The sequence below is a fragment of the Dermacentor silvarum genome, chromosome 8 (assembly GCF_013339745.2).
Source record: "Dermacentor silvarum isolate Dsil-2018 chromosome 8, BIME_Dsil_1.4, whole genome shotgun sequence".
Lineage (NCBI taxonomy): Eukaryota > Metazoa > Arthropoda > Arachnida > Ixodida > Ixodidae > Dermacentor > Dermacentor silvarum.
In genome coordinates, this window is record NC_051161.1 from 146,009,409 (window position 1) to 146,081,497 (window position 72,089).

The following is a 72,089-nucleotide window of genomic DNA, read 5'->3' on the forward strand; positions in this document are numbered from 1 at the left end:
GAAGCGTAAGCTGTGCATTTTGCTATTGCAAGGTAGATTGAAATGTATTTACCATCTTGTTATTTTTCGTGGAGAAATGAAGTATCAACGTAAAATGTTACCTTGCAGTTTACCAGTCGTTCATCATGCACAAATTATAAGTTGGTCTAATAAACTAATAACGTTGGTCTAACTGAAGCTTTTACATGCCTTCAAGAATGTAAAATGCTAGATTTCAAACTGCAGTAAGAGTGGAGTCCGTCAAAAATGAACCCCACTGCGTACCTCATAAATGGAAATACGTTCATGCTTTTAGAAAGCTTAGATGCAGGCCGCAGTGAACTGTTTCTTGTCATTCTTGAAATGTGGGTAAGCTTGCATTAACAGGCCTTGCTACCCCTTATAATCACACCCAGTAATATCCATTGAACTAGATTACCATATTGTCATGCCTACTGCAAATACGATCCTCAAGTTATGGCTTGAGCAGTGTCATAACCAGAGGGGGGTGGCACAGTGGGCCCGTGCCTAGGATGTGTCACAAGCGGTGTTTGTGACACATCTGAATTCGTCATACAGCTTTGCACTCTTTGCTTTTCGGTAGGTTACATAAAAACTACACGCTTCACTGTTCAGTTAAATGACTGCAGATTTGAGAACTTCGTATCGTAATCAACTTCAAGTGCAGCATAAGCAGAGCGTACAAAATTCGGTCTCATAAGTTTGACGGGTTTCTTTAAAGGTGGTTTACCTCCTTTTCATGTCATGTCGCGTCATTCTTCTAGCACCACATTTGCGTTATTGTTAGCCACTTGTGTGCCGAGTGTAGTCTTTATACTTTCACACAACTGGGAGGAGTACCAGCACTATCTGAAGGACTACAAACATTCTATGAGGAGGAGTACAAGCACTCTGTTTGGGGGAGTAGAGGCACTCTGTTTGGGGGAGTAGAAGCACTCTGTTCGAGGGAGTACTAATACTCTTGTGGGTGGAGTATTTGTACTCTGGAAGGAGTTCTAGCACTCTGTTGAGGAGGAGTACTAATACTCTGTCTGGGGGAGTTGCTGTACTCTCTCCGAGATGGAGGCGTTTTACTCTTGAAAAGGGAGTGAAATATGGGACAAGCAGATACTCCCTCAAAGAGAGTTCACGGAACTCTCTTTGTTCTTAGAGTATATATCGTGTCGTCACCGTGAGTCGCCAGGATGGCTAGTCTTCTTTCGTGGGGCCATTGTAATGACGAAGTTAACACAAGCGTCGCTGTGGTCGCATGGCTCCTGAAGTGAGGAAGAGAAAGACAAAAGGATCGGTGTCGCTGGTTTTGCCTGGCGCTGGCGTTTAGCTGGAACGGCTCGGGTGCTCTTTGCGCTGGACCTAACGGGATCAAACGCCAATAAACCCCATATCGCTTTGAATACTTCGGCAACTTAATTCTGAAAGAACAAGAAAACGAGGAGCATGAAGAGCGAGAAAGGCAGGAGTATGAACGAATTAACCAGGAACGAATTAAAATTGCAGAGGAACAAAGTAGGCAGGTAAAGAAAGAGATAGATGCTCTCAATCAAGAGATTGAAAGATTAGAACAGGGTTTTGAAGTGAAACAGCAGGTATGTCAGGCACCCGCAGAAATATCGCACAGAAAGTGTGAAGAAGTTGCGCGCACGGTTCCACCGATGGTAGGAAGAGAGGCTGATCCCAATGAGCCTAAATGTACGTTCATAGGTGATGCCAGATCTGTAGACCGTGGCGTAGCTGTTGAGGAGCCCTTTAATGGGGACCGTATTGAGCGCGACGAGACACTGTGCCAATGGAATACTAGAGAAGCAGCTAGGCCAGCTGTGGACGATTTGGCACAGATATCCAGGGAGTACGTCGCGAAGGTAGCTCTTGCAGAAGCTCGAAGTGGCCCCGAGTCGTCAGACAAGAGCACCAGTGCAGAGTCCAATCGGTCACAAAAGTGCGCTAAAGCACGATGTAGGCAGGGCAGTGCAGTTGTGGACATGTCCCAGGAATACGAGCTACGTTTCACAATGGAAAATAGCTGCATTGCCCTGAGTGTTTGAAGCTCTCCGCCAGTCGAGATAGCATTGAGAGGAATAATTCAAATCATTCAGACTGTGCGGTTGAGATAGAAACAGTGACCGATGAAATAAGTGCCGGTCAGCACGAGATTCAAGCGGAAGGCTTGAAAATGAGCACGACTAAAAGTGCTAGGATGAAACGGCGTCGCAAAGTCGGGAATGCGGCAGACGGGGCAACGCGGTCGAACAAAGGCGCTAAACCCAGTGAGGATCGCAGTCAAGGAGTTCGAACGGCGCGTTTGTCACTTGGAATGTCTTCAGACAGAGCGCGTCCGAACCACCGAAGGAGGAAGAAAAGAAAGGGCCGTTCGGCGCGAAAGTGGAGAAAAACGAAGGTGGCGCGGAGGGGGCAATTAATTATGTTCCCCTCTTCGGTTTCTTTTCGAGGCCTGCTAGGCGTGACACAGGGGAGCGAGTCGGTAAGCCGACGCGAATTGGCCATACGCTGCAGTAAAATCGCAGTCCGATGCCCAGAAGGCATGTTGCCTGCATGTAAAGTGTCGGGGGTGGGCAGTGAGGAGAAAAAATCACAGCATATCCACGGGGTGAATGATGATGAGTGGGCGAAGCTCCGGAGGGAATCATCGGATCTCCCGCTTAAGGGGACGCTAGCACAAACGCGTTAGAAACGTGCAGTACTCTCTAGTAAGGGGGAGCGGCCACAGCGTCTTACGCAGCCATTTACATATGCCGGAACGTGCACCGCGTTTGCCGACGCCATCACATGACTGCTGAGAGAGTATACCCCCCGTATTCATAAACGCTCCTCGACTTGAACTTGACTTGCCACCGCCTTGGGCAGCGCGTTCGAAACGCGTTGAAGGTAAGGCGGAGAGGCCACAGCGTCTTACACCAGCTTCTTACACGGGCCGTAACGCGCTAGCACAAACGCGTTAGAAACGCGCTAGAAACGCGGCCTTTCGTTAATGTTGGGTATTTATTGCCATCGTGGTGCGTGTGTCTATGTCCGCTTCGTGGCGTAGTGGTTAGCGCCGCGCGTTCGGAAGCGAGGGGTCCCTGGTTCGATTCCGCGCTACGGACACAACTTTCGGAATTTTTTTTTCATAAAACGCTGGAAGCGTTCTCCAGAAGCCGGAAGCGGAACCGGAAGTGGAAACGGAAGCGGAACCGGAAGTCGACTTCCGGTTATACTATACGTATATGTATATATGGGTATACATACATATACGGACACACAACGCCAGCTATTGAGCAATTCATAAAACTAGACGTGGCTACCTACTACGACGGGGACGAACGGGTGCCGCTATAAGGAGCTTCGCCCCTAATAACCTACGTGCCCTTTGTACAACCTCGTTGACAAGACAGGCCCTCAGACCGCGCACGCGTCGAGTACGGCTTAAAGATATGGCGCCACCATAGGCTACTCGGAATGGAAAACGACGCAGGTTTTGCGGAAACAATTTTGTTTGTTTGTTTCTATTTTTGTATTTGGTTAAATATTTTGAGATCTCCGAGACTAGATATCATTTCGATATGCAAGTTTCGAGCTTTGTTTACATTGTTTGTTTTAGAAGCTCACTGATGTATGTTTGAAACTTAGTTTTTTCGACATGTCTTCTTTTTTTAAGCAGATAGTCAGTCTTATTTTATTTATGTGAAATACGCTTGCAGTGTCAGGTCCAGGCTATTTGTTTGAAGCCTGTAGTGGCACGCCTGATTATCACTTCACTTTTTAGAAATGTTCGCGAGTCTTCTAGTGTTAGCGTGTAACTTACGGCAGATTTTTTGTTGTTTTTTAGCGTGTGTCCTTTGTGGACAGAGAAAGAAATTGTTAGTGCGTGAGTCGCACGATTTACATGTGTGTGTGTCCGCAAAGTTAAAGCGACTCTGACAGTTCATCCATAATGCAAATGTGGCTCTCAGTGGCACTATAGTACGTGCGATACTAGCGGATGTAAAACTGTTCATCGCGTTTGTGCTGCGTATGATATTTCAGTTATCATTTATTGAGAACACTTTCGAGTATTCTACCTGTGCTCTCTGCAGCAAGACGATCTCGTTTTGGTGAACTCAGAGGTTCATGAGAGCTCGCTTTGGCGGCACCAAATTTTGGGTCGAAATTATTGAGACAAGCGAGGCCTTGTGGATTTAAATGGATTTCGGGCGCTTGCACACCATGTGGCGCTTGGTCGCTGGGAATGACTCTTCCGTATTGGACATTGCGAGAAGGTTGCACAATCCTGATCTAATTTCAAAATTGTGGGCTTCAGCGAAGGTTTCGGGATTTGATGGCTGCTTTGGTGGTATTATTAGATACGGGCAGGTGCGTTGATTTGTTCGCTAGACCCGATGGCTCTCGGTGCGAGCATGGCGCTTTCCTGTGCCCTGTGGTTCGTGTGTGTGCTTGTGTATTCCCAGGGAGAAGGCCACAACGAGGTTAATGCTGGGACCTCATGCTCGAGTGTGTCATCGGTCATCATTTCAAGAAGGAACCCCGAGCTCACGACTGACCACCGACGCTTCGGGCAACCTGACAGCTAGTCCCCCTCAGGTCGGATCTTCCGGCGGGGGAGGAGTCTGTTGCGTCCCGAACCGGCCAGGCGCATTCTTTGATTGTTTCCCACCGAGGCAGGCCCTTTCATGAGCGTCGCTCAGACGGCGACAGTGCCAGACACCGACGAGACGGGCAAACACGCGCCCCAACTCAGCAGTGCGCATTCTTTGGGTGCTTCCCCCGATTCCACCCCCTTCATCAGCGGCCGCCTATCTGGCGACGCGGCCAGACACCGGCAGTGAGGTTTGGACAAAGAAGCTCACTTTGAAGCGACCGACCACAACCGCCACCCTTCGTTAGAAGCGGGGATTAGCGTGAAGGCCATTCTCCCGACCCTCGCAAGATGAACGTCGGAGGGCAAGAAACAAGTCACCGACTTTCGTGGAAGAAGTGTCAACCCCCTGTTTCCGGATTGCATCGTCCTTGCTTCGAAGGTGCAACATTAGAGGCGGAGTTCAGCGAACGAGTCTGATTAGCCGCATCAAGGTCATCTGATTATCTAGTCGGGTCAACTAGGGAAGACCGATGTTTTATAAGGAGACACCCTGAGTGCAGTGGCGTGTCCTGTCGTGCTCTGATATGTGCTCAGACATGTAGTGAGCTGAGACTTTAAAAGTGCTCCCCCATGGAGTGGGCTTCCATATTTGGAGCCACTGTAAATATGTAGAATAAACCTCTTTTCTCTCGCTCTTACTCCCGGACGTACTCATCCCTTTGGCTGAAGGATCACCGGCCTAAAGGCTACCGAGTGTGAACAACCCGTTCCCAACAGTGGGGACACTTGTCTTGCCTGCGAGACGCGATCGACCAGATAAAGTTGCAGCGTAGCGCTCCAATCGGCCCAATGACGGCAGCGGATACCTATCGGCGGTACGACGCAACTTCAAGAAAGAAAAGATTTTTACTTGTTTAATCACCCATTTGCATAGCAACTCGTGCTTGGCGGGAAATGCGAAATGATTGAGTGACGCGTGAAAGTAGGTCACCGTGGTGAGGGAACAGCGTGGGGGAGAGGGCATCACCTTGACGAAGCAGATACGGCGACGCAACACCGCTTGCAGATGCTGTTCTCTGGCTGCTTGTGGTATCCGAGCGTACCTTGCCCTTGCAAGCTCTCGCTTTCGTTTGAACGGAAGTTGTGTCTTCCCTCCGATAGGTATCCGCTGCCGTCACCAGGTCAACGGACGCGTGCCGTTGCGACATTATCTGGTCGATCACGTCTCGCCAGTGTCCTCACCTAAAGAGTATATCTTACACTGTGGTCTTGAGCTTTGCGCAGCGTAGTGCAAGCTTTCACCTGTTTTTTTTTCTCTCCTGGCTCAGCGCGCTGCGGACAGAAGAGAGGAGGGGGTCGGGAAGGGAGGGAGCTGGCAAGTAGGAGACCACGTGCGCATGCGCCGCGCCACCCTCCTGGGTGTCGCCGCCCTCCGCGTTGCCATGGCTACGGACGCGGCACTTTCATTGATATGAAACACGAACCACACATTACGGCTGGCTTAAACAGCTTCTTTGTTAAAAGTATTTAGTCTTTACACACGGCAGTTCTGCGTACCCTCGTCTACTGAGCGTAGCCTCTGCGATCACACCGGCGTGCTTCGTGGACCGCGACCGCCACTAGGTGCGGCTACAAGCCCTCTTGGCAGCGAGACGATCAGACAACCGCGTGCGCTGATTGGTTTGTATAAGTTACATACCTCGATGCACCGGAGCGCTCATCTTGCGTCAATATAGTGCCCCACAGGCCATAACCAGAAGTAGAGTCATAAAGAAAAAAAAGTTGCAGTTGCGCCCGGAAGACGAAGTATAGATTGCGATTGAAAATTAGTAGACAGCTAAACGAAGTAAGAATAGTAGTTTCATCGGCCGTATAAACTTGTAAACAGTCGCTTACTAACTAAATAAACAACCACGGTGTCACGTGCGTGCTAGCAAACATGAACACATCCCACTCGATGACCGAGCACACTCACTGTCAAAACGCTGGAGTGAGAAAGCGCGACGACAGCAGCCAGCGAATGGACCGTCGTGCTGCCTATCCCATCAACGCGAACTAAGCCGCGAACACACAGCGCATACGAAGCTATCAGCACTCGGAGTACTCTGTCCCCATCATAGATGGCTTGCCGATACTATGATATACTAAGCGCAGTCGAGGACGACAGAAATCTAGGTGAGGTGATGAAGTTACGCAATTTTCAGGCGCATTTTGGAATCAGCTAGTGCAAGACAGGGGTAATTGGAGATCGCAAGGAGAGGCCTTCATTCTGCAGTAGATATAAATATAGGCTAAGGATGATGATGATGCGCCAACTAAACCTCAAGGCGCCACTAGCTTCTGCAATGCTGTCCTTATGAGACCAGTACTTTTTGAGCCTCGCATTGACGTGGCGACGTGAAGGCCAACGAGAACTAGCGTATCTACATAGTGGGGAACAATGGGCGCTGACCTCTTGTTCGTGTTTCAGCTGCTCCAGTGAAGAACTTGAAACAGGAATTGCGGGGACCCCGTGTGCAATGTAGCCTTCGATCTCTCCTGCCAAGTCTCACACAGTCGAGTCTTTCAAATGTGGCCTTGCAAGAGTATCGGTTACGGTGAGGTCATTGCCTGGCACGCAAATGATGATGTAGCTATAGCGCATCAGTCGCATGCGTATTTGCTGGAGTCGTGGAGTCAAATCCCGGATTGGCTTGGCTTCAAAGAGACAGATGAGAGGTTTGTGCTGCGTCTCTAGTTGACTACATCTCCCGAGTAGGTAGTAGCGTTTTTGTATCTGGGCGTAGTGCCGCTCTATCTCACTGAGCACACTGAAAGCGCAGGAGACCGCTGAGAGGGTGCCGTTGCGCTGTTCTTCTGCAGCAGTGCACCTCATTCGTAGGAAGAGGCGTCTGCCGTCAGACAACATGTATCCTTGTCTGCCGAGCACAATGCTAAGATAGCACCCGATAGGATGATCTTTTTCCTGTCAGCAAAGGCTTGTTCTTGCGCTGCATCCCAAATGAAATTTTCGTTTGTCGACTACATACTTTTTAGAGCGTGAACAAATTTGGCTCTGTGCGGCACAAACCGACCCAACCAATTAGCATTACCCACAAGCCGCCATAGCTTTGTCTTCGAGGTCGGTCTAGGCATCCACTTGATTGCTTTTGGCTTGCTTTAGTCATGATAGATAATGTTGTTTGGAAGTAGGTAACCTAAGAACGCCATTTTGATCACTCCAAACTTGCACTTCTCTTTGTTGAGTGTGAACCCCGCTTTTCTGACGCGTTTGAATGTAGCTCGAAGCCGTTGGTCACGCTGTTGCCTGGTGGAGCCACAGGCGAGGGTGTCGTCCATAAGGTAGATGACTCCATCAAAGAGTTGTAAGATGTCGACCAAACGTCTTTAGAAGTGTTCTGGAAGAGTCCTGAGTTCGCGTCGATGTTCGAGAATCAGGAAGGATCTCGTAGCACACCTAGTGTGCTTTCTAATGGTGGGGTGCCACTTTCGAAGGATGAATTTGTTGATTTCAGTGAAGCGGACGTGCCCCCCAGAAGAAGAAGTGCCCCCGAGGGCTTTCATACGACAACGATCGGCTCACACAACTGCGTTAGCTTTGTGCCTAGTGTTATGGCACCGATGTACTCCATGTGCTATAGCTTCATCTTCGAGAGGCATTGGCACACAGTGACGCAACGTCAGAGCAAGGGGTGTGACGTCTGGCCGCAACTTTATATGGTACTCACTCTGAAGCTTTTCGAGGGAGGCCCTGGAACATGTAAGGGAAGTCGTGCTCAACTTTGAGTGTACAACTCAGTGAACCTAGAGAACATGCTAAGGTGAAGGATCATTCGTTTGTCGAGATTTGTGCGCAGCGTATGCTGGACGTAAACATTCTCGAGACTCTGACGACTGCCTCAAGAAATGCGTTCGGGGTACGCCAGATATTTTCAGTGGTCGTCCGTCTGGACAGTGAAAGCGGTGTTGTGTTGATGTTAAGGGAAAGCTCAGAAATATATCTCGGAACAGCGCGTACCGCTTCTGACACCATGTTGGACAGAGTGCCTCACGGACGGAAGGCCTTTGGCACGGAGCTTTATTAATTTCAACTTTTGAGTTGGCGACTGAGAGAGTTCTGGGAGTTAGCGCATAAGCTTTTGCGCAACCGAGTGGAGGGGAAGGTCTGGAAGAGAGGAGGGGGGTGCACTGTGCCCTCTTTAGTTCACGGGCTCGTTCGCCACGACAAGGCGAGCAAGCGGGTGGGTGCTCGGGGGCAAGCGAGTTTGGTGGAGGGGCCGGAAAAAGTAGGGGAGGCTGTCGCTCGCTCGTTCGTCGGACGCGGCGCTGGGTACACAATGGTGGCCAGCCCATCGTGGACGATGCTGCGCACGACAGTACCTGGCGGATTCTCGGACTCCGGAAAACGTTCTGTCGAATGAGAGCGTTGAAGCCGACACATCATGGAGAGAAAAACGTGCACGCGTCCGCTCTCTACTGCTTTCACAAGGTACTCCAGGAAGGCGAAGGAAAGGGTGCATGCTATCGGGCAACCGAGTTGCGGGGTGGATGGCAAGGAGGGGGACGGTCGCTTCACTCGTTCGGCTCATTCACTTACTATCATAGTTATCATTGGTGGTTTGTGCATAATTACTTTCCTGCCTTCTGGTCCACGCTCTCGCAATGTATTCTTCTTTCATGGGCGATACACATTTCAATGACAAATACATGCGAACCTCTTTGTGACTTGTTTAACTGGTCCTGTGACACTTATCGGCCCCAGCTTCTGCAGTCCCCGAGTTTAGTTCAGAAATCAAATAGTTCTAATTTTGTTTTATATCTGCTATTTGCTAGGGACCCGTCGCTGTCTGCATATGTACACTTTAATGTTGTTCATTTACAGATAAGAAAATTAATAGCCCTGAAGGAATGCCATGGTAGCCATGGTACTTTGGCTACAGATAGTGCTAACGTACGCAGTCGTATTAAACATAAATTTAGCTGTTGTTATGAAGTACTTCGACTGGTTAGTTCATAGTCATGTCACTGATGATGATGAAGGTGATATGCGTTTTTTTTATGGTGCAAAGGCCAATTGTGGCCAAAGAGCGCAAGAACAAAGTTATTAATGCGATGAGGTGGCGCTATGTAAGATGGTGTATGTAGCATGGCTGTAAATAGGCCTAAAATTACTGCAAAATGCGTAAGAACTATACAGTAAAAGTCTGAGCTTGCATATTATTATTATTATTATTATTATTATTATTATTATTATTATTATTATTATTAAACCGTAACGTTGGATATGGGGAAACATTCCTTTTGGTGGAAAACATTGGCGCCTATCGGGGACTGTATATTTTGTAGCGAGGAGACGCGCAAGCAAGTGCAATGCAGTTTTGTTGGCGAGGTCTGTTTGTATTGCTTAGGTTGCCACTAACTATAGATCCCGCACGCCTGCAGTGAAGATACTCTCCAATTCAGAAGATAATGTCGTACTCTCTGCAGTGAAACGCCGGCAGTGCCCGAATGTTGCGCTCCTCGTTGTCAAAGTGGCCGTCGACAGTAAATATCACTCATTTATGACCGGTATTAAAATTTGTTGCTGGGATCACTGGTTCAATCTTGCGTGGAATAAAAATGCGGGACCACCCAAGCGCTTCTGACGATGACGGGACAGTGAGAGTATAGTCAGACAGGACAATTACCGTCCGCCTCTCTTTTCTCTGTCTCACAGTCATATGTAAGATTTATACAACGCATTTATGTCCAATTTACTTGAACTTTTATTACAGGATGTAAGCCCAGCCATTGTAACTCATTGACCGATAACTTCTAGTAGACGACCAGTGGTAATCACTTTCCATATAACTGAGTTTTTTACAACAGTGTCTCACGTCGAAACTACAGTCGGCATTAAGACAACTTGACGCCCCCGCTAAGTGTACAGGCGTCAACACTTATTTAGCATTCTCGTATAGACGGTCCCAAAGAGAAATCTTTGTACATTGTCTCTAAGCCTCTTGAGTATTTAGTCCACGTTAGCAGCTTCTCTAGAGTATCGGGGATTGCGGCTGCCCGCACCTTTTATATCCGCAAGCTACAGCTTATATATAGCTCCACCGGATGGCTCAAGACAGAGCAACACAGAAGCGCGCTTGCCCAAAGGCAACTAGGCAGGCGAGCCCGTGAAAGGATGTACTTACGATTCTCGCTAGGAGGATCATGCCGGAGCTTAATCCGCTGGGTGACTTGGGCTGCCAGCCATCCCCATCGCTCACAAGTGCCACGGGCGATCCGAGGCCCGGATCCGGTTTGGCTGCTGCGGGGACTTCGCACAGAGCCACCGTTTCTGGGGACGCCGGCGAGATGGTGTCCCGCTTCTCCGCCACCAGGGAAGTGGGCGCCAGCTTGTCTTCATATGCCTGGTTCTGGTCGGTCGCTCCTTCGGAACCGGAGTTGATTGGAAGAGCCGCCTTTGGTTGGGAAGCCGATCCGCCAACGAGGACGGTGCAAGCTGACCTGGGCACCTGGCCATGGTCAGCCGGACCGTCTTTGGGATCCTGACAAATGGAGGCATGGGGCTGTCGTTTAAACTTTCGCTCGAGAAACGGTAGAATAGAATGCACTGAAAAGTGAGCTAGTTGGTTTAGACTTTGCAGATCTGGATAAATCTTTCAGCCGCCTGTATGAGAAAGATGCACACAGCATAACTAGGAAGATACAGAGGGCACAAATTGGGTTCCGTGCACTTCTTGCATTTCCCACTGCTGTCCTGTGTGAAATCTCTCATGAGGTGCCCAATATATCTAGCTATGAAAGATTTAAGCAATAAAGAAGTGGTGCTCTTTATTTTTCTTCGTTATCTTTTGGCGGCATTTAAGACGAGTTTTTCGGCAGAAATAAAAGTAAACGCATACATTCGTTTGAAATCACAAAATTATCATCATCAGCCGCAACAGCCTATATTTATGTCCACTGCAGGACGCAGGCCTCTCCCAGGGGTCTCCAGTCGCGCCTGTCATGCGCTAGCTGTTTAGAAGTTGCGCCTGCAAATTTTCTAATTTCATCACTCCATCCAGTTTTCTGCCATCTTCGACTGAGCTTCCCTTCTCTGGGTGCCCTGTATGTAACTTTACTGGCCCAGCGGTTATCTACCATACGCATTAGATGGTCTGCCCAGCTCCATTGTTTTCATCATATCATCGTTGCACAAATACGAATATCAAGCGTAGCAGGATATCACAGACTGACGAGGAGAGTGTGCTGAATGACAGAATTATCGTATTTTTGCAAATTCCTAACAGGCCTACATTAAAACAGCACCAGATAATACCAAGCACCAAAAGGCTGGTAAGAATTTTGTAATGTAATTCATGATTCATTAAAACTCTCTTCATTACCGTATGTATATGTTAACCAGATGCAATGCAAGAGATTTCTCCATATCTTAAAATGGTCTACTTAATAACGGCGTTGTTTCAGCTTGACACTTTTTATTCTCCAGCCTCTATGGATTCCTTTATGGTGGATCCACACGACGAACGGCTGCGCGAAAATCTGTTGCGCGGACGGTTATTCCGCCGCCCGTCCGGCAGCAAAACGCATCAACACGACGGAGGGGGTGAGCAGACGACCGCGCCAGAAAAACAAACATGGCGGCGGCGCCCGAAGCCTCTGCCGTCCGCCTCGAACCTATCAAGTCGTCGCCGTCCACTGTGTGGCCCGTAATTTTCAAACTGACGCTTGTATTTGTTTTAAATTTGTGTCCAGAAGCTTTGACCGCTATGTATTCGTGACGATTGGGCACCGTTTCCGAGAGCCAGGCTCAAGTTCTTGGCGTGTAGGCTTAGAGTGACCGTATTGGCTGAACATGGCGTCGAAGACGTTGCGGTGGCCCAGGCGGATCTCAGAGGCTGTAAGTTGCGCTCGTTGCCTCACTTATAGAGCAACGTAGGCTAAATCTGCAGCATTCGACTGCCAGAATCCGGATGATAAAAATAGCTCGGCATATCCGTCCGTGGGGTTCGCGGACGATGCGCGGACGGCATGAATCCGTGACGCGTAGCCACGTGATGCACCGTCCGTCGCGGAAAAGACGGATTTAGTCCGTCGTGTGGATCCACCATTAAGAGCGTGTCTTCAGGCATGTAAGTACCAGTTGGTCAATGTACGCGGGAAATGGTGCCTGAATTTCATAGGCTTGACTTTATGATAGGGTCACCTTTGCAGTGAACAACGTAATCTACACTCACTATAGGAAGAAAAATCCCGTACCATGCTAGCACCCGGAAATGCCTCTTGTGGAGCCGTCACTTTGATTGCGCGTCCCTTGTACTGGGTGCTGCTTTTGCGACGCCTTGCCAGTCGGGAGTTTGCTTCGGAATCACTAGCTGATGACCTTCTGGGTTTTTTGGCCGACGTATCAGCCGTCTTCTCCTCAGCTCCCGTGGCCACTGACTCCTTTGAGGAACTCGCTTTAGTGGAGACCTTGCCATCTTCGAGTGTTTCAAAGTGAGTCCGGGACTCCGACCCGTGCTCTGTGTTTAACGGAGAGGTCTTCGCTGGCAACGCAGAAGCAGAGAGCCGGTGCTGCCGGGGCTTTATTTTACTCGTGTGGTGGTCCTCCATACTTTGACCTTCAAACTGGATGGTTTACACCACGTCAAGATTCCGTAATGTCTCTTTTTTTTGCACGTTGTTCGGAACAGAAATCAGTGGAGGACAGAGTAGCCTGCTAAGAAAAAGGGTAAATAGTGTCCATTAGATTTTGTGCATATCCAGTTGGTATTCTTTAATATTTTCAGGTGCTGCGAACATCGAATCCAACGAACGAGATCAGTGCCCTTCTTGTTGGATCTATTCTCTGTTCTCGTTTCCGAGCTCCCTCATCATAAAAAATGTTTCATAGGACTGAAGTAATTTCATGAAGACATGATTGAAGGACGGCAAAGAGTGCCACGAAGTATTGCTGTTTAGAAGTGAGTACCGGGTGTCTAGTTTCAAGTGGAGCTAATTGGTTTGGCTTGATAATAAAGTTGTCTACCTTACATACCACAAAATAAGTGCGTGTGGGCCATGCTGCCTCCATGCACACTCAGGTATCTCGTGGCACCCCGTCGAAATTGCACGGCACTAGTATCAAATCTGGCCAATCTCAAACTCAAAATTGAAAGCAAGAACGCAGCTTTGCCTAACGAAGATGCACATCGCGCTTTATTGGTCACAAAAGCTCGCTATAGTTCAGTGCCGCCAACAATTCGGAAGTTGCATGGGCTTAACAGGAAAAGAGAGCACTTACCGACTCGTCCTTCTAAAGAACCTTCGTCTTCTTCTTCGTCTTTTGTCTTTATCAGCCGTTTAATTAACAAAGAATGACGGTGGATTGGTTATTTGGGGTTTAATAGGAAACGCAGAGTGAAGCTTAAACGACTATTTGCACACTACAAGGGTGGAGTGTTCCCTGGTCCATAGTACTTTGTTACTGCGCAATATCTTTCACTGGTATTTGAACTGAAGTTAACTCTATGAGATCGTTCACATAGGAACTGTCTAAAACGAACAAATAATTTTTTTTCAAATATTCTTTTCTTTGATGGCCTGATTATTCTGAAAAAGACTGCAGGATGACAAAAAAAGCTGTGAAATGCAGCGGTGTGCGCCAGTGGTATGTCGCCTAATAATTTGATGCGTGCTGAAGACAAAACTGATGCCTGACAAAAAAACGTAGTGGGTACAAGCCATCGAGGAGTTCTATTACCATCATCGTCATCATCATCATGACCTCTGAAGCTATCCCCAGCTCGGCTGGATGCAGCAGAAAACCTCGTCTGATGCTGTCTGAAGCGCAGAGCTGGCACGTCAGTGTTCGAGAGAGTGTGCTTGCAGGAGATCGCCTAGTCCTGATCCAGCATACTTCCGTGTTAGCTGTCAAGTAGCCGGCGGTTACTTTCTGTCGCGTCGTGCTTGACAAAGCCGGACAGGGCGTGCGGCCTGGCGCCAGACAAGCCAGCAAGGACGATCTGCACACGCACAATTTCCGAAGCTATCACTGAAGTGATCACTGTCCAATAATATTGAAATTGTTTGCCCGTTAATACCATCGTGCTCTCAGATCCGAGTATTCGTAAACTACAATAAATTTTAAAATGATTTAAAAGCACATTTGGCCCACCATTCTGAAGAGCGCGAAGAATCCAAACCTACGAAAATTTGTGCTGTAATCAAACGATCATACAAAGAAGCTGAATTTATTATTGAGTCTGCCAAGGGAGCCTCTCATAGTCCTTGGTGGAATCCAGACTGTACACGAGACTACAGACGAAGAAAAGCAGCTTGGTAGAAACTACTTGTAACCAGTCCCCCCAAAATTGGGCTGATTACAAATTTTACGCCGCTATATTTAAACGCACAGTCGCTCAATCAAAGAAGATTATGATAGGAAACACTTCGATTTCCTTTCAAATCCCAAAAACAAAAAAGCGCTGTTTAGATATATGCGAAATCGCAAAATTCTGCCACCACCAAATAATATTGACTATGTAACTCTATCATCTGATGAAATGACAAAATCCCTAGAACAGATTGCGAAAGGCCTTGAGCGTAGATTCATGTCATCTATGTCACATAACTTGCAAAAACCAGCCCTAACGTCAGACTTTAATGAAGTTACTTTGCCTGAATTAGCTCAAGTAATTCGAAACTTACCGTGTCAGCTCCAGGTCCTGATGGAATTACAGTGCATATGATAAAAATTTTATTCGAACTATCTCCTTCTGATCTCCTAAGTATTATGAACTATTCTCTAAACAACGCCTGGATACCATACGATTGGAAACTAGCTAAAGTAATCCCGATACCTAAAAAACAAGGATTAGGTTACACCATAGAAAATATCAGACCTAGCTCTCTTACTTCTAATATGGTCAAACTCATAGAGAGGGTTGTACATTACAGAATTACTGTCTGGATGTCGGATAACTTAATATTAAATCCAAATCAAATAGGCTTCAGAGCTGACTGCTCTATATGGTGTGCCCATGCTGATTTAGAGAGCCGCATACAACTTGCTAGAAAAAGAAGACAATATGCCGCTTTAGTGACATTAGACATAGCTAAAGCATATGACTCCGTAGAACATACAGTTTTACTGAATGTACTACGGAAGCATAGTGTCCCAAAATATATTATTGCGTGGTTGGCAGAATTTTTGAGATCACGAGAAATTTATTGCTTTAAGGATGGCTGCTCTTCGTCTAAATTCAAACAGACTCGTGGTGTCCCCCAAGGAGCAGTCCTATCTCCAATATTATTTAACGTATTAATGAGCTCTATTCCAGCCAGTCAGGACGTGCAAGTTTACGTTTATGCAGACGATATTGCATTCTTCGCCGCCGACAACGACATATATTCTTTATACCAAAAATTGTAGAGATACCTGAGTATGCTTGAGGTATGGCTTCAATCAATTTGCATGTCTAAACGTAAGTAAAAGCGCAATATTGGTGTTCCCACTTATGCATCCGGTTTCTGTATCTATATTTTACAATCAAGAAAACATTCCGCAGGTTGAGTCTCTTAAATATTTAGGTATCATTTATGACGGAAAACTCAACTGGAGTCCACATATAGAAAACGTGGCATCTAAGGCTCAGCGTGCTTTAGGTTTACTACGCAGACTGAGCAACCGAAAATATGGGCTACGTAGGCAAGCCCTCTTAATGATATACAAAATATACGTGCATCCAATATTGTAATTCGGCTGTGTATTGTTCTCGGGAAGCCCTGCTTATAAAACTAAGCCTCTGGTTCTATTGGAGCGTGAAGCCCTGCGCCTGTGCCTGGGACTCCCTAGGTTTGTAGCAAATAAGGTTCTTTATCAGGAAGCGCGCCTACCAACATTGCCCTGCAGATTCCGCACCTTAACGATACAAACATTTCTCAAATTTTACAGTTCTCCAATTAGACGACCTGAATATGTATTTATAAACGATCCAAACTCCTTCTTTCTTGCTCATTGGCCACGTTTTCACACCCCACAGATTATTATTGCGATAGCAATTATATGGACACTCAAAAGCAGATTTCTGCCGTCGGCGTCGCCGTCGCCGTCGCCGTGAGGTTCCGTATGACGTCAATGGAGATGAAATCATCGCCGCGCGCCGAACGCTGTATGTGCGAGTGAAAGGGTGCGAGGGACGCGCGCTTTCACGGGGAGTGAACGCACGGCGGAGAACAAACGCGCGTTCTGCGCTTTGCTCCCTTAAGGGCTGCAGAAGTAGGCGTCTCTTTCCTCCTTTACAATCACCATATATGTACAGCAAACGTGCCTTCTTCCGACGCGCGAAAGGCCGTGGGGAAGGGGGGGGGGAGAGGGAGGGAAGGGAGGTGACGTTTAGCTGCGGCACCAAGTGCCTATCTATATCAGAGGCTCCGGCAACAGTCACCAACGCCGCACGCATCTTGAGCGAACGCGGGCAAAACGCCGACGGCGTCGACAACAGTTCTGCGTGTTGCCGGTGCTGCTGCATGTCCAAGTTTATACAGCTGATAAAGCTGCTATCATTACTCCGTATAGCTCTCTACAAATTTGCTATCGCAATTGATGCTTCGCCTTTCAGGTGAAACTGCGACATCTTTTTTTTGTACAAAAGCAATTAGACAGTTCGAATGTAAAAAAATGACAGCAGATCCACGAGGTGAATGATGATGAGTGGGCGAAGCTCCGGAGGGAATCATCGGATCTCCCGCTTAAGGGGACGCTAGCACAAACGCGTTAGAAACGTGCAGTACTCTCTAGTAAGGGGGAGCGGCCACAGCGTCTTACGCAGCCATTTACACATGCCGGAACGTGCACCGCGTTTGCCGACGCCATCACATGACTGCTGAGAGAGTATACCCCCCCCCCCCCCCCCCGTATTCATAAACGCTCCTCGACTTGAACTTGACTTGCCACCGCTTTGGGCAGCGCGTTCGAAACGCGTTGAAGGTAAGGTGGAGAGGCCACAGCGTCTTACACCAGCTTCTTACACGGGCCGTAACGCGCTAGCACAAACGCGTTAGAAACGCGCTAGAAACGCGGCCTTTCGTTAATGTTGGGTATTTATAGCCATCGTGGTGCGTTTGTCCTTGTCCGCTTCGTGGCGTAGTGGGCTAACGCCGCGCGCTCGGAAGCGAGGGGTCCCTGGTTCGATTCCGCGCTACGGACACAACTTCGGAATTTTTTTGTCATTTTTCTCAGACTGGTTACACACAACTACTACTACTAGGACGGGGACGGAACGGGTGCCGCTATAAGGAGCTTCGCCCCTAAAATTCGAGACGTTATTCCATCATATGATTCAAATCAGAATTTGAAGATTGAATTAGATGAAATTTTCCCACAGAACCCTAAGTTTCATTCAGTCCGGTTATTAAATAATATGTTGCAAGATTACCTTGCACACGTACACACAATTAACGTAATAGCCACGGACGCTTCCGTGAATGACGAAAAGGCGGGCGTAGGCATTTTCTCGCTTTCGCTTGGCTGGTCATTCTCCTCCTGACTACCAGATTTCACTCCCGTATTTGAAGCTGAGCTCTTAGCAATGATTATAGCTTTCCGGAAACTCCATTTAAATGAATCCAGCGCGGTAATTATAACATATTCCCTTTCTGTCTGTACTGCGCTTACAGCTTAAACCAATTCACCGGCTCTAAAGACGTTTCAAACATTAGTTCCCCACCAGCTGAATCTTATAAAATTATTATGGGTACCAGGACACTGCGGATTACATTTAAATGAAATGGTCGATTCATTAGTGAGAGCATCCCTGAATGGACCGATACTATCGGTCCTTCCAGTGGTGGCACAAATAATAGCGATCAGATATCGGAAATATACAATTCGTAGAGATATCATGGAAACAAGAACATCATGGACTGAATTTCAGCACCTAAAATTTCCGTGGAAAATTCATTGGTTTCCATCAAGACAATCGGAAGTCATCCTTACAAAATTACGTTGTCGTGTCCCACCATTAAATTTATATTTACACAGGGCTGGTTTCGCGATATCGCCGCTGTGCCAATTCTGCCTAGAAATAGAAACCGTAGAACACTATTTTTTAATATGTCGTCGGTATAAATTACAAAGAAGAAGACTTCTTGAAATACCGCTTGCTAAATTAGGGTTAAATTTAACATCAGAATCAGTACTCACTTTCGGTGCCTCGGTATTTGGCTTTAGCCACAGGGACGTATTTGATGCCGTTTGTGGTTTCATTCAATCAACCAAACGAATAAAATTTTAAATTCCCAGTTTTACAATTCTATGAGAGATTTCAGTTTTAAATCATGGCATTATTATTATAAATTATGCTGTTCGGGAAAATAAATCTGTCTGTTGTTGTGATTACTAAATTGCACATTAACTGTAGTTTCAGAATGCATATCTAAAAGTTCAGGTGCTCAATTCTTGGCCAATCCCCCGAAGTGGGTACGAGCCATGGGCTGAGGACATCATCATCATCATCATCATCATCATCCATTTCCGAGCCGGAAAAGAGCGCAGGCGCCCGTTTCTCATCGGTTTTACTAGACAGGTGACAAAATCCTCCAATCACAAGCGGCCACGATGGCATACCCTATAGTGGCTTGACCACATTTACAGACTTCACGAAGTGACTCAATTAAAGGCCTTGTTTTTGTGCGTCGACTTGCACGGGCGCCACACAAGATGGCACTCCCTTGGAAATATTGTTCCCTCGACATGCTGCAAAAACAACCGTCCCTTAACGGGCACGTCGAAACAGCAAAAAGCGTTACACAATGACTATATAAGGCATCACTCACTATGCAATGACTATGGTTACGGAACTCAGCCGAACCGAGAGGAACACTTTAAGATTGTTCATTATCCATTGCAGCAGGTGGTGACTCGTGAGATTCAATGTCATACATGACCTGTCACAGGACAACATTGCACATTGAATGCAAAACTCGGCGGAACACATTCACAAAAACAAAAAAGAAACACATGAGTAAGAATCGCAACAATACAAAAAGTATTCCTCGCAGACGTCATTATGGACACTGAACCGTGTTGTAGTCCTGTACGACTGACCCGTCGGCCCAGTCAGGGAAACTACATTTGATAGATTTTGGTCCATGCGGAAGGCTTCCGCCGGTGCGCTAGGCTCCCAGTAGTTATCTTAACCTTAAGGTTGACAGTCAGGATGGCTACTGTCTTTGAAGCCCTGACAGCCCTGCTTAGGGGGAACTAAAAGAGCTCTTCACATGTGTAGACTCAACTTCAGTGCTAAAAGGGGTAGGCGGTTCACGTTGATTGGGTGCGGCCACTTTCGGCTGTCCATGTCGACCCGTTATCTTCCCCTCCTCTTTGCACGACGTAGTTTCCGTGGGCTCTGCAAGAGTTGAGGAGACATTTTCTGGCTGTGCTCTATTTCTATCAGTTTGACTATGATATTGGGATGCAAATTTTTCCCTCTTGGTGTCATAAGACTGTTTGGAAATAGCTGAAAATGATACGTCGTGCGAAGGGAGAGGCTGTTCGCCTGAGAGTGGGCAGCCAAACTAGCGGTGTAACCCTGCAGATGAACAATCTAAATCCGTAGGGGCTTTGATTATTCTCGGGACTAGGTGTCCGCTCTAACTTTGAGACATTCTATACACTCCCTTCACTAAATATGAAGGAGCTGTGACCTATTTTCTGTTTTACTTGAAAGGGTCCTATGCAGTTCGTCATACTTGTCCTGCGTGATCGGCATTTAAATTAATTATCTACTTGCAGTGAGGGGTACTTGGCGCCTCTAAGTTTATCGGCGTAGATTCGCATCTAGTGCTATTTGCTCTGTATTCTGCGGCGAGTTTTGGTTCTCAATGATGGGTTGCTCTCTGAAGATACTGCAACAGCTCGAGACTGAGACATGTCCTAAGTGTGGCTTGAGGAAGCCTTGCCTTTAGAGAAACTAGCAAGTTCTTGTTACTCAAGTCCAGCTTATTACGCGGTTGTCTACCATGCAAACGAATTGCATGCGAAACCCCCTTTGTTGCCTGCGGTGTGACCGATACAGCTCAAGATACTCCACAAGATCCTGCTTCACTTGATACCTTCCAGTTGTCTGACCTGCATGGCTTCCTTTAGTATTCTATTAAAGCACTCTATTATTCTATTAGAGTATAGATAGTAATTCGATTATCTACAGTGCTGAATGTCCCTTTCCTTCAAGAAATCTTCGAACTGTTTAGAAACGAATTCGGGGTCATTATTATTACGATTTCATTCAGAAATCCTTCGCTGCTGAAGGCAGATTTATGAAAATCCTTGACGTTCTGAGAGGCTATGGACGAAGTCAAACATATTTCTGACCAGCGCGAATAATCGTCCATAACAGTTACTGCATAACTTGGACTGGGAGTAATGTTAAAGGGCCAAACAATATCCATGGCTAACTTTGGCTATGGTCATCTGGTCAGGGCAATGGTTACACAGGCGCAAAGGCCTGTTTGGCTAACTTATCAGCTACCTGACATCTGAGACAATTTGCAAATTGGTACAAATGGTACAAGGCCCGCGATAGCGCCTTCTTTTGTAACCATCCATTACTGAGCTGGCTGATTACATTAGTTAAGGTAGGGTAAGAAGCTGTAGAAGCCTGTACGATTGCCTTGTCGACTACTGAAAATACTAGCGAGACAACGTCATCTCCTTGGAGGCCAATATTATGTTATTCTACAGTTCGTCTGGACAGCGTGCCTGGAACATAATTTTCCGTGCCTTTACAGTACTGCATTTGAAAATTGCAGTACAGTAGCCGAGCTGTACACCGAGAAATGCATAGTGATCGGCGACTTGCATCCCTGGTGGAGAGCAAAGTAAGTAATGCGTGTGTGATCCGTTCTGAGTGCAAAACGTCTACCCAATAGGTACCCGTAAACATGCCATTTTGCACAAGCAAACAAGCAGGCTAACGCTTCACGCTCCCGAAATGAGTATTTTCTTTCAGCGGGGGGCAGAGCACGTGACGCAAAAGCAATTGTGTGGAGCTGTGGCCCTTCCATTTGCTATAGGACAGCGCCTAATCTGATGTCAGAGACTTCGATGTTGTCTATTAAAGGTAGTTCAGGGTGGAGAATGTGCACAACTAAGTTGCTTGCCAAACGTGCTTTAAGCTGGCCAAAGCTGTTTTGAGTTTGAACTGTCCGTTGAAATGCTTGGCCTTTTCGGAGCATTTTTCGCAACGGTTCCACAAATTCTGAAATATGATGCAGGAACTTTGCTTAGTAGTCTGTTTACCATAGGAATGACAGTAGAGACCTTATCTCCCGAAGGAAGGGGGGGGGGAGGGCAATAATTATGGTCCTGGTTTTTGATTCCATAGGGGATAGACGTTCGGCTGATATGTTGTTCCCCAAAAATGTTAGTTGTGCTTAAAAATTTCACCGACGCTTACGATACTCCCTAATGCGAAACTTGAGTGCAGCTGTATAAGTGTTTCATTTTGCGATATGTTAGCTAGCGCGGACAATCTGTCTCGTAAGGCACGTTCCATACGGAGCGAAGTGTACCGCGACTGCCTCGCTAATCTGGAGATTGCGAGAGCCAGCGCGTGGGTGACGCGTGAGCACGATTCACAGAAGCCGCCAGCGACAATGCTACCAGACCACGCGCGCTACCCTGGCGCCATCTCGCAGCCATCATCGCCGCACTACGCTTTTCTTCTCACGCTTTCGCCATACCCTCCTCCACGTTCAGCTTCGCATCTTTCATCCCCCGCTGCAATCCTTCTTCACTTTCATCTTTGGGTGTGCTCGTTCGCTCGGTTACGCCGTCGCCGACGCTGATGCCGATCATCGCCACAGGAACGGGTGTATAAGAGCCGCCATCGAAAACATTTATCATTCACCTTCATCCATGTGTTGGAGATGCGACATAGCACTTCCTTCAAGCTGGGATTGTGCTCGGACTTTGTCCTACCCCGCACTAAAATCTCATCCAAATAGCGAGGACAACCCTTTAATACATTTGACATAGGCTTTTGAAATGTAGCTGGGGCAGAAGCTAATACAAAACAGACTCTTTTAGATCTAAACAATTCATCACGGGATATGAACGTGGTCAACTCACGACCCGTTTCTGCAAGTCCCACTTGATGATGATCATAATCATCATAAGCCTACATTTATGTCCACTGCAGGACGAAGGCGTCGCCCTGCGGTCTTCAATTACCCCTGTCTTGCGCTAGCTGATTCCAACATGCGCCTGCAAATTTCTTATTTGCATCACCCCACCTAGTTTTCTGCCATCCTCGAGTGCACTTCCCTTCTCTTGGTATCTAATCTGTAACTCTTATGGTCCACCGTTTATCTATCCTTGGAATTACATGGCCTGCCCAGCTACATTTATTTCTCTTAATGTCAGCTTAATGTTTGATCGGCTATCCCCGTTTGCTCTCTGATCCACAGCGCTCTCTTTGTCTCTTAACGTTAGGCCTAACATTTTTCGTTCCATCACTCTTTGTGCGGTCCTTAAGTTGTTCTCGGGCTTCTTCGTTAACCTCCAAGTTTCTGCCCCTAAGTTAGCACCGGTAGAATGTAATGATTGTACACTTTTCTTTTCAATGGCAGTGGTAAGCTCCCAGTCAGAATTTGGCAATGCCGGCTATATGCACTCCAACCCAATTTTATTCTTCTGTAAATCTTTCTCATGATCTGGGTCCTCTGTGGCTATTTCACCTAGATAAACGTACTCCTTTACAGACTCTGGATACTGACCTGTGATCCTCAATTTTTGTTCCCTTTCCAGGCTATTCAACATTATCTTTGTCTTCTGCATAATAATCTTCAACCCAATTCTCACACATTCTCGATTAAGGTCCTCATTCATTTGTTGTAATTCGTCTCAATTGTTGCTGAATAGGACAATGTCGTCTGCAAACCGAACGTTGCTGAGATATTCGCCGTTTATCCTCACTCCTAAGCCTTCCCAGTCTCATAGCTTGAATACATGCAGTTAATAGCATTGGAGGGATTGTGTCTCCTTGCCTGACCCATTTCTTGATAGGTAACTTTCTACTTTTCTTGTGGAGAACCAAGGTAGCTGTGGAATCCTTGTAGATATTTGCTAAGATATTCACGTATGGCTCCTGTACTCCTTGATTACGCAATGCGTCTAGGACTGCTGGTATCTCTATTCAATCAAATGCCTTTTCATAATCTGAAAGCCCTATATTCACGGCCCAACTATAATTGGCCGCGCCAACTTTATCTTCTTTGGAGAGAGAGATGCTTGCCCTCGAGTCCCTTCGTCGTCGTCTTTAGTCGTCACAATGCCTCCCTTTCAAGAAAGCACCGTCGCGATGGTTTATCGTGACGACGCCAGGATCTGTCCACGCGTATGCTGAACTGATTTCATTCGGACAAATAAGGCTTCATCCTGACGACGTGCACAATCTCCGGTGTATGCCGTCGACGCCTTGAGGAATGTGGGCTAACGGAAACGACTTCATAGTTGACATCGGAGAGACGTCGGAAGACATTATATGGACAGAAGTACCGCCTCAGTAGTTTCTCTGAAAGGTCACGACGGCAAACAGGAGTCCAGACCCAAACTTTCTCTCCAAGCACGTAGGAGACTTTTCGGTGGCGAAGGTTACTGCGCCCTGCATCGTACTCCTGCTGCCGACGAATACGTATACGTGCAAGTTGTCGGGATTCTTCAGCACGCAGACTGATGTAGTCAGCATCAGTTTCGACGCCATCGCATGCATCCATGTTCATGCGGCAACATTGCGTCGAGCATGGTTGTGACATCGCGACCGTTGAGAAGGCGGGATGGTGTCATCCTCGTTGTCTCTTGTTGAGCCGTATTGTATGCAAAGGTGACATACGGCAATATCTCGTCCCAGTTTTTATGCTCCACATCAACATACATGCAAAGCATATCCGCAAGTATCTTAGTGAGGCGTCCAATCGTTTGCGGATGGTACGCCGTTGCTTGCCGATATGTAAATTTCCTTCTCATGCTCAGGATCCACTGTGAGTAATTGACCTAGTAAACGTACTCCTTTACAGGCTCTATAGTGGCTGACTGGCGATCCTGAATTATTGTTCCCTTGCCACGTGATAATACGCTGAGGTGAAGTGCAGTTTACAGAATCATGCGGCTCTGGCAAGTAGCTGTAAGAGTTCCTCCGTATGCGGAAGTGGGTAGCCATTGATGATGGTGGCTTTGTTAGGCTCCGGTAAGTCCACACACACCCGGAGTGAGCCGTTCTTTTTCACCTTTACCAGCGGTGACACCCACTCCGATGCGTCGACAGGTTCGATGATTTCTTCGCGTTCTAGGCGGGCGAGCTCATCGGAAACCAGCGGAAGGCGTCTCATCTTGGCACTGACAAGAGGAACATCTGACCAGCGGTTGATCTGGTAGACGTAGTCCTTGACAAAGCTGAGTCCTCGTGAAACCTAAGGTTCAAATCTTGGAGAAGTATTTTCTGGGACCTCGAACGGATGACAAGTGGCGTTAAGACAAGTAACGTAGCCCCCCCCCCCCCCCCAATATTGATTTGAAGTTTCTGTATGGCGTCAATGCCGAGCAGTAAACATCCTTGTTGGGTTACCTAAAACGTCATCGTTGCTTGAGCATCATTGTACTCAATTTCCACTTCAAAAGTGCCAAGGGTGGGAAACGACTTGCCAGTGTAGTCCCGAAGACCCAGAGCCGACGAAGGCAAAATGCAGGCGCTTCCAAAATACTTGAAAAAATCTACATTATTGGCCAAAGATACGGCAGCGCCCGTGTCATGGAGGAGAGAGAATGTATTTCTTTTAAATGTTATGTCGACCGTTATTTCCCGTTTATGCGGTGGCAATTCTATGGCCTGAATATGCGGCGAGTTCCGGACGACGTGCACTTCTTCCACAGTGGGAACACGTGCCCGTGACGCGCTGTAAGGACGAAGCTATAGGCGGTAAACTACTGCGAAGTGGCCAACTTTTCCAGAAGTATTGCAGCAGAGATTGCGGGCGGGGGAATTTTTTGCGTTACCGTTGTGCTTTGGAGAGCCCAAACGGTAGCAGGACGGTCGGCGACTTCCTTCCTTGGCGGCACAGTCTTGAGGCTGAGAACAAGAAGCTGCGTAGTTACACGGGACGCCGTCTTTCTCCCGACCGGCCGAGCGGATGCCCGACGTTTGGCGGACACGCTGAATACCCTGAGTCCGAAATTCCGTTGTAGGCTCGTCCATGCCATGAACCGGTGTTCGCGTATGAGCTGCGTTCGGTTGTGGCACAGCATCGAGGACCTTTCCGCTGTCTTCTGTCTTGGCCAAGGTGTCCGTCAGGCCAGCGTTCAAGAACCGTTCAAGAAATTCGCAAGTCAACGCAAGTTGTTTGACCGCTACTCATACTGCGAGAACAGTTCGCCCGGCAGTGAAGTCTTCTGTAGCAATGGTGTCGCTCGACGATCAAGTTCGTTGTTTCATCGAATAGCTGATGAAAAGTCTTTACTTGTTGCGCGTACTCGTCCAGTGTCGTTTGTTCCGCGCGTTGTGCGGACGTTGAAACTGCTGGTTGATAACGGAGGCTGTAAAAATTCATTTGTCGCGTCGGTGACGACGTCCGCCACCGCTTGCTGTTAATTTTCTTTGATGCAGTAAAACCTTTGTCCCTCTGCTTCTGGTATCTAGAAACATGGCTCCAGTCCTGCTGTTCTGCCCCGGACCCACCGCGGTAGCCCTTGTCTATGGCATTCTGCTGCTGGGATCGGGATCGCGGATCCGATACGGATCGCGGCGGTCGCATTTCCATGTAGGCGAAATGCAAAAAAACGCTCGCGTGCCTAAATTTAGGCACACGCTTAATATTCTCAGGTGGTGAAAATTAATCTGGAGTGTTTCTGGCATGAAATACCCCATAATGTATAAACATTCGTGGGGCCGCAACATTTATATGGGGACGGTTTACCAGCGACGCTGTTTAGGCTGCATACTTGGGCTGCATGCATTATGAAATCTTACATTTTCATCATATCGCACCACACTACGCCGACACCAGCGCCGCCGCCGTTACCGCACCTCCCATGTATCTGCCGCACCCACTGCTGCAGCCGCGCCGGCAGAGAGAGAGAGAGAGAATTTGTGGCTGCGAAGAGAAATAGGCGCTATTTTCTGCAGCCCTTTAGGGAGCACGACCCAGCGCCTTGGGGAAGGGGAGGGGGATATAAAGAAGAAAGAAAAGAGAACTAAAGGTGAGAGAAGGTCGAGGCGATTACACAGCTCTTGACTGTCAGCGGTAGCCAGGCGGCGCATTCACAATTTTCACGACAGCCCAGTGTCCTCCAGGAACATGGGAAGATGCAGGAAGGTGGAGCCGTGGTGCGGGCCAGGAAAAAGAACCTGCAATGCTGAGACCGTAGGGAGTCCCAGACGTCGGAATGATGCGTAGAGAGAAGCCCTTTTTTGGAGAAAGCGCGGCAAAAACAAAGTTGACGGTCGATTGTTTCCCCCTCTCCTCACGCTAAGCAGGCCAGGGATGGAGCCAGGCCTTTGCTGTACCTCCGGGAAGCCATCCAGTAGTACACAATCCGGGGGCTCAGCGGGAGAGACCACTCCTGTCTTGTTAGGCCGCGATCAGGAAGTGGACGGGGAGGGCGACCACTGGCGACGCGCTGATCCGGGTAGAGCGACGTTGGGTGCCGCTGCAACGTGTGGCTTGCATGTTGAAGGCAGCTACAGTGGGGCTGACTGTCACAGTGGCATGGTGTGTTGCCTTTGCAAATACGTCCTCAAGGCGACCTCTCTGCCTTGCTTCAAATAAACCTCTATCTCTCTCTTGCCAAAGCCTCAGCCTCCTTGTTGCCCTGGACGCCGACGTGAGAGGGGAGCAACTGCATCAACAGCTTCAAGCCACTTGAAACAACGGTACGAAGCTTTTCCGCTAGCAGGGCAAGGCCAAGGCCGGCGGTCTCCGGTCGACGAAGAGCCATGAGCGCCGTTCGCGAGTCGCAGAGGATCACTGCCCGAGAATTCGGGGGGTCCTCCGCTAGCAGGTCCGCCAGCCGCCTCAACAGCTTACTGCGAAAGGCTGCCGGCACCCTCCCGAGCGCTCGAGGGCAGGGATCACGCAGGAGGCTGTGGCAGATCTGGAGTCTGCGCAGACGGAGCCATCCGGGTAAATATGGAGATGTCCGTCCAGCCGGTCCTTCAGCAGGAAAGCCGAAGCCTGGTACATGGCGCAGGGTGGGGACTGCCTATTCGCGAGTCCCTCCAGTGTGCCATACACCTCCAAAGGAGATGGGATGCGCGGGACGCTATAACCACAGAAGCGCAGGCCGCCTGCACAGGCGCCGTCGCCACACTCATTCCCCTCTCTACCCTCTCGCCACGAACGCTATATCCTCGAGAACCCCTCGACAAATAGTGTATTGGTACGCCACTTGAGGGTGACTTCGAATGGTGTGCCGTCTCGATTATGTTGTTTCTGAATGCTTGGTAAATTCAAGGCATCAATGTAAGAAAACATCCTTAGAGACCAGGGATTCAGTTTATACATAATTATTTGCTTTCCAAAAACGTTGCTTCTTCAACATGAAAGACGACGCAAATTGCTCGCATTGTTGGTCCCACCTGCTTTCTTGTTCTATCGCCCGCTTCTTAGCTTATGCCCTGTTGGAGTATGTGGCATTATCGGGTATCGTCATCATTATCATCCGCATAACCACCACCATTATTACTTCATAGTGGGTATGTGCCATCAGTAGAAAAGATTCGAACCCCACCGAACGAACTCCGAACCTGTAAGCACTCAACCAACATTGCAAAAATGGATCGTAACTCGCAACGCCTGTAGTTTCTCGAGTTGCTTCGTACATATGAAAGACGAAGCAAACTCCGTCGAATTGATGGTCCCGCCAGCTTTCTCGTTGTTCTGTCGCGCGCTTCTTAGCTAATGCGCTCTTGGGATTATGTGGCATTATCGGGTATAAAAATCATTATCATCCTCATGACCACCACCAACATTATTTCATGGTGGGCATGTGCCATCAGTAGAGAAAATTCGAACCTTATCGAACGAACTTCGAACCGGTAAGCGCTCAACCAACATTGCAAAAATGGATCGTAACTCTCCGCGCCTGTGATGTCTCGTGTAGCTTCGGACATATGAAAGACGAAGCAAACTCTGTCGCATTCTTGGCCCCACTTGCTTTCTCGTTGTTCTGTGGCCCGCTTCTTAGCCAATGCTCTGTTGTGGGTATGTGGCATTATCGGGTATCATCATCATTATCATCCTCATAACCCCCACCATTATTACTTCATAGTGGGTACGTGCCATCAGTAGAGGAAAATCGAACCCAACTGAACCAACTCCGAACCGGTAAGCGCTCAAACGAACATCGCAGAAATGGGTCGTAACCCTAAACGCCTGTGGTTTCTCGCAGTAGTCATGAGAAGCAGCGATGTCGGTACCTGTAAAACATACAATTCTACACCAAATACCTATACTTGCTTCTCTTGTTGAAGGTGCAGTGTACCAGTGCGTGCGAATGTTCCAGCTAACATGCTGTATTCAGCTTGCATACTGTCGTTCATACGTCACGAGGTGCACTGGAGTCATCAGAACATAATCTTCCTTTTATGGCAACGGTTTGAACATTTAAGAAATACTTGCTTGGCATTCAGGAGGGAGACTTACGTCTATCCTTCCTGTTCTTCATATTTGATGTGTTTTAAAATAGCTGTGCCCATGCAGATGCTCTCTAGCGATGGTGTAAATATATAGTTAAAGAATGTGTCCATTATTTTGTACCTACCAGCATAAAAACAAAATAGAGATATCCTTCGAAATATTGCTCTACGCGGCTGATATGAAGGGAACCTTTGAAAACAATGAAGTAAGGAAAAACGCTAGCTAAGGGACAGCTCATTGAAATACGAAGTATCTACTATATTTAACTTGAACGCCGAATTGCGCACAATGAACAATATTATGTTGTATTACTGCCCCAATTTACTTCCAAATCTCCTGTCAGACTCTTGTGGGTAAGCGCTCCTATATGGCCTGGCTATGAGATATTTTGCATCGATTGTAGTACAATCCATGACAGTTCAAAAATAGCGAGTGCATTTTGATCACTTCCAATTCGTTTACGCTAGCCATAATGCAGCACCATGTTTTGATTCCCCCTTACAAATGATACCGGATCTTATTAGCAAAAAAAAAGACATGCATACCAAGAGGCCTGTGGATCCGACATCTCTTATGATGTTTTGAAAAGATAGAATAGCAAAATACTTCCGCAATCTGTTTTTTTTTCATCTTTGCGTCAGTATCATGTCTCAAAGAGTGGAGTGTGGTTAAGGTAAATTTTACAAGTAGAAGCATACGTGGCGTCTAAAATTACTGTTTAAATTTAGCGCAGGGCGAACACGGTTCGGTGTGGTGTGAGCGATGGGGTCTGATTTTTGCCGACATGTCTACGACGCTGTAGCGGACTGACATGACCCAAACATTTTCAAATAGCAGCTTCATTTATAACTCACACTTTTGGCATTCCTTGCTTGTTCACCGTCACTACTACTTATCTCTGTATTTATTTTTTGTTGGGAAAGACCTCACAAGCCTACCAAGAGGCATAGGGTGAGGGGGTATATGGTACAATATATAACAAAGTGCAATAGGTAAAATATATCGATGCATGCATGGACCTATTGGACCTATTGACACATGATAAATTGACACGAAACTTAGAAATTTCCATATTGCAGAAACCAGACAGAAGTTAAAAAAAATAAAAGGAAATGAACTAGTAAGCATTGCATCAAAACCGCAAGAAGAGAGAAAAATTAGCCGTGGTTGAACGCAGTTAAACCAAGTTTGTCGAGGGGTAGCACGGTTTTGCTTGCTTTGAGAAAGGAAACAGACGCTTCTCGGCGCGGCAGCAGCAGCGAGCGAATTGACCTTCATGCTGTGTCTCGCTTCAACCCGAAGTAAGCATCAAAAGCACAGCGCATACGAAGCTAAAGCTACCAACACTCGGCGCACTTTGTCCACATCGCAGATCGCTTTCAAGATATGGGCGCTCACGCGCGGCGTATGCAGCAGCCGCCGGTAATGACAGGCTAAGTCCCAGTTTGACCTTGGCTGAGCTTCAAGGTCAGATTTAGGGAACCAGGTGTTTGTTGGGTTTGTACTTGGAGTAGTAGAGCTATCTCTCTAAAATTTACATTGCGCTGCGACTCAACAATAGGTCCAATGAATGGCGTCGAAGCACCAACTTTTGCGACAACGGTTGGTGTGCTGCGTTTCTGCTACACAAAAACGGGTCTGATTACGTGCTCGTATCGCAGGTCGCGTCGTTTCAGCCATGACTACATACAGCCTGGTGGTGCCCAGGGAGTACGGCTACGTGGTGCTCGTCGGGGTGGGCTCCACCCTGGTGAATGCGTGGCTCTCCTTCCGCGTCGGAAGAGCGCGAAGGAAGTACGACGTCAAGGTGGGCCATTCCCCCTCTCTCTGTTTCTTGAGACGTGCTTTTGTCTAAAGACGGTGACTGCCACTCCTGCAGAGTGAATCTCGTTTCAGTGACGTTTTAGGCAGGTTTTTGAAGCGAAGGCTTCTTTGCCTACCCTCCCGAGGTTTGGCATGTCGGCGTCTTTGTCGTCTATCTCGCTAAGTAGAATCTCTCGTTCAATAAAACAAGAAAACTACATGCCGATGTTCTCTTTCGAGTTTTGGTCCAATAGCTCGGCACCCTGGTGCTCTACTTAATTTGTTCGGTGTGTACCGTTATATTCTGTATTCTGTCCTACAGTCAACAAAAAAAATATTACGAACCATGAAATCTCAGAAAAAGCTGAATATCTTCGCAGCCTCAAAACGCAGCCTGGTATTTGCATTTCTGGCCTCGACTAGAATATGCTAATAACATTGTCGCATACAGTTTTACTGGCTACTGCTACAGGCTGCTCGGCAATTGAACATTTTTTTAGATTCCGTGGTCCGTAAACTTTCTTGGCGGACTGTGCGTGTTTTCGGTGTTTGAGTGCCACAACGTGAAGATGAGCGAAGCGTTTCTCGGTAAATACATATCGAACTTCGTTGTCCCGCTCGCACTTGCAAATGCTCGTTAAACGTAAACATTATTGCTTAAAACGCAAATTAACCTTGTCTAAGCATATGGCGACAACGCGTGGGATCCGAATAATTTTATAGCGCAGCTCTTAGGTGCCCATTCCTGAGTTGAGCATCGGCGTTGGCGTAGCCGTGGGAAAGCGTGCGTGCCACTGCTCGCGCGTTTGTCGTCATCGTCTTGCACAGCTGGCTCCGATGCCGCTCATCAAGCCCGTGTTCCCATACTACCCCTCCCTTAGCGAAGGCGCTGACGGCACTGGCCCACGGCCAGTCGGTGCGGTGATATCGCCCAAAACATTCATTTGCCTACATCGCTAAATGAAAACAGGTATCGAACTGCGCTAAAATTTCGCATTAGGGAACATTGTAATCGTCGGACATTTTTTCCCAGCCACGCGCAAAAAAATCTTAATAATACTGATCCCACTTTCGAGAAACTTCGTACAGTACATATGTATGAACTTCTTGTTTTCTTGTTTTGAGCGGGAAAAGAAATACTGTCGACCGGCAGAGTAAACGCTCGTTGATAGGTACGGAGCCCGTTGGGCGCCTCAGTTCGTTTTCCCGCCATGTTAAGCTTTAATACTTAACAACCAGCCAACCTATTAAAGCACTGCTGTAATGCTGCTGCGTGTGTGCAGTGGCCAAGGTGGCTCGCACTAAATTGGCTGAATTAGAGCGCATGAATTTAAAACCGCAGGAAAACATGTAGTCGCACGCGCGATCACGCGCAGAGTGGTACTTAAGTTTCTCGGCATTCTTTCCGAGTTTTTCACTGTTCTCATTAATCACGTGGGCCAGATTTGCTTTTTCTTCATTCGTTGTGGTCACGTATTTTTGCAAAGGTGGATACAGCATGCGAGACGAAGAAAAGAAACACAGGCTGTAAATTGAGTGCGAAACTCTTTAAAACTGAAGTAATTGGTGTAGCGTGTAACGACAGCTATGTGTTTGGATATTTTATTGCGATAGCAATTATATGGACCTTCAAGCGGATTTATGCCGTCGTCGTCACCGTGAGGTTCCGTATGAAGTACAAGGGCGATAAAATCGTCGCCGCACACCGTATTTGCGAGTGAAAGTGCGCGGGGGACGCGCGCTATCACGGAGAGCGAACTCATGGCGGAGAGCAAATGCGATTTCTGTCGCGCGATAGAAGTCGCGTGGAGGTATGGGAGGGAGGGAGGGAGGGGGGAGGGAGGGGGGGGTGATGCTGTGCTGCCGCACCAAATGCGTATCTTGCAACCTGGCGCAAGGGGAACTGGCCACTCAATCTCCCACGTGAAAGGAGGAAAGCGGGAAGGCAGCGTGGGAGGGAGGGGGGGCAGCTTTTACTCTGCTGCTTGTACTTTGCGCCGATGCGGGCTGTCACGCGCACTGTATCCTGGAAGCGATCTTCACACGGATCTGACCTTTGTAAGCGCTGTGCATTCGCCGCTCAGTTTCCGTTGAAGCGATAGACCGCACAAACCTTCGCTCGCTGCGGCGGCTGCGCTTGCTGCCAGCGTTTTGACAGTGGTTGTCTGCGGTCATCGAGTGTGATCTCTTCATGTCTGCTTGTGCGCGCTGACACTACGCTTGTTAATGCAGTTAGTAAGCGAATGTGTCGAAGTTTATGCAGCCCATAAAACTACTATCCCTACTCCAAATAGCTCTGTACTAATTTGCTATCGCAATTGATGCTTCGCCTTTCGGAAGAGACTGCGACATTTTTTATGGATTCCTCCAAACCCTCTCACTGCATAAATCACACTACCCTACTATAAACATGTGAGGCTTGTCTTGACGCTTTTTCTTTTTAAATTATTCGAAGGGTATCTTCAATACTGCACGCATCAAGTAGTTTACGCTCCTTATTTAAAACCGCTTCGCACAGGGGTGTCACAAGGAATTATATTGGGGCCTTTAGCTTTATCGCATATATAACAATGATTTAGTAACTATTGACAAAGACGGCATACTTATTTTAATGAGTAGATGAGACGACTATACTGTTGCTGCGAAGAATCCTACAGATGTCATGATCATAGCAAATGAGGCACTAACAAAACTATCGTCCGGGAGTGTCGCGAATTCATTAACTGTAAATAATAACAAAACAAAGGCGGTTGTTTTAGCCCATAAAATCGAAATGTTCAAACATGTACACCGCTAGAGCTTAATCACTACATCGTCTCAATTTATCCGTGATGGGTCTCGGCGTTGCGTTTCAGCAACTTTGTCGCGGAATGCTCATGCAGAAATGGTCATCGGTCCCGGGTGACTGCAGTATTTTGCAGGTTGCGTTTTTTAACGGCGGAGTTTTTTAAGCCCGGCGTAATGTGTCTGACTGGGAGATTACCACTGTCGTTGAAAAGTGTACAATCATTGCATTCTACCGGTGCTAACATTTGGGGCAGAAACTTGGAGGTTAACAAAGAAGCTCGAGAACGAGTTAAGGACCGCACAAAGGGCGATGGAACGAAAAATTGTAGGACTAACGTCAAGAGACAGGAAGCGAGCGGTGTGGATCATATAACGGGGATAGCCGATATTCTAGTTAACATTAAGCGGAAGAAATGGAGCTGGGCAGGCCATGTAATGCGTAGGGTGGATAACCGGTGAACCATTAGAGTTACAGAATGGATACCAAGAGAAGGGAAGTGCTGCCCAGGACGCCAGAAACTAGTTGGGGTGATGAAGTTAGGAAATTTGCAGGCTCAAGTTGGAATCAGCTAGCGCAAGACAGGGGTAATGGAAGATCGCAGGGAGAGGCCTTCGTCCTGCAGTGTACATCAGTATAAGCTGATGATGATTAATGTGTCTGCTCAATTCAAAGAACCCACTCGCCGAACGATGATTGGATCGCCAAGGCAACCGGACACAGCTGGTGAGACGTCACGCATCGCCGCCGCCGAGCCACCGCCGAGCCACGCCTAGCGATGACGTCGCTACGCAACAATTGTGCCCGCTCCCGCCCAGCCACGTGTAGCTCTACATAGCTGCGCCGAGCTCTTCTCTGCCGCGCCAAGCGGAAGCTGGGCTTGGCCTTTGCCTGACTTCGTGAAAACTGGGCATAACCCTCGCAAAGGTGGCGAAGGGACTTTGCAGTTGCGTTGCAGAGTTGAAGCCTAGCTTAGCTTGTGGGTATACCTTGATAAAACATGGGCAAATACCGGAATGAAGCTTGTTTAAGGAGGGTTAGAGAGGGATAAACATTGTCTAGCTTTATGTAGCACGCCATTGTAGTATGAACGTTAAAGCTTGATACGACTTGCCGAACCTAGCAAAAATTTCATATATAGGAAAACTATAGCAAAACCTTAGCAATACCATAGAATAACAGAAAATACAGCTCCGGTGTGCCTTAAGCTTTGCAAAAGCAAACCCATGCAAAGCTTGCCTTCGTTTTTTTTTTCGAGAGCACTTCAAGCTTCTGTTGTGCAAAACTTTCTTCTTCATTTCTTTAAGCTATTGGTATTTGGTGTTCGGTTCTACAGCGCTATGTAATATTAATACATGCACACAACACAGAAAAATTGTACGTTGTATCCTAGATGTTCGTTGTTAAACTTACAAAATATCCTCTATTTGAACCGCTCAATTCCTTATCAGTGCCGAATATCCGCGAACTAATTTTAACAAAGCTTTATGCGAACGACGTTAAAAGAAGTTACACCTTTAAACGTACCTCTAACTTGACGCGAAAACATAAGACGGTTAATAAATGCAAGGTCGAATTATGGGTATTGCCAAGGGTCAGAGCAATTTATACAAATGAAATTTTCGTTTCGACTACCATACCACGCAAACGAAGCGAACATGTCATAACTTATTCTGTCAACACCAGAAGTATATTGTTTCTTGTAGGCTTATTTTTCCAAGAACAAAATATATTGCAAAGCATGTGTTCAATATTTACACTTTGTATCACGTTCGTCAAAGGTTTTTTCATATATTACTGAAATTATTATTGATTGTAATGAATCATCCACTAAGCATGTATATTTTGAGCTGCCTTTCATGGCTGTGTTTTATGTTTACAGATATTATGTGAGACGGATTCTGTACGCATCTAATGTTTGGATGACTGCAGCCATAAAAATTACTAATACAAACGCCATCTGTTTTTTTTTTCGTTTTGTATTGTTTCCGGTATTATTCTCAACACCATTATTTTAACTTGTATAAGCTAGACACTGTTTATCTTCTGTTTTGTCGCTACATGTAGAAGTGGGCCGTCGACTTCGTCAAGCGTTATTGTGTTCTTTCACGTTCCTCAACAACATCAGAGGCGTTGAAATAAAACTGAATTGAATTGTGAGTGGAAGGTTAAAGCCCCCTACTACCCCCCCCCCCCCGCCGCCATCTCCCCCCCCCCCCTTTGCGCCCCTTCTCAAGGAAAAAAAGGGCAAATAATTCCAGGTTCTCTTTTGAACGCTCACAAGAGGTTCTTTTTATTGTGAGAGCAATTATATGGATACTACAGACGGGCATTTTTGCCGTCGTAGTCGCCGTGGCCGTCGCCGTGATGTTCCGTATGAAGTCCATTGGCGATAAAACCATCGCCGCGCCCCGTATGCTGCATGTGCGAGTGAAAGCGTGCGAGGGGAGCCAACGATCGCGCCGTCATCCTTCGCGCGCGAGGCACTGGAGGGACGGGAGGGAGAGGCGGCATTGTACTTCGGGTGCAACTGCGTATTGCGCGGCCGGGCGCGGTGGTGCCGGCTGTATTTTAAAAGCGATCTGCGTTGGGGGCAGAGTCTAGGTGCGCCGACGGCTCATTACTTTGTGTGGGCTGTGTTCTCGCCACTCAGTTTGCGTTGAAGCGCTAGACAGCACGAACGTGACTTCGCTCGCTGCTGCTGTCGTGCTTCCTCACGCCAGCGTTTTGACAGCGAATGTCTGTGGTCATCGAGTATGGTGGGTTCAGGTTTCGCGCTGACACCATGCTTGCTAATTTAGTTAATAAGCGAATGTTTACTTATTTATGCAGTGCATAAGACAACTATCCTTACTCTGTGCAGTTATCTACTAATTTATATCGCAATTATGTCGATGATTCGATGATGCGCCCTTCCGACGAAACTGCGAATTTTTTTATACGGTACTGACAGGCTTCCATTCAAAGCATGCATTTTGAACTCAAATTCCATCTGAGGTCTCTGTAGTTTCGTAGTACTGCAGTACGTGGAAGGCCTGCGGAGGTTGTCCAGGTGTTGTCGAAGTCGCATAATTATGAAGCGTCGTAAGTAACAACGGTAGTCTAAATGGCAATATACTCACATCCAATTGGTGCACGATCACTGGCAGATGCTGGAAGAGAGAGTGGAAATGGAACATGATAGCACTTCACTGCGTTAGATTAGACTTTGCTCGCGCTCATGGTGGCTGAGCTAACGCATATTTAAGAGGGTCGTTCATAAAGTTCGTATTATTGGCATAAAAAAGAGAGACCATTGGAAGTTTATTCCTTCTCCACATAATCTCCTCCCAAAGTCACTATACTTCTGCCACCGATGCATGAGCTGCTGCAGTCCAGTGTTTTAGAGCTCTTCATTTTGAGAGTTCAGGAAAAGCTGTCCCGAAAATGTTTCCCCCGCAGTGTGCTCTTCATGCGCGGGAAGAGGAAGAAGTAAATTGGTGCGAGGTCAGGTGAGTAGGGCGGGTGAGGCAAAATTTCGTAGCCTAAGGAGGCTCAATGCGTCGCCGTCACATGTGCTGAGTGAGCCGGTGCATTGTCATGGAGCAGACGGACGCCTTTCGTGAGCTTTCCTCGACGCCTCTCCTTGATAGCACCTCGCAATTTGGTGAGAATCTCGCAATAGAACTTTCCTGTAATAGTTTGGCCTTTGCTGGCATAATCTGTGAGAAGAGTACCACGGCAGTCCCCGAAGAAGCTCAGCATGACCTTTCCTGATGACGGCACAACCTTGGCCTTTTTTGACGCGGGTGAGTTTCCGTGCTTCCATTGTTTGCTTTCAAGTTTAGTTTCAGGGTCATAATTGTGCCCCCAACACTCACCCATGGTTATCATGCGTTCAAAAAAGTCGTCAAGGTCTCTCTCGCAAAGCTTCAACATTTTTGCAGCTGCTTCCTTCCGCAAGTATTTTTGAACTGGCGCCAGTAAACGCCGAACCCAGCGCGCGGCAACTTTCGTCATATGCAGGTTGTAGTGAAGTATGTTGCGCACAGAGCCTGCACCTTACGTTAACCTGTCCTACTAATTTTTCAATAGTTATCTGCCGGTCAGCGAGTACGAGAGCCTCCACTTGCGCAGAAATTTGTGGTTCACCATCGAGCGAAGGGCGGCCACTTCTTTCTTCGTCGTCCAGGCTTGTTTACCTCACTGAAATCGTCTGCGCCATTTGACAACAGTGTCATAGGCTGGAGCATTGTAACCGTACACTGCCACCAGGTCACCGTGAATCGTCTTGGCATCTTGTCCCTTCAAATACAGAAAGCGGATCACTGCACGTGCTTCGACTTTCCCGATGGGTGCTGCTGCTGCTGATGATGATGATGACTTATTGGCATCCCCTTTGAAACGGGGCGGCGACAAATAGCCACCTAGCCTGCTTGATTTAATCAGGTATACTATACATGCTCTTCATCTAGCATTTTTGTATACCTCTCATTATTCTTCTTTCTTTTTCAAAAATTTAGCTTGTACCGCTACCTATGATTTTAAGAGATGAGGTCATATACATCTTTTTCCTGCTTTTTTCCACCAGTACTCTAATCGTCTCTTCCTTATCTCTACGGCTTATCTGTTGATGTTTCCTTCCACTTTAAAAAACCCATGCGCTTCTGGGAGTTGCACGTTACCTACGGTTCTCGCTGGGTGGATCCCGTCGCATTCCATTAGGATGTGCTGAGTGGTCTCTGGATCTTTACTGCAGCATACACATGCCTCATCTATTTCCGAATATTTGCTCCGGTATGTTTCGGTCCTTAGGCAACCGGCTCGAGCCTCAAATAGCGAGGCACTGCCATTTGTGTTATCGTACAGATTTTCCCTTCTAATTTCTTTCTTCTCATTCTTTTAAATCTCCATTGTCCTTTCTGTTTCCATTCTTTGCATCCAATTCACGGTCTCTATTTCTCTCACTTTCTTTCTGATGACTCCTGGTTGTCTATGTACAGTTTCGATTATCCTGTACTTGGTTGCCAACTTCATTGACCTCTTCCTCCATTCTGTGTCCACGCTTTTCATGTAGAGATACTTGTGCACTTTAGCCGCCCATTTATTTTCATCCATGTTCCTGAGCCTTTCTTCAAAACTAATTGCTCTGTGCGTCTCTGAATTCAAAAGAATCCCAACAATTGTCACCCTGCACTGCCTCATTTCTGGTATTCCCGTGGGCTCCCAAAGCCAACCGGCCTACTGATGTTTGGTTAACTTCCAAACCCGAAAAGATATCCGATTTTAAGCATAGATTGGCATTTGCGAATGTTAGCGCTGGCACCATTACTCCTTTCCAGATTCCACGCACCACCTCATACTTATTGTGGCCCCACAGTGCTCTGTGTTTCATTATTCCTGCCATTTTTGTTTTGGCCCCCTAGCGGTGTTGCGCGCCATTATATAGAACAATAGTCTTATATTACGCTAAAACTAGACAGACGCACACTTGTTTTATGCATATTGTGCACGCCTTTTCTAAATATGTTACACTGATTATACGAACTTTATGAACGCCCCTCGTAGAGCGTCGAAAGTTGTCACGCAATGTCTAAATGGCCTCGAAAAACCCCTCAGGCTCGGCCAGAAAAAAACAATTCTGCAGATAGCTTATGCTGCTGTGAGTATCGCAGCCAAACTTCGCACTCTTGCGTCGGATGAGGGGTTGACAAGCATAATGGAAAGCTACCTTTTCTTTGACACGCTCAGTTCAAAAGAGGCATTCTCCTCACCCGTTTCGGAGCGGTCTGTGGCTGCCCTTTGACGTAAGTGAACAGATTCCCATAGAGCACTTGTATTGCTGTTAGCTGACATCCGTCAAAAATGGTGTTTGGATCAGTGCGCTTCTTCCTGCTGTTACTGTGCATATTTATCGAGACCGTTTGGTTGGAATAATCGAAAATATGCGTTCCGAATTTCGATAAGAATTACGCATTTTCGGAAGCAGCCGACTCTCCTCGGCTCATGCTTGGCTGCGGCTGCCCACATAGGATTTAAACTTATACCACACTGCTTATCGGTGTCGTAACCGTTTGATCTCGCTATTTTCGGTTAGTTTTGAACACTCAACTAGCATCGAACAACGCGAAAATTAAGGTAGGACCACACGCACGCACACGACCACACGGACTGGAGCATTTGAGCTCGAGCACACACTCAAGCCGTGTCGTGCACAAAGCGAACCCTGTGCATACGCACTACAGTTGCATGTATCTGCGGTCTGCAACCTAGCGTAGATTTTACGGCAGCCGTAAAACCTTTCACCACGCACGCTTGTAACTCCGTTCCCCAGCCTATATAGGCACATGGGTGAGGGCAGTCGTACGACGTGCGCATTCGGGTGGTGGATGGCTTAAACTTGTACCAGGTGGTTATGAGCTGGCGAGTCATTTTAATGGACCATGTTGAAGACGGGCGAAAGCAGTACGGAGAAAGACGGGACGAAGCGTTACACATTGCGGCCGCGTTCAACATGCAGGATTGTCTGTGGTACTCATTGATTGGGAATAACTCGCTTAGTCATGCGCTTCCTTAAGCATTAATGTTAAGCGTGCCGTAGACAGGGTGTAGCGAAGATTGTGAGGCACGTGAAACTAAAATTTCACTACTATAGCGGAAGCGCGTTTCTCTGGCAGAATTCTGTTTACGTTCGTGGCGCATTCATTGCGATGCTTTCGTAAACGTCCAATGTTTTCCACTATAATTTACCATGAATCCCTCATTCCTTATACTGCACGTCATTCATACTGGCTGCTGCAAAGAGTATTCCAAGAAAGCGTTCGCGTAATTTCCCCATGAGTGGCGTTACGAATCTCAACAGCTTTTCTGGGAGGCTGTCGCACTTATTACGAGACCTACAGCGCAATAAAACACAAGGACGACCTGGTCAGCGCTCGTCCTGGTCGTTTCTTTGTGTGGTTATTGTGTTTTATTGCGCTGGCGTTCTCGTAAAAATGTACCAGCACGCCCAACTCGCCGTGGTCGCACTTATTCCAGTCTCGTCTTTTTCTTTTATTTTACAGTACCCAGCCATGTACTCGGATACGAACATCGTCTTCAACTGCATCCAGAGATCCCACCAGAACTTGTAAGTGCACGTTAATTTATTTCGTTATCGGTACATTATGTGATTAGTAATCTAGCTGCAGAGCGTCCGTCGCAATAGTGAGACCCATTTGTGCAAACACTATGTAGATACATATGCAGCGCAATCTTGTGCAGATAATATCTCTTCGACAAACTCAATTGCCCTGAACATTCACAGAGAACAAGTATAATAGACATGACCAATATTCAAGATGGGGCAATGGCTGAGCTCCTTGTGTTCAAAGTGGAGAACAGCGAATAACCGAAGTGGGAAAATAACCGTCTGCTATTTTTCCCACCCTATGCCCATCTTGTTCAAAACATGCGGCTTGTGTATACATTTATTTCACGGCATCAGACTTCATCACCACATTGCATACACCACGGTTCAGCTTGGTTCTCGGTGGTAACTGCCGTAAGCTTTAATTATGCAGGGTGCCGCAAACTACAGTGCGGACATTCCTTGGTGTCCCATCAAGGGCGCTCCGAACGTACTTGAAACAGGTTGCGTTCCGTGTCCTTTCCACTTAAATCGGTACTGACGTGACTTATTTTGAAGAAGCAGCCTGAACATGGGACACAGAGGGCAAGAGGCAAACACAACCAAATGCTGAACTAACAAATGTTGCTTTGTTGCTTTCCCAATCCTTTTTGGAAAATGAAGCGCACGTGCAAATAGCCATAAATAACCACGTTGCTTAATCAAACACTTGCATATTAACATCACTGTGAACGATATACAGTCTCTTTCTCAAGCAACCTTAGTGACAGTACGTTTACAGACTGGTCGACTGTTTGCAATGTACCAGCAAGCTCAAGTGAACACAACTCAGTACTCACATGACATTTTTCTCCTGTAATGTTTTGCGTGACCAGTAAGTCGAAACCTTCTAAACCGCAAGAAATTTTTATGGCGAGCATCATAGCGCCATGAATAATGTACTAGAGTATTTCTTTCAGCGAACCAAATTTCATTTCGGCACCCAGAATATAAGATTAACATGATGATGTCCTTATACAATCACACAATGGATTATGCGTACCTGCGATTGCTGCGTTCGGCATACGCGAGTTCAGTAAAAAGAATTCACGTAGCACTCGCGTTTATCTTTATTATGAATTGCGTCATTCAAATACAGCCTCATTTACACACGGCAGCAGCAAATTTCAAACTCTGGCATAACGCCACAATAATGATGGTGATGCCAGGTCTGGAATTTCGAGAAAACGCCTAAACAAAATTCTTAGGTTTCGGAACACTGATGCTTACTAAGCGTGATTATTCTTCTAGAGTGCCGATGTGGGCTTCTTGGTTGTTCATCTCGAACCGAGCGAGTTCTCGCGCGGTCAGGGAACAAGGAAGAAGTCGCGGGTTCGATTACTGGCCGCGGTCGCTACATTGTGAGAAAACGAACACAAAAATAAAAACAAAGAAATAGATATATCGATCGCATTTTTTGGATGCATAAGAAAGACCTTCGGTGGTCTTCAAGTAATCCGGGACTCCCTTCCACAGTGTCACCGATATCGATTCTGTTGCTGTGAGCCGTTATATCGCACAAATAATTTTCATACTCCTCTTATTCTCATCATAAAACTTGGGCAATAAAACGGTATAAACTTGGGCGAGGTGTCTTTTTTGTTTGTTTGTTTTGTGTGGCGTATTCGTACCCAGTTAGAGGTCTTCCTTTTTGTTGTTGGTGCTGTCTTACAATGTCATTGCATTGCAACTAGCATACCTTTATTGGTGTACTTACAAGTTGCATTTACTATATTTATAGAAATCACGTGCCTTATCTGAATCTGGCATCGATTGCTCATCTCATGCAGCCTCGAGGGCTACCCTCAGTTCTTGATGACGCTGTTCCTTGCTGGATTCGAGTTCCCGGTGAGTGCTACAAACTGTCATTCGCGCAGTGCGATGACAAGTCTTCCGTACTACGGGACACGAGGTAGTGGGATTGATAAGCGGTTGCAATGGGAACGCTTAGACGCGACCGGAATAAGGAAATTTTTTTCACACGAAGGCATACTGAAATCAAAAGTTTGATGAGAGCTTGTGCTGTCGGGAGCGAACGTGGAACAATAAAAAATTAGGACATTGAGCGGAATAAACTTTTAAGAGAGCTGTGGAGACGGTCAGGTTGGTTGGACCACCTCGGTGCCTTCGATACTTTTGGGGCATTGCATGGACTCCGAAGAGAGACAGGAGATAATGGCTAGTTCTCCAGGCGGTGCTCGCATTCTCCCCGCAGCTGATCGCAATTGGTTTGCGACAAAATATAAGAAAAGCATGAATATTTGCCTAGGGGACGAGAAAAATCAATATATGTTTTGCTTCTTTAAAATTTCATTTCTGCCGCCTTCCTTCTCATTTTTCGTGCTGATAAGGTCCCACTGTGAGAAACTAAAACACCGAAAAGCCGTGACTATGCGAAGTTCAAGGCTCTGTTGCTGAAGAGACATCATAACTTGTTTCGTCACAGATTACGTGTGGTCTTAAGCCTCACAGCTGTGTACAAGCTGTGAAAGTCAGCGGTCAGGTGTGTTGCTGGTGCTGTAGTTTGTAGCTGGTATGCCTTCCTGCTACCCTTGTACCAACAATATACTGGCCATGATTCCTGAAAATTTTGCAGATTGGCCACTCTTGGGCGCCAAGTCAGCGCTGATAATGCCTCCGCCTAGGCTGTTCGCGTAGCTAACCGTAGGAATCGTGCACTAATGTATGCATTTGCACGTGGCGGTATAATAGATTCGGCACCATGTCGCACATGCGCCACAAGCTACCATGTTGCAAGCCTCGATACCATGGCTTGCGCACTCGTATGGCCACCTGTATCTGGCAGCTGGGCGACATGAACTCGACGCCCCTGGCAGAGCTATGGGCAGTGTTTTCTGCGTCTGCTGCAGTAGTGCCGTAGCGTAATGGCTGAGCTGCCAGCGACCTCCGGCTATGGACCTTTTTATGGATGGCAACATTTTTGCGCCCACACACGACGACATTATGTTTCCACCACCATCGTAAAGAGTATACGTGTGTGCGGGCTCAAGAAAAGCGTCGAAAAGTGTTGTTCTCGGGCTACACGCGCTGGTACAAATTAGTTGGCTGCAGTGCACTCACATACACATAGTGTGCTCACCGCACATCCTCGAAAACAAGCTTCGTTTCCCGCACTGAAGTGGGTAGAATATATAGACATGTTCCTGAGCGTGCACCACGAACGCGTTGTTAACTACAACAAAGCAAAAGCTGCGATGCAGGGAGATTTTGACTACGGGAACTACAACTTCTTTGTTATGTTTCACGTCATTCCGGATTCCATCAAGCCAAGCTATTAGGAAACTAGCCATACAAACCGATGAGCGCAGCTTGCTGCGACATCTTATGTGCTGCTGCAGGAATTCCTGCGAAATTATAGCACCGCGAAAGTGTGGTCTCGCAAACGCAAGCGTATTCGGCCACACAGTCGGGCCAGCTTTTCACAGCCGCCGTTGCCCGGCATCTTATTCTTGCCCCAAGGAAGGTGACTGTTGTCGCGCACATGGCTTGGGCAAATGCAGCAGGTGATTACCAGAGTGTAGTAGCTTATCAGGACCAAAAACGAATAACGGGGCGTGTGTGCTGTCCACATTCGTTTAAATATATCTGAGTTATTGAGGACTCAAAACCGCTGCGTTTATCTGATACCATTATTGTGTTTATTCTATTGCGTTCACCTGCTACCATTACGGAAACACACTGCTTGCGATGTGGAACAAAGCAGCACGTTGGCATGTCGAATTTAGGTGGTAAAAGCATCGTGAAAGAAGTTCACCAGAACCTATCTCACTATGACTGTCGGCTGTAATACGCCTATCATTAAATTAATACAGCCAAACAACGCATTGCCACCGTCGAAACGAGTTTTACGTGAGGCTTGTGCTGCAGCGGTATTCCTCTTTCGCGCTTGCCTAATAACACTCGGCGCCATATAACGCTACCACTGCGAAACATGTGCGTTGCCTCCTAAATGCATGGTTCACCGATGCGTGCGACCGCTGAGAACAATGTCATGCGGCAAACGGCTTCCTCTCTCGCGAATCTTTCTAGAGAAGCTGCATCATCAAATGGCAGAGCTGAGAAGTTCGCGTGGGGCCTCCAAGACGAGAAGCGTGGCGCGCTGGTACCTGCGCATGCTGAGACTTGTTCCCTCACGTGCCTTGAACTCGGTGGTACATACTCAGTGACCCAAGTTGGCGGGAGTTCTTTAAAGAACGGCACAGACCCAGTGCATTTATAGAGCAGCTCGCTAAAGCGTTGGTGTGAAAGGCGTTCATTGAAAAGCGACCTGCTAGCATCGCGTTGCCGTCCGTCAGGAACCCTTGTGACGTGGGTTCGATTCCGCTCTGCATCGGATAAACGTAATGGTTATTTTTCGTCATTGTTGAGTGGCACATTCCCACTGACACATACCTGGGTACCCATGCTGGGGTCAACGACTTTCATTAAATAGCCGCACACACCCACTGCAACACATCCAGTGACTCAAGTTGGTATCAGAGAGATTCACTGTAGGCTAGCACAGACCGAGTGGCGCATACCCACTGATCCAAGTCGGCGTCCCAGAATTTCTTCGAACAGCGGTAGCTGCCAAGTCCCTCGTCTAGAATGACGCATGTCAGCATAAAGAAGTTCATTGAGGAAAGGCCTGTATGTATACGTTTCCATATCTACCCAGTCCCACATCTCCAGGGACCCATGTCGGAGTGGAGCAGGATTGTTGAAGAGCGGCACGCATGTACACATTGGCACATACTTATTGACCGAAGTTGCTTCAACGGTTGGGTTCGAACCCTGTTCCCTCAGCGCAGCAGCCCACTGCACTATCCATATGACCACGGGCTACCAGTGACCCATGTAGGCGAGAAAACGGTTACACACAAACATACACAGATACAAATAGTGGGCCCCCGTAAAGGGCGAAAAATACCCTAAGAATGCTAACGCACTACAATGAGTCTGGTGGCCCCATGCCGCGAACTACCCAATAGGGTGGGTACCCTTGCAAGCGTCTGAAACTCCCGTAGTTGTGGGGCACCTGGCCGGGTGTGCGCTTGTGCGTATTATGCCATATTATACCTTGTACCTGGCGGCACCACTCATCTGGATCCCATCGCCACGGCGGATGCTCGACTGTTTCACCGAAGCTGTGGTGGTACAAGGGGCGCCCAGAGACCCTCTCAAAGGTCTATTCGGCCCCCTTCGAGATGAACCCTTACAAGCAACCGAGTGCCCTGTCGTGGTACATGTCTGTCCTGTAGAAAAAAGCGATATGATTCCGGTGGTACTAGGAGTCGTACACAGCCCCTCGCGCATACGAGGCAGACGCTCCACCATTTAAATACCACTGCGACCCGCCGCTTATGGCTTAGTAGACAGCGAAGCAAAGACAGGTATACCGACACGCACATGCCAGAGCCTGGATGCGGTATGTTATCTTTTGTCGTGAACGGGACCTGTCAATGCCCGTGCTGTGCAGCTTATACTATATGCACTATGGAAAGGAGTAGTAAATCGTGTTTCTTCAGTCAGCCACATCACACCCTGCCCCGGCGAAATCACTGTGTACTCAGCTGTCTCACGTACTGCATTTGTTGCGCCCGTTTCTGCGGCGCTCGACTGGCATGGCTAAGTAGGCGTTTGTACGGCAAAGCAAATGAACATCTGCTTCTACGCGTGAATGTTGTGGCCTGTGCGTCATTCGGCAATTGTCCGAAGCACACACAGGCTGCTGCTCCTGCTCTAAGATCCCAATAGCGCTAGTAATTCAAAGTCGCACCCCAAATGCTCACAAGATAATCAGAGAGGCGAGTTCTTGGTTGCTATAACGTAAGCGTATTCCCAACTGTTTCTATTCCATTGCTACCATTAGCCCTCCACGTGTCTGTCACGCGAAGACACGATGACTGCGAAAACTACTCATCTGATAAGACGTGTACACACTATTTATGCAGGATTATCTCGAATGAAAGTTAAAAAAAACTTGTTTCTGATTATATGCTTTTTCGCCATCAGTCCTCCACTCGTAAGCTTTTTCGGCCTGCACCCACTTCGTCTGTGTCTTCCACGACATCACAAAACCACAGAAAGTTACTATACTGAGGTATACGCACTAAATAGGTATTAGTGTGCCGAACACGCCTGACTACATTACATGCAAAAACTCATTTCGTTCTTCAAAAAGCCGAAAAGTGGGGGTGCTATGCAGTCAGGCCCAAGTTTTGCATAATTGGGGGTCTCCACGAGCTCTCGCCACGCCCATAAATGAATGTGTCAATGGAATCAAGACATAAAATTCAACCCTCGGCACACCTCCAGATACACTGGCTTAGCTAGATTCACTCTTCATCGTCAGCCTATATTTATGTCCACTGTAGGATGAAGGCATCGCCTCTTGCCAGCCAATTCGATAAGAAAATGCTATTTATGTAGGCAATGCTATTCGCTTCGAATTGAAAGAAAAGTTATCTGCTATAAATGAGGGGATCTCTGTGATCTCCATTTACCCCTGTCTTGCGCTAGCTGATTCCAACTTACGCCTGCAAATTTTCTAACTTCATCACCTCCCCTAGTTTTCTGCCGTCCCCGACTGCGCTTCCCTTCTCTTGGTATCCATTCTGTAATTCTAATGGTCCATCGGTAATCCATCCTACGCATTACATGGCCTGCCCAGCTTGATTTCTTTCTCTTAATGTCAATTAGAATATCGGCTATACCCGTTTGCTCTCTGATCCACACCGCTCGCTTTCTGTCTCTTAAAGTTATGCCTAACATTTTTAGTTTCATCGCTCTTGGTTATTTTGGGTTATATTGTGTTATCATTGTAGTTAGCTCATGGGCGGCCGAAAAAGTAATCACGTGATCAAATGCTCGGTGCCTCCTTTCAGTTGTCTATCGTTCCACCTAGTGCACCTATAGGCACCTGTGCAAGTATGTTATACAAAAAATGTTTTCTGATGTATTTTTATTAATCATTTTGTGGTAGTTCATCAGCATTTCAAAATGCGGAAGATGTCGTCTGTAGGGAAAGAAAGCCCCGCATGAGCGGAGGTTGTCTGCGGCGGCTGTTGCAATTCGCGCCTTCGCGTCAACGACGCGCTTCCTCTCGCGATCTGCCGATTATCGAGGCAGTCGCGCCACACTTCACTCCGTTTGCAACGTGCCTCACGAGACAGATTGTCCGCGCCAGCCGATATGTTGCGAAATGAAAACACACGAACAGCGGCGCTCAAATTTCGCATTAGGGAGTGGCGTAATCCTCGGTGAATATTTTAACTCCTCGTTGCATGCCGCCGCGATTTTCGACCAGCGATCGTATGCTAAATGAGCGGAAAAAGACCAATCACAGACGCCCACACTACTCTCCTCACACGGCTGTCTGCTTTCACTGCTTTTCATCGGCCCCACCCCAACACTGACCACTTGTGCGCACTCATCGCCTCTTGCCAGCCAATCATGTAGGCAATGCTATTCGCTTCGAATTCAAAGAAAAGTTATCTTCTATAAGTGAGGGGAGCGTTTGATTGGGTTATTCAGACAACACTGCGGATCACTACCCGATGCTTGCGTCGGCGGCAACGTAAATTCGAAGTCAGAAGATTGGAATAAAATCAGAATTGAATATTTTTACGCTACACGGCCCCGTGCTAAAAATGATTCTTATTACATTGAAGTTCCAATTACGAGTTGTCCTCTCGGGATGACTCGCTTCTCTGTGTCTGTTTTCGTTCGTGTCACTATTTGTTGGCGGCAAGCAAAACACTAAATGAAGAACGAAAGGAGCGATGCTAAAAACGTTTTATGGTTCTTTTTGCTTACCAGAGTCGCACAATCTTCGTTACCATAGAATTCTCTTTATAGCCAATAAAAGCGACCAAGAGCAGGTCTGATACAGATGAAAATCTATCCGTATAGCCTCTGACCCGGGGAAGGGGTAGCAGGTAAAGCTGGCTTTGCCGCACCGCCGTTTGATGCCAGTTATTACTTACACAGAAATTTTAGGGGGGAAATAGGACGATCCCGGCCTCCTCCGCTTCTTGGCTACGCCTCTGCTCATGATGAAAACGCGATAAGCCATCACCGCCCTTGATCACGTGCATACCATCGATGACTCACATCTTTCTAATCCGAACAGTGCGAACCCTCTGGGCTTTGGCTGCCTCCTTGGCCCGGGCGACAAGACTGCTTTGGTCGTCCAGGTCGTCAGAGGAAAGCTTCACCTCCCACGTTTGAGTGGTGGTATTGAATTGCGCTGAGTGCGGGTGCTCTTCTACAGCCTCTATAGGGCGTCCTTGTTTGGAGTCGTCTTGTTGAGCTTGTGAGCTAGGGTCTGTGGATGTGTCACGCATTGGGCAATCCTGGACCATGTGTTGCAGGGTGTCTGGGACGCCACAGTGAGTTCATGTGTACGAGTACTGCGTAGGATAGGGTCTCTGCATGATTATTCCGTGTGCATAGGTGCTTGTGTGTAGGCGGCGCAGGAAGACTCCTTCCTCTTTGCTCCGCTTCTTGTGGGGTGATGGGTCCGTTCTTCTGCTGAGTCGGTGGTGTTGCAGAAGCTCCAAGTACTTTAGGGCGATGTCATCAACGTTGATGACCGGCCTGGTGTGGGACGGCAGGAAAGCCCGGCTGGTATGCTCGAGGGAAGCGGCGTGTGCCGCCTCATTTCCTGTCATGCCCTGATGGCTGGAATCCAGTGGATGTGGGTGTCGGGGAGCGGGGCGCGTGCGATGTGATTTTGAAGTACCTTGAGTGCGGTTCCTTTTTGATAGTTGCGAGCTGCTGCTAGGGAATCAGCGAGGGTTACGGCTACTTCAGGGAAAGTTGTTATTGCCAGAGCGATTGCCGTTTCCTTAGCAATCTCGGCGGCTCTTGCCCGGATGGTGACAACGGCGAGTTCTTTGCCTTGGTGATCCGTGACACTTTGGGCAAAGGCGTTTCCTTTAAAATACCGGGCAGCTTCGGTGTACCTCGTATCAGGGTTTATCGCGTATTTCTTGCTGAGTGCGCGGATTCTGCTTTGCCGACGCTCCTTATGGTAAGTCGAAAGCATGTTGCGCGGTATACGCGCACCGCTGATACACTCATGGAGTGCGAGTGTGATTCTTGCTTTCTGGTCTGATTCGGCAATGTAACTTTCACTGTAGTGGAAGTAGCGCAAAACTTCATGTCCGGTGGGTGTGAGCTTGAGCTGCTCTAGTTGGCTGATCTTAAGAGCCTCGTAGAGCTCTTCCCACGTGTTGCGGACGTCGACCTTGAGGAGTTTCTCCGTTGATGCCGTAGGTAGGAAGGTCAAGGCTACTTTGATTGCCTTTCGAATGATTACATTGAGTACCGTTATTTTCAGCCCGCTTGAGTGTCAGGTAGGGAGTGCCCTAGGTGATACGGCTAGTTAGGAGGGCTTCAATTATCCTTATTGTGTCTTCCTCCTTGACTCTCCTTCTTTGTTTTGTTATTGTCTTGACGAGGTGCGTAACTTGTGAAAGTGTACGTTGGAGTGGCGGGAGAGTGGCCGCTCCTGATCCGTCCTTGTGAATGTGAAGACCCACGCGAAGGGAGTCGACTGTAGGGATTTTGGTTCCGTTGAGGGAGACGCTAGGATCGGGTTCGATATAGTTGGGCGGTCGTCCTCGCGTTCATGCTCTGAGCACGAGAAGCTCTGACTTTCCGGCTGCGCACTGGAGACCGCAGTCTCGGAGGTATCTTTCAATGGTATCGAGGGAACTATGCGAAAGAATGGGGCGCTTGAACTATTTTTTTTCTCGACTCCCTTAAATATGACCTTGTATTTTCGCAACTATTGCTGCGAGATATTTCGATTTCTAGTAGATATCAGCATTGTACATATATTAAAGAGTATGTATGCCAAATTTTGCTGGTATGGCACAAGGATAATTGTGCAAGGTTATTTTCATCGGATTGTGAAAAAAATTAGTTGAAGTGACCTATTGTTTTCTTTTTTCATAGTTCCAGTAATTGTAAACGCTGTTTGGATAGATATCGGCAGTTTGCGGTCTATAAAGAGCTAAATAAACTACAGCACAATATTTTTCGTGAAAATTTATTATGTTGCCTATATTGCCTATATTTTCTCATTGTGTAGGACAAAACTCAAGCACTATTGCCGACGCACAAAAACTATTTACGTTTTTCCGCATCTGCATGGAAAACGCCAATAAGTAGTACATATCTGTCATATCTGCAGTACAAATATCAAAATAACTTTTTTTGGAGGAGCGTCTCTCCGTAAACCATTTTGTACGCCCATTCGATCTGACACGCCGCCGCATATTCCTTGCTAGAGGTCAACTGCGTAAGCGCATAGGAGTGCGTGACGCGAGAACAGGAAGCGGATGACGTCAGCAGAATTTCCGATATATTTCGGTCAATGAATGAGCGAGTGTGGAACTGCATATTGAGAGGGACCTTTAGTTGCGTTTAGGTAGTGCTACTTTCTGGGAACAGCGTGTGACGTGAAGCTTCTTTTATTTTTTTCCCCTTACAGAAACTCGCTGCTGGTGCGGGACTTGTGTACCTTGCCGGCAGGATTGTCTACGCCATCGGGTACTCCACGGGAAGTGCGTTAGTTTTCTGAGCATTGTCCTGGGGCTTCTGCTTGTATCATTTGTCCACTGATTGAATCCATGTGTGTTATTAACGGCACCAATTCTAGCATATTCTTGAATTGGTCTTATTGTCTTTTTGGTTGGCGGACAGGACGGCTATGGCTTCATAGGGTGGCACAAAACGCGAACATGACGAAATTCACTTGGAAAACAAGGCAAAATTGAACAATGTCCGGAATGTCACTGCGGAAAAAGAATACATCAGCCGATTTAATAGGCACTTTTAAGTTGTCTCTTTGTGCCTTTCAAAGAATCGAGGATAGCATTTTGCGCACACAGAAAATTTGGTAGGTGGTAGCCGATTCTTCGCAGGCATTTGGCGGTCCAAGCCCACGTTGCGTTACGTTGGCCTCCCCACAGCCTTCAGTCAGAAGACGAGCTACAGACGAGTGTATACGTGATTAAATAGCTTTAACCAGAAACATGTTTGAAGGGCCAAAAAAAATGAAAAGGGCTGCTGCATGTTTATTGCTTATCTTCTTGATCAATGCCCCCAAAGGCGAAATTTTTTTTGTTTTACCTGGTGCTCGGGCCCGGCCAGCTTTCCGAACCCCATATATAAATCTATATATATATATATTACCTTGAATGACAGTTGCACTTGAAAAAACATTGTGTGACCTAGAAGAATTGTTCCCTGAATTGACTGCCTTATAAGCGTGCAGTATGACCGTAAAGTCGTAGTGCACTTTGGACCGGTCATAGGAAAGCTACAAAACAAGATAGAAATGTGACATCGTCACCAAATATAAAGAAAGCTCTCCAAGTTTCTATAGCATGATGTGCAAGGGTGTGCGCACAAAGGTAATGACGCAACACCACGAACTGCGCAGCAGCGGATCAGCCCACGCCACTCGAGATGTAGACGGTACAGATGTAAGTTCAGTGTGTTCTGTGGCTTTCTCAATTCGAATCCATGACCAAAGTGCAACCTAAATATCGTCGCATGTACAACGAACCGCCAATAACATATGAATAACATTAATCGGTGGCATAAGCAGTTGAAGGATACCGGCAGTTTGTTGGACAAACCCCGTTCTGGTAGGCTATCGGTTAGTGACGAGCTTGTAGAGGCTATACGGGAAAGGTACCTAAGGAGCCGTAAAAAATCTGTGCGTGCATGTGCTCGACAATTACACCTAAGCGAGAGTACAGTTCATAAGATGCTAAAGAGACGTCTACGTTTTACGGGTTACTATTTGCAGCCACGCTATCAAACCGGCGGATAGTCCCAAACGATTCACGTTTGTTACAGATATGCTTCATGAGATCGACAATGATGAACGATTTGTGCAGAAGATTGTGTTTAGCGATGAAGCGACATTCCATGTCTGTGGACATGCTCATCGCCATAACGTCCGAATATGGGCTGCTGAAAATACTCGGGCCTACGTTGGAGTACGAACGTAACACCCCTAAGGGGAACATGTGGTGTGGCTTGACGCATGATAAGTGATAGGCCCATTTTTCTTTGCGAAGCACACTGTGACGTCAAACAACTACCTTGACATGTTGGGATTGTATGCAGTGCCACAATTTCCAGAAGGTGTCATCTTTCCACATAACGGCGCGCCTCCACACTACACCAGCATTGTTCATGAGTTTCTGGATAAAACATTCGCCCAGCGGTGGATAGGCAGGGGTTCTGTCAAGCCATGGCCACCACGATCCCCGGATGTGACGCCATAAGACTTTTACTTGTGGGGTGTTGTGAAGCAACATGTGTACAGTGAACGTATCAATGACATTAACCATTTAAAACAGAGAATCACAAATATGAATCATTTAAAACAGATAATCACATACGTTATTCACTCTGTTACATTAGACGTCCTTAACCGTGTGTGGAAAGAACTTGAATATCGTTTAGATGTGTGTAGGGCCCAAATTGAGGCCACATCCAACTGCACTGAACAGGTATGAAACGTGGAGAGTTTTCATTTTATTTGGTGCAGATTTCACATTTCTATCTTGTTTCGCTGATTTCCTGTGACTGGTCAAAAGCGCACCACAGTAGGAGACAGTTTTCACTTTTACAGCCCGAGTTCCTTTGCACCACCAAGAGACTGGCGTCTCTCGGGTGAGCCATGTTACAAGCGGATTTATTTAAGCACATTAGGGAGATATATGTGTTTTGTGCGTGTTAACTCGTACAAATGCCCATTAATGAAAAGAAAATTTGCGTAGCTTGCACTGGAGGCGCAATGATAGATAGACAGTGCAGCTGATGGGCACCTAGCCAGTCCTGGCTTTTCGGCTAGGCTAAGCACGACCCATTTTCCGGAATGTATTGGTTAGTGATCGATTATTGATTAGCTATTCATTGGCTATCGACTGGCTATCGCTAGGTATTGGCCACTTATTTGGGCTAGGCTAAGCACTTCCAAGTCATCCCCAGTGTTTTCGCCAATTTATTTATTATTGATCAATTGTCAATTAGCTATTGATAGGCTATCGAGTGGCTATCGCAAGGTATTAGCCACGTATTTGGGCTACGCTACGCACTACCAAGTCCTCATCGGCATTATCAAAAAATTATGTATTGTTGATTGATTATTGATTAGCTATTGATTGGCTATGGAGTGGCTATCGCCAGGTATTAGCCACGTATTTGAGCTAGGCTAAGCGCTAGGCCAAATACGTGGCTAGGCTAAGCATTATTGATCGATTAACGATTACCTATTGATTGGCTATCGATTGGCTATCGATGACTGACTAAGCTTAAGTAGTCCCAACCATGCTTTCTAGACTTAGGCAGGCTCAGCTTCGCTAGTTCACAGGGGTATGTGCCAATGCGTTTGGTCCCTGTTTGCACTGCCGCCAGGAGCGGCCCATAATTTCTATTCGCTTGTTACGGTCATACGCTCGGCTTAAATAGCTCCGCTGTTAAAAGCCACGTAACGCCTTGAGTAAGTTTTAATACACAAAAAGCAATCAAGAAATATTTTCCTCTCACCGAACGCGATTGCTTCTTGGTTGGATTTTTTTAAATATTGCCAGTCAAATTCGGAGTGCGGCAATTACACTGATTTACACGGTGAGAATCTTCCTTCGTGTAACTATTTTATACTTCACTATCACTAACACGGCTTCGCCTTTCCAGCGAAACTACAGCGCATTTTTGTTTCTTTTTTTACTGTGAGTACAAGTATAAGCACTGCTGCGCATGACTGTTATTGATACTGATTTCAAGCGAATCCGGCTTGGCTTCATTTCGGGTACTGCGGAAATTATATACTGGTTGTCCCAGCTATCACGCAGCACGATTTTAAAAAAGAGGAACGGCGTTACGCGAAGCCAACCTAGTGCGTATTGTTTCCAGTACAGTGGAGTAGCCGCGAGTAATTTTTTCGTTACTTAGATTTAATTAAATATTTGCTATTAATTATCTAACTCGAGAAGTACTGTCCTAATTGTGAAAGTGTCAATGAGAAAGTTGTAGAGTAACATGAAAAACTCCCGATACAGCTTTCTTTTGCTCAATACGTGCTACATAAATGTGTTTTTCCGAGTGTGAAAGAAGCCCGCGAATACACGCAGAATTGCCGCATGACTGGCCGCTCGAGGCACTTTGCGTGTATTCGCGGGCTTCTTTCGTGCTCGTAAAAATACTCAAGATTAAAGGAAACTGCGCAGCACGATGAGGTTCGAAGCCCCTCGTCACCGTCAAGCGCGATCGCTAATATGGCGCTGGCGGTCTTTCTCTCTTCCCCGAGTTCTGTGGTTGTGAATAGAGCTAGATGCATGTTCATTCTACTTGCGCTAAGGATCCCTCTCTGCGCGTGCCGTCGACAGCTGCCACTCAAGTGCCATCGACGCTCAACGAGCTCGTCGAGACGAAAGCCCCGGCCCACTTGGCCCATGCCGCACTTTTTACAGCTAAGCTGTTCATGGCTAAGGTTCCTTGAATTTTTCGTGCCCGTCAACAAAAACTAGCATCATCAGCAATGGCTCGAGCGTCGTCTTCCACAGCTGGTTCCGTTGCCGCTCATCATTCCAGCTTAGAATTTCACTTCTCGGTTGTCGGAATGAGGAGGCCACGATAAATTTTTTGTTATTTATTTATTTATTTATTTATTTACTTATTTATTTATTTATTTACGAGGGTATGAGCCATTCATTGTCTTACGTGACGGACGCATTTAATAACAGAGGTGATACGAGAATGTGTGTGCGTACCTATTGTCAGGATGACTACAGATCAGGACAATAAGTATGTTCGTACCTTTGTTCAAAATTCTGTCACTTCCGTGTCGTGTGCCAAACAGCTTCGCTGGTCGTCCACCTTCACAAAGTGGAATGGCTCATAATTTTTAGTTTGTTTTACAACTGTTAGGCGTGGTGGACTTAGAGCATGTATCGCCCACAAACGCGTGTCACAAAATCAACCGAGGTGCCTGAGATACATGACATAGTACCACCGACCCTAGCAGCTGAGCCTTCGGATGCGAAACTCTTGTGTTAGAGCACATATGTCTGAAAAAGCTAGTTGACCTTGAACCACGAAGGCACCCCGAAGCCCTTCTTCTCTCATACCAGTACCCTCTCCCCCCACTAAAACGTTGCTAGGGCGTTGTTTCTGTTTTAGGGGCGAAGCTCCTTCGGGTCGAGCCTTGTCGCACCGTCGTAGCCACGCTAGTACTCGCCGCTCTCGCTAGAGGGGCAGCTGTGCTCTCTTTCTTTCTCTCTCTCGTTCCCGACGCGCGCTCTCTCTTCTCGTCCGTAGCTTATATAAGCGCTGTATATACTGTACACACGTACAGTATATATATATATATATATATATATATATATATATATATATATATACCACCCTGCACCCTGCATAACACCCTGCATATATATATATATATATATATATGCAGGGTGTTTCAGCGAACACTTTCAAAAATTCTTAAAGGCTGCCTGTGGCAGCTCGCCCAATTCTAGTTAATGAGGTGGTCTACTCGAAGAGGCGGACATTCCTTGCACAAGAAATTTAAATGCATAATGAAATAATTAACAGAAATTCACTAATTACGTTTAGCTAATTACCTGATGGCCCATATTGCAATTTACAAATTGTAGACATGGAGTTCGCAAGGCGGATCCACTTGGATGACACCAGTTTCGCGATATTAATTCCCGAACTTTGCGGAGAAATGCATTGGCGTTCTAGTTAGGTTCTTAACAAAACGTCGCTTTATGCATTGAAGCACAAACTTAACTGCAACGCCAATGCATTTCTCCGCAAAGTTCTGGAATTAATACATCGAAACTGGTGTCATCCTGAGAATTTATTCTGAATGGATCCGCCTTGCAAACTCCACGGCTACAATTTGTAAATTGCAATTGGGCCATCAGATAATTAGTTAAAAACCTAATTAGTGAATTTTTGTTAATCAATCGATTATGCATTTCAATTTTTTGTGCATGTCCGCCTCTTCCACTAGACCACCTCATTAACTAGAATTGGGCTATCTGCCACAGGCAACATTAAATAAATATTGAAAGTGTTTGCTGAAACACCTTGTATATATATACAACAAGAAGGAACCGGAAGCCGGCTTCCGGTTCCGGCTTGCGGCTTCCGGTTCCGCTTCCGGCTTCCGGAGAACGCTTCCGGCGTTTTGCCCTAATGATCCCCCGGCCGGTGCTTCGCCCACTCATCATCATTGACTTCGTGGATATGCGGTGTTTTTTTTTTTCTTTTTTCAAATTTTTTTTAGAGTGACAGCCGTCGTGATGGAAGCGCTGGCGCGGTCTTATCGCATGCGCGGTCCGGACCAATCAGCGAGTGCTCTTTCCTATTTTGACCTCTGGCGCTCCTGCGCTGCCCTTTCCCTCCGGCGAGGTACCTGGCCGCTGGTGCCTAACCATGCAGAACGATGGCCAAAGAAGGTTGTCAAGTTTAAAATCGTTTTTTGCTTCCCGCGTCGAGCAAGTTTCCCTGCACAGATCAAAGACATAAATTTTTATAATTGACTTTGTATTTGCACTGCGATTGAATTCTCCAAATAATGACGTGAACATAAGAACAGCCATGCAGAACCTCTACAAGTCCTGGTGGTTACCAGCATACCACGTGAAAAAATTCACTTGCGAAGATCCCGTCGCATATGCTCACAGATTAACGCCATGTCGGCGTCTCCGTTTCGGCAGAGCGTCAATTGGTTAATCTACTGGAACAAACTCAATAGTACTTATGTTTTTGAGACAAGCCCAAGTATTACTTTAAGCCGAATTTACTTTGGGCACGCCACAATCAAACGGCTTCGTTTTTTACGAATATATTGTTAGTTTAACCAAGGACATCGAAATACTTGTTGAAGGTGACCTTAAAGCAACATCTCCCGTATGAACTTCAAGAAAAGGCAGTGATGTCCAGCAGTTGAGTAATTTAAATCTGGCGGCAAAATTACTTTGATGACCTCCCCTCAGAGCCAACAGGTAGGCGAGTTGAAAAAGGAGGCTGTGAAACTGCACTGATAATGGTCTAAAAATTTAAATATGGGATTTCCGGCGCCGACACCACCATCTGATTATGAGGCACGCCGTAGTGAGGGACACCGGAATAATTTCGACCAGCTGTGGTTCTTTAACGTGCACGTAAATCTAAGTACACGGGTGTTTTCGGTGATGGCCGTGGTACGTGTAGTGGTGGGGGTTCATACCGTGGTTCCGATCTCTGTGGCAGCTTACAGATCTTGAGCGGGTTTGAGTCCCTGGGTAGAGAGGAGAGCAGAGCTGCTCTCTCCGACTGAGCAACCTGTGGAAATTTCAACTTGCGATTGAACTGCAGACTGAAGAGAACTCTCTCTCTTCAGTCTGCAGTTTAATCGCGAGTTGAAATTTCCAGTGGTGGTACAGTCGGTGTCTAGGGCAGCAGTTATGGCTCATACACTGAGCGGCTTCGAAATTCATAACGAAGCTAGCTGTGCACCAGTCGCCCTCCTTTTAACAGCGGAACTCTTGTAAGTCAAGGCTGCGCCGTCCATCCGTCCATCCGCCGGTTGTCACCCAGGTCACGTGACCAGGAGAGGATGAGAGCCACTCCGGGGAGGGCGGGTTTCGTGACCAGCAGAGGATAGGTACGCTGGGGGAGGAGTCGACCAATGAGAGACCACGTTGGGCGCGAGGAAAAGCGATGGATATTAGAGAAGTTGTTTCTGTGCGGCGGGCCCTTTCGGATAACGCGCACAGCTATCCGCGCAAACGCCGTCCGCGTTTCCACGCGTTCGCGCCGAACGCGCGCGGTGTCCGTGACTGCAGCCGATGACTCTGGCGGTGGCTTGGCAGGTTTCGACCACAGAATTGCACACTCGTCGAATAGCGTCGGAAGTCCCGGCCTCTTCTCACCTCGCAACTCCCCTGCTGCGAGGCGAGAAGTGGTATACAACTTCCTGTGATTGCTCGTGTTTACGCAATTGCATCATATGCAACACTTGCAAATGTAACACTCGGTGTAACTAACACAGCTACGCTGTTCCACCATCTTCTCAGAGTGGAAGGGAGGCATAATTTTTTCATATCATCCCTCTTTTTTCATTTGCAGTCCCGTCGAAGCGGATGCGTGGCGGCTTCCAGTACTTCGGCGTCCTTACCTTGCATGGACTGACTTTGCGCCTGGGACTGCGCATGCTGGGATACATCTAAGCAGCCGTGGTTTACGACCGCAGCGGGATGGCCCAAGAGGCTGTCGCTCAAATACTGCGGTCACGGCGTCTCTGGAAATACACCTTGACTAGTCCAGATCCATAGACTTTGTGTCTGTCACGCATTATCAAGGACATTGTCGTGAGACCTTTTGTTACACTGACGGGAGCAGAATGCGCGGGCGTTCGACTGATTGTGAGCAAGGAATTTGTTAGTTCGAGTAGAGACGAAAACTTCATCGAAGGAACGAGAGAAAAAAGAAAAGAGGACAGCGCGGAAGTAAGGTATGCTTGAGTAGAGATTCCCGTACGCTTTTTTGTTCAATAAATAGGTTGTCATTAATGTAGAAGCCCAGCTCACGGAAAAGTTCTGCAATAGGCAACAAGTGCTCTGCGAGCATACCTTCAAATGTATAACTATCTTACATGCATAAAGTTTTACCGGCCTGACTTGTGTGCTGACCGTCCGGAGACGTTCACGCGCTGTCCCGCCTAAAGATAGGACATCGCCTAAGGGTCGCTGCCCAAAAAGCAAGTCAACCTTTCGAGAAAACAAACAGCCCTCTGGTTAAAGGCGCGCTGCAACACTTCTTGCAGTGTAACAAAGCTTCCGCGATCTATATAACTTGCTGCTATGAACATTGAACCACATATTATTCCCTTTTACACTGCAGGAAGCCCACAGTATTGCCTAAATGATCACTCGCTTTCTTCTGTTCTTCTGTGGCACCACCTCTGACACTGTGCTGCGAACGCCGATGTACACCACGCATGTACGGCGTTCATGGCATTCTGGCTTCATTGTACGCCGAAGGCCCCGCCATTATGTTCCGATGAAATGTGGAGGTTTAGTTATTCACTGTCTAGCAGATCATTTTTGCGAGATTTCCGAAAGAAACGCTGGGAAACCATGCACTACAATGTTATCAAATGTGTCCTGCCATAACCTCTGCAACTAAGGATAGAAAATTGCTAAATCAATGCATGTTTTCTGCTCCATTTATTGAAGAATCCGCTTGGTCAGTAATAGGAGCAGATGCCGGTGTTCTTGCAGAAACCCGTCCACATGAGCCCCATGAAAATTTGTGAGGTTGATCCTAGGGACACGTGGCTTGCTGCTATTTAAAGGCGTTCACACGGACAATATTCTCAAGTGGTGTTTAATCACGTGCACTGAAGCTGGTAGGCAAGATGAAGTGCCAGCTCCTATGCTCACTGCGGCTTTCTTTATCTGACAGGTGCCCTCTCAAATAAGGAAAATATTAGGGCAGCTTCACACTAAGTGGTGCGAAGACTGGGCAAACAGCGAAGCTGGTAGCCCCTACCCTAACTTTAACTTTGCTTTCCTTTGCTTAACTTGGTACGGCTTCGCTGATTCTTAGCTTTCTCTTTGCTTTCCTTTGATTAAGTTGGCTTGGCTTGGCTGGTTCTTAGCCAAACTTAGCCGACCCCGAGTATCGGGACTTAGCCGTCCCGATAGTCGGGGTCGGCGCGCAGTCGTTTAAAGGCTACTTTATAGTCCGACGTAGCATTGACGCGCGAGCGCGCTCAGCACGGGGACGCCACGCCAGCGAAAGCGCAGCACTTTATAGTCCAGCACGAGGCATGGCCGACGTATCCGGCATTCGTCGGCGTGCCGTGTCACGGCTGTAGCTGGCGCCGAGATGCGACGTGCTGCATTTCGTGCCGGTCTCGTCACCCAGAATGGACCGCGTCTCGCCGAGCAAGATGGGCTGGTGGATACTAGTGGCGGCACGTGCAGCGAGTTCGCAGTTTCGTATCATCCTGAAACTCCCAGTTTCGTATAAAATGCGCATGCGTCTAGGCCGCGCAGCGCACACGTTTCACTATAGAGTTGTCGGTTTTTCGCGCCTTCCATAATCAAGGCTATCCATCAGCCCATCTTGATCAACGAGACGCGGATGTGGTCCATTCTGGGTGACGAGGCCGGCGCGAAATGCAGCATGTCGCATTTCGACGCCGGCTGCAGCCGGGGCACACCGGTTAAGTCGACCGCGCTTCGCACTGTGGCGAGGGTAACCTGGGAGAGGGTCACGTGAATCGCTTAGCAATGCCTAACACCAGCTGTGCGAGGCGTCGCTAGACAACGCGCGGGGACGTCATCGCCAAGCGCAGTTTTATTGCGATAGCAATTATATGGACACTCAAAAGCAGATTTCTGCCGTCGGCGTCGCCGTCGCCGTCGCCGTGAGGTTCCGTATGACGTCAATGGAGATGAAATCGTCGCCGCGCGCCGAACGCTGTATGTGCGAGTGAAAGGGCGCGAGGGACGCGCGCTTTCATGGGGAGTGAACGCACGGCGGAGAACAAACGCGCGTTCTGCTCTGTGCTCCCTTAAGGGCTGCTGAAGTAGGCGTCTCTTTCCTCCTCTACAATCACCATATATGTAGAGCAAACGTGCCTTCTTCCGACGCACGAAAGGCTGTGGGGGGGGGGGGAGGGGAGGGGGAGGGAAGGGAGGCGACGTTTAGCTGCGGCACCAAGTGCCTATTTATATCAGAGGCTCCGGCAACAGTCACCAACGCCGCACGCATTTTGAGCGATTGCGGGCAAAACGCCGACGGCGTCGACAACAGTTCTGCGTGTTGCGGGTGCTGCTGCATGTCCAAATTTATACAGCTGATAAAGCTGCTATCATTACTCCGTATAGCTCTCTTCAAGTTTGCTATCGCAATTGATGCTTCACCTTTCAGGTGAAACTGCGACAACTTTTTTGTTCACACTACGCAGTCTAACCAAGAGCTTAAACAGCTCCGCTGTTAAAGGCACTGCAGGCGTCTGGACCTTTCTTTTACGAAATAAAGTGTATAGCACAAGGGATTACGTTCTCTTTGCTCGGAGAGCAGGGTGAAGCTACCAGTTCTGCCTACACCTCCATAATACTGTGCCAACAATTGCTGCATTATCGAGGCATGATTGAACAAAATTCGAAGACGCTGCCTTCACTAACTATACTAGAAATCCAAAGTGCACCAAGCAGCGTTATTCTGCGTGGGAACAGGTGAAGCAAAACGGACGTAAATGTTTATGTTAGCCACGCAATAGTTACAATGCCCCAGCACATATATTAAGTGCATTCGAACGCAGCAGCGAAATGAAACTTTTCTAGCCTGAGTGATGCCTAAAGAAACAAGAAGACGAGATGGACTTTTAACTGCAAAGCACAATATAATCAGCTTTCGCTGTGACTAGCGAGAACTTCGTCATTGTGAGCATTACAAGTATTTCTGATTTCGTGGTCTTTTTGTTACAATGAGTAAGGCAGTAAGACATTTTTCTAGATATAGAGCTAGAAATCACTTCCTCGACTGTCCACATAAAATATTTATGCATATTCACGTCTGCATGCATGCGTTTTAATGTTGGTATTTCTCAAGCACCCAATGATGTTCGGAAGTTCGATGAGGTTCGGAGCTGGGGCATCAGCGGCAGTGGGTTCATGGCGGGTGCCATAAGGAGCAGTAGGTCCAAAAATGCGGGAATAAGCGCCGGCGTGTGTCCGTGGCGGTGTTGGCTGTTGTATCGGGCCTCACACGGGAAGGCGGCCGCCCGCGAGACCTACGCGGTTATGTAGTTATACAATATATCTATGTGTAAGCATTGCAATAGATAATTTAGACAAATGCAATGTTAATGCAGAGACATTTGCAGGTACAAGACACTTTCGTGATGAATGTGACGTTCAAGCACCGTATGGTGGATTGGACTAGGAACATTTAAGCATGTGAAATTGTCGCTTGAAAAACGGACACAAGTGCATGCAGGACAGACATTATACAGCAGAAAACGTCATCTCGAACCACGGGCGTAGCCAGAAATTTTTTTCGGGGGGGGTTCACCGGCCCGACCGGGGGGGGGGGGGGGGGGGGCAAGCTTCTGCTTTCCTCTATGTTGCGTGATCGATAATAAATATCGGTAGTTTAAGCAGACTCCCTACATGTATATCAAAGACATATATATGAGACCCCCCCCCCCCCCCTCGCGTGTGCGTGTGCTTGTGAAGAAATTAAGTGAAAAGTAAAGTAAGGTCCGTAAATACAGTAAGTACGACAGGTACAGTGGGCGTTTGGAGCAACGGTATCTCATCGCGCCACTGAATGGACCATGCAGTCTTCGAAAACGCATCATTGAGACGACCCGTGCGATCGGAGAAGACATCATTAATTGTTAATTTCCGTTAAGCGTAGATGGCGTCGTCCTCGTGGGGGCGAAGTGCGTTTCACAAGTCAAGGACGGCTATACGCGTGAAAATGCACGTGTGACCAGGCTATACCTACTCCCATAGCAATAGCGTGTTCGCTGCGTCTTTGCGCTAGAAAACTTAAATACGCGCAGAAACGCGTAAGGCTTTTTTTTTTTTCGAAGCTTTCGTCGCCCTGCTCCCTCATACGAGAGGGTAGCATTTCCTGCGGCAAGTGCATGGGCCGCTGTGTCTTCCGCTGTGTGCGAGCGTGCAGCCGTCATTTGCCTTTACGTCAACAGATTCAGAATTGTACAGAATATTTTTCCGCACAGCATAGATATGGCATGTGTACGCATCTTAAGTAGTGCGTGCAACTCATGTCTGCTTCATTTACGCCGGTGATAACAGGAAGCGGCCTTGTACCTCACAGAATCTCGACTGATTGGTGTACTAGAGATGCCAGGAATGAACTCCGGTCTCTTTCAGTGCATAGTACACATAATCAATTTCTCAGGATGCGTGAACTCCGACAAGAACTGTCAGCGCCTGCAACAAGAGTTTACTTGTATACGCTGTACTGCGCACAGCTGTAATTCATGCTTGTCGGCTGTCTCGTGCATTCTGTTGCGAATCGGTGGAATTTCACTGCTGTCATCAACCGCTTCGTGTGTACATTGCTGGTTCGGGATTCCACAACAAAACAGCAACTACCATCCTTCCGTAATTGCTGGTTTGGGATTCAACAACACAACAGTAATTACCAGCCTTCCGTAGGGGCGCAATCGCAAACAAGAGACGTTTCTCGCGCACACTACTTGCGCGAGCGCGGCCTAACCGGCACCTGAGGGGAAGCGGTGGAAATGTATACCGAAGATTTCGACCACCTGAGGTCTTTAACGTGCACCTAAATCTAAGTACACGGGCCTCAGCGTTTTCGCCATCATCTAAAATGCGGCTGCCGCATTTGTTGCTTCATTTGTTGCCCATTTGTTGCTTCAGAATGCGGCCGCCACATTCTCGCCCAAAACTTCACACAGTGCCAAAGCCCTGACAAACACCGTGACAGTTTTTTCCATATGCAGACATGATTCGCTGTAAATTACCAACTCAAACGGAAGCGCCCAGGAATGAAATTGTGATAGCACCGGTTTCATGAATTATGTCAGCGCGAAGCGACGAGAACAAAGGGTGGGTAAGTGGGGGGGGGGGGGGCAGAAAAAATTTCGGGGAGGAGGGTTAGAACCCCCCCAACTCCCCCCCCCCCCCCTGGCTACGCCCCTGTCTCGAACTGTAGGTACGTTAACTCTAAGACATGTGTTTAAAGAGTAAACAAGTTTGGTCCCCCCACCCCCCCTTTTTTTTTTCTAAAGGGCATGACGCAAGTAAGTCTTGCACGGAAGAATGCACAACTGTACATGAAAAAACTGGAAAAATCTAAACACTGCAAAATGTATACACTACAAATAAACTTATTTCACTCACTCACTGCAAAAATATTTGAAATACCCGTCCTTGGGTAGCGTTGTACAACATGGTTGCATGTAAAGAGGAAGAAATGTGAACATTCGTCTGACCTGCTTGGAGACACAGCTGTCTGGCTCTCTCGCTCTGAGCCTGAATCAGAGTGCACAGCTACTAACCGTTTTGACTTAGAAGTGTGCTAAGTGTACGGTTAAGCAGACATAACGGACGCTCGACTACGCGAGTCCATCTAAAACCCCGCTACTTCAAGGTAAAGTACCTAACCTAACAAGTAATGTACCAAACATTTGTATTTTTTGGCGTAAGAGGCCGAAATTAAAAATCGGTCAATACCATGGAGGCTTGGAAGTGTGCGCACTGTACGTTATGCTATAAAAATACCCCCTTTTATCATCATCGTCATTAGCCTATATTTATGTCTACTGCAGGACGAAGGCATCTCCCTGCAATCTCCAATTACCCCTGTTTTGCGCTAGCTGATTCTCAACTTGCGCCTGCGAATTTCCCAACTTCATCACTCCACCTAGTTTTCTGCCGTCCTCGAATGCGCTTCTCTTCTGTTGGTATCCATTCTGTAGCCCTAATGGTCTACCGGTCATCCATCCTATACGCATTACATGGCCTGCCCAGCTAAACCTTTTCCGCTTAATGTCAACTAGAATATCGCCTATCTCCGTTGGTTCTCTGATCCGCACCGCTATCTCCTTGTCTCTTAGCATTAGGCCTACCATTTTTCGTTCCATCGCTCTTTGTACGGTCCTTAACTTGTTCTCGAGGTTCTTTATTAACCTCCAAGTTTCTGCCCCATATGTTAGCACTGGTAGAATTCAATGATTGTACACTATTCTTTTCAATGACAGTGGTAATCTCCCAGTCAGGATTTGGTAATACCTGCCGTATACACTCCAGCCCAATTTTATTCTTCTATAAATTTCTTTTTCATGATCAGGGTCCCCTGTTAGTAATTGACCTAGATAAACGTACTCCTACACTGTTAGTTCGGTACGGCTTTACGACGTAGTCGTGGTTAGTTCGCGGGTTTCTTTTGCCTGGAGCGTGTAGATATTTGAGCTTATCATTGTTAAGTTGATCCTGCAGTATTAGATAAAATACCTTCAGCCTATATTTATTTCTGCGAACCTCAAGAAGATCCAAGTTTCAACGCTGTAACATCAGCGTGACCGATTCCTTACTTCGTCAGGTCGAACAAATAAAACACGGGGCCAGTCTCTGCATCCTTTCCAACTTCTTCATAAGTGTCACTTGATTGGGACTCCAAACGACGGCTGAGTATTATAGTACCGTCCTAATGAACAGTGGCGTAGCCAAGGGGGGGGGTTGGGGGGGTTCAACCCCCCCCCCCCGAAATTTTTTGCACCCCCCCCCCCCACTAACCCACCCTTTTCTCTCGTCGCTTCGCGCTGACATATTTCAAGAAACCGGTGCTACTTTCACAATTTCATTCCTGGGCGCTTCCGTTTGGGTTGGTAATTTACAGCGAATCATGTCTGCATATGGAAAAAAACTGTCACGGTGTTTGTCAAGGCCTTGACACTCTGTGAGGTTTTGGGCGCGAATGTGGCGGCCGCATTCTGAAACAACAAATGCGCAACATATGAAGCAACAAATGCGGCAGCCGCATTTTAGATGAAGGCGAAAATGCTCGAGGCCCGTTTACTTAGATTTAGGTGCACGTTAAAGTCCCCAGGTGGTCGAAATTTCCGGTATACATTTCCGCCGCTTCCCTTCAGGTGCTGGTTAGGCCGCGTTCGCGTAGGAACTTGGTCTCGAAGCTGTCGGAAGCGGCAAAATCTTGCAAAAATCCGCCCGCCTAGGCGGCAAAACAGGCAGAAAAACAGGCGGCGAGCCAAATTGGTCTCGGACCGATTTTTTCGCCATGGCGAAGCGGAAACGCGGCGGAAAGTCGTTCTGCTCGACCGGAAGCTACACTAGCATGTAAACTTCCGGTCGTAACATTGAACATGGCACCAAAAGTGTAGGCTGTAATGCTGATCGACGCGATCAAGAACCACCCCTTGCTCTACGACAAGAGTGGCACTCAAACGTACTGTCAGCAATACTCGCGATAGTATTCAACGTCGCGCGACAGGAGGTGCGGCAACGAAGCCTTGGCGTGACCCAACTTCTTACACTTTTGCAAAGCCAGGCGAACCCACCACTGCCATTTCCGAGGTTTTCTTGTCTTCCGTTTATTCATTGTCTATTTCTAGAAAACAAGTAGGTAGAAGTATAAAAGCCATTTCTTCTTCCACTTCCATGGAAGACAATAGTTAGGCAGATTCCTCGTTGGCGCTCCATAATTCTCATCGCACGTGCACGTTATGTTGCAGAAGTCGCGGGGTGCTTTTCTCGTCGCGACGATAGATTGGGAGCGTAGCTCTCACGTAGGTAGGGTTGCCAGATTGGGCTATTAATAGCCAAATTGGGCTACTTTTTACGCGGCTTGGCGTCGAAAATTTCAAGTTGGCTACATGGCTATATTTTGGCTATTTTTGTATTAAGGACTGAAGGACGGGTCCCGGGACCACGTCAGCACTGCAAAAATTTGGGAACGCCGGTTTATGAAAACCCAAAGCTCATTGCTGCTAAAAAGTTATGTAGGCAATCTCGAGGGCTGTGTTTTTAGGCAATGTCGGCGCTGAGTGGATGGCGTTAAGTCATCGCTGCCGTGTTTACACGTCTTTCCAGGTTAAGCTCTCTTTTTTTTTTTGGTTTCGGCGCCATCTGCTGCCGATTCACGCGTGGTTGAGGAAGAAAACCGTTCTCAAAACTAAGCATGGGCAAGTGGGCGAAGGAGAGCCGTGCATATAAGAAGTAATGGGAGAAGGACCCCTCTTTCAAAGGTAAATTTTACTTTATGCGCATATTTGGTTTTAAAAGCGTCTGGTGGTGCGTTGTTTCGGAATGGAGTAAGAAACTCGGCCAATTTATTACTCTATTACAATATTTCCGAAATTCATTCCGCATTCGAAGGCAACTATTGCATTTTCAAGGCATAAAGCCATTCAACATTTAAAATATTGCAGTCGAGAATGAGGATGTTTTAAGGTAGGGTCAAGGTCTTGCATGAGGCTCCCACATGATCACGAACTTCGGCACAGGCACGAGCGCGCTGACGCACTTTGTACTCGCTCGTCGTCTGCCGTTATCTCAAGATCGGTAGCCACGGCACGGTGCGCGTGGAGGACCACTGCCGTTCCGTCCCCTCTTGCCCTTCTAGTCTTTGGAAACACGCAGATATATTGTCGGCCCACCGGCTTTATTAAAGAAAACACAATCGAATGCGCTATAGGATATTTATTGCGTTTCCTTTTTGCAGAAGCAAGAACGCACGTGCGCCATTTTCAGTTAGTGTGACGTAGTGACAGTAACGGAGGGTTCGCCAGCCTGCTCGAGCCGAGCGTGTTCGCGAAGAACGAGTTATCAGAGTGCGCGGGCTCGTTTCCTTTACTGTTGTCTGCCCCGGCGGGCTGACCACCCATAAAATGAGTATTTTTGGAACGTGAGAATGCTTTCACTATATAGGTATAACAATAGTGGTTGTCTATGATAAAAGAACAGGTAAATGAGCAAGAGGTATTTCCTTTTATTGCGATAGCAATTATATGGGCACACCAAGCGCATTTCTACTGTGGTCGTGGTCGTCGCTGTGAGGTTGCGTCCGAAGTCCAAAAGCGGTAACATCGTCGCCGCGCGCGTATGTGTTCCCTAGTGGAATTACATTTCTTTATTTTTTTCAAGTCACACTGAAGGTAAGGTACACAGCCCCCCTCGGAAGTTTGGCAACACACGCATTCGTGCCTGCATTCACAGAAACTTACGCACACGTTTTCAGATTGCACGAATCTTGCCAGGGAATCCCTGCTTAAAAATTGCACAGTTCAACGCTTCGATACTGATACCACCTGGGTTATCGGCAGCGCCGTAATCCAGGTGGCAATTGAAACTGTTAACTTTAATTCACCTCTTCTGCTACGGGCCAGCAGGTCGTTTTGTGTTTGCACTCAAAGGCGAATTGCAGTCACAACTGACCCTTCTTCGCACGAGGAAATTGCGAGAAGGTTTCAAGTTTTCTCCAGAGTCCAGTGTGCCTTTAAGCGGCAGCATTTGCTAACTCAGCGTCAAGCTGCTTTCGAGTAAAATATACAAAAGTGAGAGAGAGAAAGAGAGAGAGAGAGAGCGGGATATAAATAACATGCTTATCTTATGACTCAAGCTTAGGAAAGGCATCACTATTCTAAAATGCATTGAGCTCGGGCCGCCTCTTGGGCACTCGATCGTGACCAGCCGAAGCTGATCCTAGAGGCTGGAGCTGACAGTATTTTGCCCGACACGTATAGAAAAATGCCTAGAGTAAAGCGAGGCGTGAGCTAAAGTTAGCTCACAACGTCGCTCAGTAAATACTGATAGCGTCATGAATCAAACGGAAACGAAATCCTTCGGCTCGTTGTAACAATAAGTGGTGTCCAAATCCACGTCTGAGTGGCAGCTCTCACTAGAATTCTTTACGTGGATCTTGAGGTCACTGTTGTGCTGGTTGCATACGGCGAAAGTAATTTTGGAGTCGAAATACGCGGTGAACCATCTGCACCATCTATAAGACACCTGCAGAACATCATCAAACTTTTGGCTATATTTATGGCTACTTTTGGGTCACAAAAAATTTGGGTCTGGCTATCTTTGGGCTACATTTTGAGATCATTTGGCTATTTTTTGTTGGGGCCATCTGGCAACCCTACACGTAGGACGCGCAGGCTTCGGCGAGCCTCAACACAAGGGCCAGCCCGGGTTTTAGCTTTGGTGTTCCCGTTGCCGCTTTCGTGTCCTGGAGGCGCCGAAAATAATACGAAATGATGAAATGTTATTACAACTTGTAAATAAAAGCTATTAAAGAAATATAATCACGTCTATAGGCAGCCACCTGTGACACAGCGCTACCGCGCCCGTGTGAGGAGAATTACAGAACGCCAACGAGGAACTTACCGAAGGTCGCAGATGACACGCGAAATTGCGCAAGATGATCACTTTTGATGACGAGTGGGTCAGTGAATGAACATACCGCTCGAAATAATGCGATAATGAGCGCCACCACGCCGACAAACGTACGCAGACTAGATGGATGTGGACGAAAGCGGCAGCGCGGCCGCGGTGGTAGCAAAACAAATGTGAACTTGGACATGCGCGGAAAAGATTTTCCGGCCGCTTTGGCCTCTCCACCCGTTTGCCGCTTCCCAAATGTGAACGTAGCCATAGTCTGCAGCGCAAAACGTCTCTCGTTTGCGATTGCGCTCCTACGGAAGGCTGGTAGTTACTGTTGTGTTGCTGAATCCCAAACCAGCAATTACGAAAGGCTGGTAGTTGCTGTTGTGTTGTGGAATCCCAAACCAGCAATGTACAAGCGAAAGGATTGATGCCAGCAGTGAAATTCCACCGACTCGCAACAGAATGCACGAAACAGACAGCCGACAAGCATGGATTACTGCTGTGCGTAGTACAGCGTAAGTAAACTCTTGTTGCAGGCGCTGACAGTTCTCGTCGGAGTTCACGCGTCCTGAGAAATTGACTATGTGCACTATGCACTGAACAAGACCGGAGTTCATTCCTGCATCACTAGTACACCAATCAGTCGAGATTCTGTGAGGTACAAGGCCACTTCCTGTTTGCACCTGCCTAAGTGAAGCAGAAATGACTCGCACGCACTATATACTTAAAATGCGTACTCATGCCATAACTATGCAGTGCGGTGAAATATTCTGTACAATTCTGAATCTGTTGACGTAAAGGCAAATGACGGCTGCACCCGCCGTGGTTGCTCAGTGGCTATGGTGTTGGGCTGCTGAGCACGAGGTCGCGGGATCGAATCCCGGCCACGGCGGCCGCATTTCGATGGGGGCGAAATGCGAAAACACCCGTGTACTTAGATTTAGGTGCACGTTAAAGAACCCCAGGTGGTACAAATTTCCGGAGTCCCCCACTACGGCGTGCCTCCTAATCAGAACTGGTTTTGGCACGTAAAACCCCATAATTTAATTTTAAATGACGGCTGCACGCTCGCACACAGCGGAAGACACAGCGGCCCATGCACTTGCCGCAGGAAATGCAAGGCGACGAAAGCTTCGTAAAAAAAAAGCATTACTCGTTTTTGCGCGTATTTAAGTTTTTAGCGCAAAGACGCAGCGAACAAGCTATGGGAGTAGGTATAGCCTGGTAACACGTGCATTTTCACATGTATAGCCGTCCTTGACCTGTGAAACGCACTTCGCCCCGACGAGGACGACGCCATCCACGCTTAACGGAGATTAACAATTAATGATGTCTTCTCCGATCGGGCGGGCCATCTCAATGATGCGTTTTCGAAGACTGGTCCATTCAGTGGCGCGATGAGAGACGGTTGCTCCAAACGCCCACTGTACCTGTCGTACTTACTGTATTTTACTGAGCTTACATTACTTTTTACTTAATTTCTTCACAAGCACACAGTGCCACACACACACGCGAGGGGGGGGGGGGTCCCATGTTTTTGATATACATGCATAGAGTGTGCTTAAACTACCGATACTTATTATCGATCACGTCACGTAGTGGAAAGCAGACGCTTGCCCCCCCCCCCCCCCCCCCCCGGTCGGGCCGATGACCCCCCCCCCCCCCCCCGACAAAAATTTCTGGCTACGCCCCTGCTAATGAAGGTGGTCTATGCAATAAGCTTTACATTAGGCGATGCATGTTCCAGTTTTTTTTTTCTCAGAAAGTATAACTTTTGATAGGCAGTCATGCAGACGTTATCTATATGTTGGTTCCATGTCAAATTGCGTGTTGTTGTTACTCCTAGATACTTGAACAGGTGCGCATTCTGGGATAATTGCGGATTTGGGATAATTTACTTCCATTTTCCATTTCCTATAGGAAATGAAAAATTGTAAAATTTACATGATTGGTGTATACACCAATCATGCAAATTTTACAAACATTTCTGAATTGTAAGCTGGTCATCTAGTTTAGTAATCGTGGTGTAAATTAAGCAGTCGTTTGCGAAGATCTAAACCTGAACACACTCTTCTGCCACGCTACTGATGTCATTGATATAAAGGAGAAACAATAGTGGTCCCAATACTGAGCTTTGGGGCACTCCCGAAAGTACAGCTAATG

The 72,089-nt window shown here is 47.3% G+C and overlaps 1 protein-coding gene across 1 annotated transcript; it reads left to right on the top strand.

Moving 5' to 3' along the window:
• The first annotated feature begins 30,920 nt into the window (after nucleotides 1-30,920).
• LOC119462870 (microsomal glutathione S-transferase 3) lies at nucleotides 30,921-59,593 on the top strand. The gene is made up of 5 exons (XM_037724073.2): nucleotides 30,921-31,049; nucleotides 40,874-40,938; nucleotides 42,768-42,825; nucleotides 51,482-51,554; nucleotides 59,137-59,593. The coding sequence occupies exons 1-5, from the start codon at nucleotides 30,921-30,923 to the stop codon at nucleotides 59,235-59,237; spliced, it is 426 nt and encodes a 141-aa protein (XP_037580001.1). The 3' UTR covers nucleotides 59,238-59,593.
• Nucleotides 59,594-72,089: the final 12,496 nt, after the last annotated feature.

Coding starts and splice junctions, on each gene's coding strand:
- LOC119462870 (XM_037724073.2), top strand. CDS start 30,921: ATGACTACATACAGCCTGGTGGTGCCCAGGGAGTACGGCTACGTGGTG. Junction 31,050..40,873: donor GAAGGAAGTACGACGTCAAG/GTGGGCCATTCC, acceptor TTTATTTTACAG/TACCCAGCCATGTACTCGGA. Junction 42,826..51,481: donor TTGCTGGATTCGAGTTCCCG/GTGAGTGCTACA, acceptor TTCCCCTTACAG/AAACTCGCTGCTGGTGCGGG.